General features: G+C 35.6%; 1 protein-coding gene across 1 annotated transcript; it reads left to right on the top strand.

Annotated features, from left to right (window-relative positions):
- The first annotated feature begins 19,043 nt into the window (after positions 1 to 19,043).
- LOC149543372 (uncharacterized) lies at positions 19,044 to 69,421 on the top strand. Its single transcript, XM_089798174.1, has 13 exons — positions 19,044 to 19,473; positions 20,128 to 20,201; positions 24,887 to 24,970; positions 27,161 to 27,241; positions 38,903 to 38,983; positions 60,063 to 60,155; positions 61,281 to 61,460; positions 61,586 to 61,653; positions 61,772 to 61,823; positions 61,971 to 62,024; positions 62,121 to 62,213; positions 68,592 to 68,658; positions 68,929 to 69,421. The coding sequence occupies exons 1-13, from the start codon at positions 19,335 to 19,337 to the stop codon at positions 69,018 to 69,020; spliced, it is 1,158 nt and encodes a 385-aa protein (XP_089654300.1). The 5' UTR covers positions 19,044 to 19,334; the 3' UTR covers positions 69,021 to 69,421.
- Positions 69,422 to 72,089: the final 2,668 nt, after the last annotated feature.

Below are 72,089 nucleotides of genomic sequence, written 5' to 3'. Positions count from 1 at the left end.
CAATTAAAGAGTACTTGATCAATACCTAAAATTGAGGGATCTTCAAAGAAGATCTCTTACACACATCTTTTATGAGACAATTATTGGTGTTGGTATACTAATAAATAGTATTCGACATACCCTTTTGAAAAATGGTGAAGAAATTTTATGGTTTGAAGGTATATTTAGTGGAACTTTGACTGGAATGGCTTTGGTCTATCGAATTCAGGGGATTAGAAGACATGGTATGTCCATTGACTTGCGTAGTGCGAGGGGGACTTGTCTTTGATGGATTGCGGTACTTGTATGGCTACAATTATACAAAGGCTTAGGGATGTCTATGGAAACATTGTTGTCGGTCAGGTTTATTTGAGCAAGTGTTATGCGCAGTACTCGCATGACACGTTTTTCGATGAAAATTCTTCATCTAATGAAGTAGAAGATCAAAATTGTTTGTTGTATTTTTTGGTGTTTACATTTTTTTAAAGGGATAGTGAATCATGCTCTATTCTTGAAGGATTAGAATAATCGTGCTTATTTTGTGATTGAGTGTTTGTTTAGGTTTTGAAGCTTAGATTTAAAATAGTGCCTCAAAGAACTGAGATAAAGAAAATAGAGAAGGCGACGGCTACAATGCTAGGGGAGAAACATATTGAGACAAAAAAAAAAAAAACCTGCCTTTTAAAATGGAAGGAAACCTGCACACGAACTTTCATTAAAAAAAAAAGACAATTCCCATATTGGCAAAGGTGAAGTCGTGCGATGGACAAATCAGGCACTAGTATTTTATCAATTTGATGCTCATTCATGTTCTTTTCAATGCTATTTTTTCAATTTGTTCTAGACTACCAAGTGAAGGCCAAAAATATGTTCAGCTAAAGCTTTTGCAGGAGAATGTTTAGGGAAACTTTCACTTCAAGAAACCCTACACACATGATAACCTACCAATCAAAATTAGGGAAACTTTCACTTCAGTTACCTAACTACAGTTAGGATAACACAATTTAACTACAATTAGGACAACACAGATTGGACTCATCATGCAATCGATATTGCTACAATTAGGGATGCTGAAAAAGATGATATCAAGAAAAGTAGAGGTGTCACATCGAAGCATCTGACACCCCACGACCAATGGGTGATAATGGTTTTATGTATGGAACGTAAGTAGTGGAAAGTAGTTGTGTTATGGATGGTATGTAACACTTAGACATGAACGATTTTGTTGGAGGATAGCTGGTCTCAATTATTATCAATGGCTTACAAATCAAAGATACTTGTTACTATTGTTATTATATAATAAACATCGAAAGGTGTATAGTGCAATTACACGAATGTTATAAGTGTTGAATATTAATCATATTCAATATACATATTGATTAAAAACATATTGTGAGACTATTTATGTGTTGAAATATAAATCCAATACAAGGATTTAAGAATTTAATTTTAAATTAAAATAAATATGATCTTCAATATTGAACACCTAGGGCTCTGATACATATTCAAGGAACACAAGGTCTACTAATAGGGGGTGAATCAATGGATATAGAAAATTTCTATCTAAATTCTAATCCACTTTAAACTAAAATGTATAAGAAATATTGTTGAGAATGATAAAAAAAATAACATACCTGAATGAGACAAATAACACCAAACATGCAAGGAAAACTCATAGTGGGGAAAAAACTCGACGAGAAGAATTTCTAAAGTATGCTACTCTAATCCAACCCTCCAAAGAAAAATAGTTTGGTTATGCCTTTTTTGGGAACCAACCCTGACACAGTTCAAGGTAGGAGAATCCCCAAAGGAGATGTCCAAACCCCCAACAAATAACCACACAACAGAAACAATACAACAAAGCAACAATAATGCAAGATCTTATACCAATTCACAACTCTTTATTCATATAATAATTGATTACATGCAATATGCCCAACTATAAGGCCTTTTGGGTTAGGGCCAAATACAAACATCAATTACAATACTAGTTTTGCAAGATCAAATTATTGAATGCCAATTCTAGCTAGGCCAGATCCACAACAGGATAAGAACACCAAGAAGAATCTACACTTGTACCCTTAGGTCCACCAAGAAATCCTTTGCTTCCTAACCCGCAACCCTAGCTCTTCAAAATTTACATCTACACTTCATCCCCTTCTCCAAGCTGGGATGATAACTATTGCTTAAAGACTCTACAAAACCCTTTACTTAAACCCAACTAAGCCACAAGTCAGCCTAGTTCATTACAAACTAAATTAAATCCCTCACATTAAATATATTTTTAACCACAAATTGGCCACAACACAAATTAAATACCCATACATAAATTAAATGCCAAAAGTCGACTCACAAACAATTTGACACCAACAGAACCAAGACACTATCGAGTGTCAGCAAAACCAAACCTAGCACCAATAAATTCCCAAGAATTGTCAAGTTCCAAAGACCATGTCGAGTTCTAGAGACCGTGTTGAGTTCCCGGACCATGCCGAGCAACCAAAGACCATGTCGAACAACACAGTGTATGTCGAGCTCCTAGAATATGCCAAGCTCCTAGGCATAAAATATGCCCAAAAGTGACCAAGTCCACAACCACAAGCCAGAACTCCTCCAACATGTAGGATTGCAAGCACACCCAGGATGCTCCTACATTAGACACCTCAAGTTTGAAAAGATGTTTTCAGTAGCTGGAATAACATCTTCTGGGATTTAGCACAAAAATCCAAATTTGGTTCTTCACATACATGTCCTCCAAGTCTTCAACTTGTACACTCTTTCCCTTGTTCTTCTTCTAATTCTTCACATCCATCTTAGGTGTGCTACAAGTCTACTTTCCATACTAATCTCCAACCTTCTCATAATCTACCAACTCAACTCGACTGCCAATACTCAGGTTCCTTCTATTGAGCTCTTCATTTTGCAAAGGAATTAGAGAAAAATTCTTGCCACCTTTCTCTACAGTAAACACATTCTTGACACAATCATGCATAGCCCTACAATCATACTGCCAAGTTCTACCAAGTAACACATGATAACTATTCATGTCCACAATATCACACAACACTTGATCCTTATACTGCCCAATCTGGAAATCAATAGGGCATTGTTCCCTCACTTCCAAAACATGTTCACCTTGCAACTGACCAATCTTATAAGGATAAGGATGTCTCACTCTCTTCAAACCAAGTTTCTAAACCATATCCTCAACAACAAGGTTATCAGTACTACCACCATCCATAATCACCTTATAGACTTTACCACTAGACTTACAAAAAATCTTGAACAAACTAGTGCTTTGACAAGAATACAATGTCCTCTCACCAACTAGTATTTGTCGAGCCATCAAACTTTCTCCTTGCTTAGGCTGACTATCTTGAACTATAACCTCATTCACAACAGTAGTTGTCCTACCAATTAGACATTCAAAATATCTATGCCCTTCTTTACCACATTTAAAACAACTACCTTTGAATCCACCTCCACCTATCCTTTCCTTCTTATCAACAAGTTTTGGTTCACCTGCTGCACTCGGTTTAGCTTGCGCCAAGCTATCTTGCTTCTCCTTCTCTTTAGCATTACCTTGACTTTTCCTTTTCAACTTATCTTCCACCTTCAGGGCATACTGATAAGCATCCTCAACTAAATAAATATTTAGCATACTAAACTCATCTTGAATATTGAATCTCAAACCATTAATGTACCAAGCTACCTTTTCCTTGACAATTCTCAGTTACCAGACTGAATAGTCAACTTGTAGAACTCCTCGGTATAATCTTTCATAGACATATCTTTCTGTTTTAGATTCTACAATCTCTTAAACAACTCAAGCTCATAATTAGCAGGAATGAACTTAGCCTTCAACTTGGTCATCATCAATCTCCATCTAGTGATCTTCATTTTACCTTCCTCCTCTCTATCTATTTGGAATTCTTTCCACCAAAGAGTAGCATGTCCTTTCAACTTAGTTTGTGCCAACCTCACTTTGAGTGGATCCTCAAGCTCAAAGTAGTCTTCTAATTCACGAATCTAATCAATCAGGTCTCTAGGAGTTAAAGTACCTAAGAAATTAGAAACCTCCATCTTATACTTCAGCTTCAACTGATATCTAGGTCTAGCAAACTAACCAACCCTAGTTCCAATAGCTCTCTCCACATGATTAGTTATGTCCTCACCACTAGATCTAGAAACTTCAAAGCCTTCAACAACTTCCTCATAAATACCTTCAGTACCCACATGCATAGGTACACCACCTAAAGCACTTACAATTTCAGCAATCATGTCACTCTTCATTGATGCAATCTCAGATCTGAACTTTGCTCTAATCTTTTTTGAGATCTTTTCTTCCACGGCATCATAAAGATCATCAATTTTCCTAGGAAACAATCTTCTTGGAGGCATTTTCCAAAATTTTAGCAAACCCTAAGCAATAGATCCACCAATCCAAAAGATCAATCAACCAAAAGATCAACCTTCTCCAACCCAAGGTCCTAATGCAAACTGCCTCAACTTTGGCGATCTGTCTACATACACAGGAATAACCTTCACTCTGATACCACTTGATATAGTGCAATGTAGGAGAATCCCCAAAGGAGATGTCCAAACCCCCAACAAATAACCACATAGTAGAAATAATACAACAAAACAACAATAATGCAAGATCTGATACCAATTCTCAACTCTTTATTCATATAATAACTAATTACATGCAATATGCCTAGTTGTAAGGCATTTTGGTTTAGGACCAAATACAAACAATAATTACAATACCAATTTTGCAAGATCCCACAAGATCCAATTACCACACAACAATTCCAGCTAGGCCATATCCACAACAAGATAAGAACACCAAGAAGAATCCATACTTGTACCCTCAAGTCCACCTAGCAATCCTCTAGTTCCTAAATTGCAACCTTAGCTCTTCAAAATTTGTATCTACACTTCATCCCCTTCTCCAAGATGGGATGATAGCTACTGCTTAAAGACTCCACAAAACCCTTTACTTATACGTAACTAAGCCACATGTTGGCCTAGTTCATTACAAACTAAATTAAATCCCTCAACATTAAATATATGTTGAGCCACAAGTTAGCCACAACACAAATTAAATACCCATACATAAATTAAATGCCAAAAGTTGGCTCACAGACAATTCGGCACCAACAGAACGAAGACAAAACTGAGTGTCAGCAAAACCAAGTCAAGCACTAGTAAATTCCCAAGCATTGTTGAGTTCCAAAGACCATGCCAAGTTCCAGAGACCATGTTGAGTTCCCAGACCATGCCGAGCAACCAAAGACCATGCCAAGAAACACAATGTATGCCAAGCTCCCATATTATGTCGAGATCCCAAGCATAAACTGTGCCCAAAAGTGATCGAGTCCACAACCACAAACCATAACTCCTCCAACATGCAGGATTACAAGCAAGCCTAGGATGCTCCTGCATCAAATCCAACATAGCACCAATCATTAAATATTATGGGTGCCAACCTCTAAAGTTAATGAGCACCTAGCCAAAGGAGAATCCACCCCTAACCAAATCACCCAATTTGACATCAGTCTAATTAAAATATAATGAAATATATTAATATAATGTGAAAACCTTTTTACAAATGTAGTTTGTAACCTTCTTCCATGGTTTGAACTTTGATAACACTTCTTTTTGCACTTCGTTGTTATACTACCTTCCTTTATCAGCCCACTGAAACTTCTTTACATTTTGTTTACTAATACAAAACCTTCTTTCAATATTGTACTTATAAATATTTTCCTCTGTTGCTAAAAAGTCTTTTTCATCATTTTCATTTACAAATACTATAATATCTAAATTTATTACAATTCCTTTGTTAATATTCCTCTTACAATCACAACAACATCTATGGTTTCTACACTTTTTTGCTACAAGAACTCTTTTTTGTAAACAAAATTATAGTATTTTTTCCTTACATAGCTAATGCTAATGCTATGTTATACCCCTTCTAATGTTGATATAGGAAATTTTTCATATCTGCATAATTTTAGTCCCACTAACACCAACAACATCAATCTTACTTATCGTTTCCCTAATTGTATACAAATTCACTCACACGTGACCATTTTCACTCTCCTTCTCATGTGTACCCACTTGAAAACTATTTAAGTTGATGAAAGATCAACCTCACAGCTCACAAGAATCACCTATCATAAAAAGAGAGAAGCAAAAGCTATAGAGGCTGGAATTCCTAGATCCATAGATGAGACATTCTTGATGAACAAAAAGAGAGATTTCTATTATCAAAAGTGAATTTGTCTTTACAATGAGAGATCATCCTTATAAAGGAGATCAAAACCCTAAAAAGGTCTAACCTAGGTTGCATCATAATAATTAATTATTAGATGCCTAAAGTTTATCTTAAGCAAACTATAGTTAATTAAGAAATATATAACTACTCTAACACCCCCCTTTAAGATAAAGTTAGGGAGTAGCTAAAAACCTAGAAAATACCACTGAAAGTAAATTTGGGTCTCGACAAACAAAGTTTGATGAGGTACCCAAGCACAACCAAATCTCTGAAAAGAGGAGAAATAGAGAAAACCACATGGAAAAAACACTACTCCAAAAAGAGATGGAAATAATGCATAAAAGAACTAGTGAAGGACTGAAGAATCCCCAAAACTATGGAATGTCCCAAAAGATAAGAACAAATGAATGATCATGAAGAACACCACTGAAGCATGAAGTTGCAAACACTGCCAAATTGTTGATATGAAGAACCTCCACAGTATAGAACATGACTAGGTAGAGAAGACTAAGTCTAAAGAGTTGATCAATCGACAATGGAAGGCATCTTCATGGCCTCCAAAAATAGGAATGAAAGAATATCTATACGGTAAATGATCCATCTCACAGAAATGCATAGGTATCCAACCACTGCAATCGCCTAGTACATAGGATCAAATATTGAATACATAGCTCACTCCATGGAACCAAGAAAGAAATAGAACCAACATAACCCCCCTATAATGCTGAGAAGCAAGACATGAACACTGAAACTAAATTCAAAATCTCTTGCACAAAGAAGAACTGGGAACATTGAGAGTGCAAAAGAAGTACAAACACTTATAATGGCATGTGTCATTGATACATCATGAGGCTAATGTCATGGAAGGAACACTAACTTGACAAAGGAAGATGATGAATATGGCCAACATGAAATCCCCCAAGGAACTTTATAATGTAGTGTGAGTACAACAAAACATAAATATGCGCAAGATCCCAAAATGCAGTAGAGTGGCACTTTATCTCAGTGTGTTTGCAAAAAAAATACAAATGATGTCTAAATAGACTAGAAGAGACATAAGGCTAGTACATTAGATAGTACAACCCATGAAGAATCATTTGAAGCAACAAAATCGATCCTCGTACCTAAAACAACCAAGATATCCACCAGAATACAAATAAATAAAATAAATAAATTGGATGTGCTGGGAGCAAAATCTTGAAAATAGAATGTCTCCAGATATGTCTCCGAGAGTGCAAAAAGGAACTCCTAACTTTGATAGCAGAAAAAGCCATCAAAGAAACATCAAAACTAAAAATCACCTGTACCACTGTAACGGGCTCAAAACCAATTTTTTAACGATATCTTATTTGTGGAAAACGAAGTCCATATGCCCAAAATATGAGCAAAAACATGAAGGTAGGTCCAAACAAGGCTTGAAGGGGTGACATAAGTGCTAATGTTAGCAAGTGATGAGCATAAATTTGATGGTCAATTGGCCGACGAGGCAAAAAAAGCCTAAAAAATGACCCTTTTCGAAAAAAAATCCAACTGTTAGAAATACGTGCCTAGCAAAGGGTTGGTGCCAGAATTTTTTTTCGGTGGCTAATAAAAGAATCACTATTGCCAAAAAATAATGGGCAAAAAAATGTGAAAAATAAAATCCAAAACCATGAAAAGATGCCTTTTGCATGTATGCAAAACACCATACAATTAACAAAACTATCAATGGAGTCCTAATAACTGCTAAGGCAAAAACCACAATGCATGGTGGAAAAGTCACCAAAACTCCCTAGAAAACGTGCTTCTCAATTGGTGAAATGAGCACAAGTTGACATGCAGTTGGGAACACTACTTGAGGGTGGTGGGGCCCAAAAACTCATCCAATTTATTTGTGTCATTGACTGCATGGAGACGAGATCCCAAAGTCTTGGCCAATGACATCGCATGAAATCTAATAAAGCTTATTTTGAAAGCCTATGGTCCAATAAACATTGGGTGAGCAAGACGCATGGAGGTTGACTCCACCCAAAAAATTCACAGCTCCTTGACAAAAACATTTCAACCGAGGATTGACAAAAATCCATCGATGGTGGACAACTCCTTTGACAACACTCCCCACTTGCAAGGTGGAGGAGACCCCACAAAACATGGACCTCTATACTTGCATGGACGACCAGTCAGCTCCCAAGACAACAATTCGGTTCCCCCAAAAATGTCTGCCCAAAGTAAAAAATAAAGGCATAGGCACATTTCAAAATCATAGCCCATATCGCATGCAAATTACATGTAAAGCAGTGACCAAAAAATGGAGGGAGCGCCAGTCATAGAGTGCTAATCATGGAGTACGAAGCAGGTTGAGCACTAACATGGAATGAAGACCCTCGGTTGACATGCCCACCAAATAAGACTTCCCCAAATTGTTACATCTTGTGTCAAACATGGTAGGACCTGCAAAGAGCTCTCAAAACATGTGGCACCTATGTTCACTTTGATAGCACTCCACAAAATTCTCCATGCAAAACATAAAACCACCACTCGAGAATCCAAAACCACCAATAGGGCCTGTAAAACCGCATACCAACCCAGAAATATGTGCTTAAAATAGACTTAATGAGGGGCAAGAACGTTGGTAGGGGGTCTTTGATGGTTGAAGGAGACCAAAAAATCCACTTTCAATGATGACTCCCAATAAATCCTCTAAACAATGGTGCAAAGGAGGTCCAAGGAGGCCAAAAAATGCATGGACCTAATAGTTTTTGCACACAGAGACGATTGGGAGTACATACACCCTCATTTAAAAATAAATAAAAAATCAACACCCTCCAAAGATGTAAACCCTATGCATTAACCTCGTAATGTATGCTTGGAAGTACTGGGCGCCTCCAAAAGCAACCAAAAAAAAATCCAAGTGGGCACACAAAGGATGTATGTAGGAGCAGAAGAAATAGGGCCCATATGAAGGCACAAAATACAAGGTGGGGCCAATATCCAGCTTTCTTGTGCAAGTACAAACCCATCCAAAAAAGGTTGCTTGGTGATTTTTTTTTTAAAATGCATCCTTTTGCATATGCAACACAATTCCCAACACTTTGGGAAAAAAAAACCTACAACCCATAAGCTTCTTCTATCAAAAGAAAATTTGCCATAAATTTTTTGATAAATCAAAATTTTAAAAATATCGTCGCCTCATTTTGCGTGCCCAGGTCAAAATGGCCTAGGTGTAATTTTTTTTGCCTTAGATTTCAATAGTGTCCAAATTGGATATATTTTAGATGGAAATGGGGGTTTTCAAGCATTCTAAGCTCAACGGTGATGTTCATTTGGGCTCAAAGTGCTCCAAAAAAATAGGTCCCCCTCAAATCCAATACAAAATCCTTTGAAAGCCACATATTTGAAAACCAATGTCAAATCTCTCAATAATAGAATAGGGGCATGGAGATTTGGAGCTCTGATACCATGTTGAAGTCGATGAAAGATCAACCTCACAGCTCCCAAGAATCACCTACATGCAAACACCTATCACAGAAAGAGAAGAAAAAGCTATGGAGGTTGGAATCCCCAAATCCATGGATGAGACATTCTTGATGAGAAAAAAGAGAAATTGCTAATATCAAAAGTGAATTTGTCTTTACAATGAGAGACCATCCTTATAAAGGAGATCAAAACCCTAAAAAGGTCTAACTTAGGTTGCATCATAATAATTAATAAAAGAATTAATTATTAGATGCCTAAAGTTTAGCTTAAGAAAACTAGAGTTAATTAGGAAATATCTAATTACTTTAACATAAAACATAAACTCCTTTTTTAATTTCTTTAAAAAAATTCCCATCATTCATTGGTTTTCTCAACTCTAGTCAAACACATAAATTTGATTTATGTTTTCCAATCAAACTTCCAACCAACATTGATAAATCCTTCTACCATTTTTTTGACCAAAGGGAATGTTCCCAAATATTTTAAATTTCATGCACTTGATGAATTATATTTTTGAAATTGATTGTCTAGTCGCGTATCATACTAAACTCTACACTTGCACATGATAGTTATGATCATATGATAGTCTAGACATAATTAAAAAAATCTTTCATTTTGCACCTTAGTTTCACATTCCACCTTGTCTTTCTTTGATAACAACTTATGGCAATATGGAAATAATTTGAATAATATAACTGATCAACATTTCTGAATGTATTGTTAATGTGCTACTATAATCTACCTAGATTATAGTTTGAACACCAATATAAATGAACCTACTTGGTCATCCATTAAAATTGTACATGTATTGGTATATTATAGCAAAAATCTAAACTTATCTTAACTACACATCACCATTTACTCTTTAAAAAATAAGCTAATACCATCTCAGCCTTATTCATTTACTTAGATTTCTATCAAAACCTCAATTTTCACCTTAGAATATGTCATGTCTTTCAATCATAATAACATTCACTCCTTTGCAACCTACCTGGTGAGCATGACTGTCAAGTATCATCATTCTTGTCCATAGTAACGCTTCTTCTATGACATAATAAACTGCATCATCTTAACCTCTTTGTTAGCATCATCAACTAATTGCTACATGATGTACCTTATATCTTGTTAGACATATAAGGTAGGCTAAGTTACTGAGAGGGGAGGGGTGAATCAAGAACCAATAATACTTTAACTCACTTCACCAATCAATCCTTCATATGTTACTCTGATATGATTGCATGCATGAAAGAATGAAAGCAGTAAAACATTCATAACACTTTGGCACAAGATATGGTGACCTAGAAACCTTCCAATTAGAAAGTAAAACTAGGGTGGAGATGATACCTACAAGCTTTAGTACTGCAGTATAAAGTTAGTCTGTTAAGGCTTACAATTGACCACTTCTGGTGATCTGTACTGTTAGGAGCAATAAGGACTATTAGGTCCACCTTGTTAAAGGATTTACAAACATATAGTGAAGTATGCACTCTGTTAGGAGATTTAACAAAAGACTGTTAAGTCCACCCAGTTAAAGGATTTGACTGATGCACCTATTAGAATGAATCAGTACATGATCTCTGATCTACAACCTTGATTTGCTGAATGAGATTCCTTGAATTGCAATGATCACCTGATTGTGATAGATAAGTCTCTGCTTCACCATATATTGCTTGTAGCCTTCTTCAATTCACAGACATTTGCTCTTACTTCTTCACATACTCATACTTGATTATATTTGGATATGATACAATACATTACATATATATCAATTCAATTAATTACATACTGGAGTCAGCTACAATACCAAATCCATCATAATTCACAAAGTTGGCCCATTTCTATAACTCGAGTTCAAAAGAGAAACTTGGTGATGTTTTGACACTTGAAAAACACTATCAACACTTGGCAAACTCTAGCACTTGATTGAAGTTGAAGCTTGGTCCATACTGATCACTTCGAGTAGCATGAACTCGATCAACACTATATGACTTGGCGAACATTGAGAAACTCAGTAAATATAGAATCACTCAATTGACACTACATGACTCAGTCAACACTGGATTCACTTTGTTAACCCTGTGAGCTCGGTAGACACTGTAGGACTTGGTTAACACTATAGAGCTTGTTTAACACTAAGAACTTCATCACTTCTACTCGATAGCTCGGTAGAATCTACTACACTCGAGCAATACAATAAACTTTCTTAGATACTAGGTAGGCACCATGAAGCTCAACATGAATTACATTCTGACTACTTAGCTTAGTCGTAACTAAAACACTTGGTTAACATTGCTAGATGAATGATAAGCTTAGTAGCAATTATAGAGCTCGATAGCAATGAAACCAACTAAGTGTTAAGTCACTAATAGACATATTGACCTTAATGTTAACAATCTCCCTCTTTGGAATTAGTGACAAAAACACTTATCATACCGAAATTTTGAATTCTTAAAATTACAAGTCAAAACTTCTTTTATCAACATTTTGTGTCTTCAACTCAATTTTGACTTATTGTTGCTATAGCTCATTAAATTACTTCATTTTTCTAATTTTTCAAACTTGCATTTGTAAACATATTTACTACTTAGTTGTACATATATCTACATATTACTACTCCCCCATACATATATCTATGATAATCTTTTCTATACAAATAATCTTCTTCTCTCCCTATAAACATATATTCTCCCATACTTTATACGGATAAACAAATAAAATTCTTCTCCCCCCTTTTGACATAAATGCCAAAGGTGTATAATATCTATAATTTAATACCAAAATGTGATAAGAATTCAGTATGTACTTGCAAAATGATTGACACAGTCTTGTCCCAATTCTCTTGCAATACCTTACTTGCATGCAAGGTTATATGTATCTCTACTGAAAGTTCCATCACGTGGTTAGCTATGGAGAAGTTGTTGTCATGGATGAGTGTCTTTGCATGTGCAATGTGCTTTTGTAATGCATCCATGGCTGGAAGAATCATACCTTGAATTTTTGCAAGTGCGGCCCTAATTCTAGCTTCTTCCCTCAATAATTCTACTTGGAGATTTGTCAGATATCTGATCTATGCAAAGTGTGTAGAACTACAACTAGGATCAAGTGACAGTTGGTGTCCACTTGCATTCATATCCTCATCTATCTTAGATAATTTATCCTTGATTTCCCTTGTAAAGATAGATGTTTCACTCAATTTGACAAATAAAGAAACAACATCATTGACAAATGTTTCCAGAGTAGCAAGAATAGTAGAAAGTTCTACTTGGTCAGTAACAATTTTCTGTGCTACATGTTCCAAAACTTTATTTTCAAATTTTCTCTTAGCTCTCTACAACAATCTTTCTTGTCCATTCAATTCTTCATTTTATTTGTGGACAAGTTTAGCTAACCGATCCAGAATAGGTTGTTTCCCATCAACTTCAATATTCAAAGCATCAACAAATATGCTCTTTATGTCCCCAAAGACTTGATTAAACTTATTCCTGTCTTCTCCAACTTCTTTTGCTTAGCCCTTTTCTTCCAAAATTCTCTAATGGTATCCATCTCTTCTAGAGTGAGATTAGAGATATCCCAATTTGGAAAAACAATGTCCTCATCTAGATTAATTTCTTCCCCTTCTTTGCCTTTATTCAAAACTTTAGTGCTTGGTTGAGATTGGGTCTCAACTGTCATTGCACTAGTCATGGTGGAAACAATAGTTGAAAAAGTAGGAATAACACCAACAATACTGATAGTAACATTAACAACAGCAATACTTTGTTGTTGCTCGATCAAGTTTGATGCTGGAAAGACTTGCTCCTTGGTAGGTGAAGTGCTAAGCACTTTAGTTATTGAAATACTCGACATAGTGGTTCCAAAGATTGATTGTGTGCTTGGTGTTGTAGATTTGACCTCAACCAACTCGGTAGAAGCTTTCTCTAAGCCTGATTGCACTAAGGCTTTACTCAGAGAGCGAGGAAAGGAAGTCATAACTTCTACTATAATATTTTATGCATTTGTTTCCTCAATACTCTATATTTTTGGAAGACTTCCTCCAGTGGCTTCTTGCTCTTCTTCCTCATCATCAAGATCAATATTGTCTATATCATCATCTCTGATTTCTACTACTTCTTCTTTTGCATCATCTTCTTCACCATCTTTAACATCAACATGCACAACAAAGTCACTAGGCTTGAACATCCCATAGATATTTTCCCATGTGGTAGTAGTAGACCTCACCACAAATTCAATGTCCTTTAGCAATATTAGACATGTATTGAATTTGGGTGTGAGCTTCTTCTCATTTGCTTTCAAAGCTTCCTTCACCTCTTTTTCTTCGAGACTCAACATAAGTTGTCTCAAAGTTTGTTCATTGATGTCTTTAGCAAATTTTATTGCATTATCCCATTGAGGTTTGACTGCTTTCAAAAGTACATCAGGAACTTTCTACGTTAGCTCATCAGGTGAATACTTCCACTTACCCAAATTTGTCACAAGGGTATCCTCAATTTGTTTTTTCTTCTCTTCACTCCTAGTCAAGTACTTAAGAGACTTAAAATATATCATACCTGTTCCTTGTTCCATCTTCTTCAATCTTTTTTGAAGGTTTGGGACAAACCTCTAAAAATGATCTGTTCAAATTCATCCTCTTTACCCAACTTCAACTTCCTTTTGGATTTGGCAGATCTTCTTGTAAACACATCAGGGGAAGACTTGATAGGTTTGGTTATTATAATAACCTTCCCTTTCTTCTTCAAAGGCTCCTCTTCCTTAGATTTTGCTTCCTCTACGTCCTCCTCTTCATCTTCATCTTTTATATCATCTCCTTTGCCCTTAGTAAGCATGAGAGGAGAGCTTGATTGGTTAATATTCTTCATTATTTTCTCAATCCTTTCCTTCCTTTGCTTGCTGCTTGGGGTAACTTAATCTCAAGCTTAATTATGGCCTTAGCCTCTTCATAAGTGCCAAAATATGTTAGGATCCACAAACTCATTCAATAGAGCCTCAATGATATCTTTAGTGTCATCAATGTTAACCTCATATTCCAAAGGCTTAACCCATGGCACTCTAGGCCTTATTGCTTGAATATAAACCTTTTCACAATCAACCATGAAACAAATATCCTGCTCATAATCTTCTACTAGTTTTCTAGGTATCCTAAATTTGCTTTGCATCTTCTCCCTGAACGTCTCAAATTAATTATCCATAATACTGTCAAATTTTTCTCCCATCTTTGGTATAAAATCATTGATTTGGTACAATACTGGAGTATCTTTCATCCATACTATAGTTCCTTTAGAAGGGAAAAACTTCTAAACGTAGAAAAATAAACATGTCAAGAGAGAACCAAACTTACATTGGTTGTTCTTTGATACTTAGATGTTGTTCATGTTCTTGCTCAATTGATTTAGCAACAACTTCACAAGGTCGAAGGATAAGTTGTTCTTTACCACCTTGTACGCCAGGTCAACTACTTCACATGACATATTGTTCAACCGACTTGAGCTATAGATTTTGTGAGCTATTACATGGATGCCAAACTTTAATTCCATGTCAGTTACACCACTAAGTTTCATGACTCTTCTGTCCCATTCAGCAAGAGTCCTCTTTGTTAACTTAACCCGACCTAGGGTTTTTGTGGTCTTCACCTTATTCAACATGGGCAATCTAGTAATCTTGTGCATCATCTTCTTGGTTATCAAAATAAGATGATCTAACCATAACTGCATGTTATGAACAAAATTAAGATGAATTTGATCCAATTCACTTGAAAATCCCTTGATATATGTAAAATATGCATCAAACCCTTTGTCTCCAAATGTTTGTGCTCAGGTTTTAGAATACCATCCACACATAGTTCATTGTATGCCTCATTCATCTATAGGGTTCCAAGCTCTTGAATAGAACAATGATAAAATGATCAAATATTGTGAACAAGAAATACCTTAGGTGGAATTTGAGATTGTGCTTTAGCGGGGTCAAGTGCCTCTACAATTGTTAGACTTAATTTGCACACGGAAGCCTTGCAATCAACTCCACAAACCAACATTTCAGAACCTTTCTTAACCTTGCTGCTAGAAGATGCTACCACTTGATAGGATTTCGAACACAAGAGAAATCTTGAACAACAATTGCTTAAATCACTCAGAGGCTCTAAGTTTTCTCTACACTCTATGCTTTGAAAATTTGTGGTGAAACAATACATTCAATTTCTTCCTTTTAATGTATTTCAGTCTTTACGATCACCATTAATGCTTCATACACATATCTGCTTGGTGACAGGTTATCCTCCACTCAGTTTGGTCTTTAATGCTAAGAAGACACCTTCAACTCAGTAAGGTCTCCTTACTTGGTAGGAACTACCTACTTGACATATGCATCCTAAAGAGATATGCAACCTGACTTTACTCGGTAAGGTCTTGCGACCTGACCTTGTTCGGTAAGGTCTTGAACTTCTATCATCACTCGATGATCCTTGTGCATCTTGAATGCTCACTACAATATTTGGTGTCAAATTGCAACAGTGGTGTAATTTGTGGTGATTTTCATTTTTTTTTTTGCAATTATCCATGATGTCATCACAATACCGACGTTGGCATCATAATTGTGGGGCCTTCATGAGCATTAAGAAAAAACACGACAATCATTTTCCAATTGATTTTGATTGTGGAGAGTTGCACTCGAAAGAGGTGGAGTGAGCTGCGTGTGAAAGAGGTGTAGTGCTGTGAACGTTTTTGTGACCCTTGTGATCAGTGCATTTGGTTGTTGTGCCCTCGTGATTTATACATTTTGTTGTTGTCCCACTACTTTGTGATTTCATTGCTATGTCGTGCCCTTGCTCTCCAATTTCATTATCGTGTTATGCCCTTGCTCTGTGATTTCATTTTCGTGTCATGCTCTTGTGATCTACGTGCCCTTGCTCTATGATTTTCTTCTAGGGAAAGAAGAGATACATATGTAAATGTTCTTTTCCTTTCCTTGTAAACATGTATGTCTTTATATTTCCTTCTAAACATGTATCTCTTTATATATTCAGAGTGATCTTTTTTAGGGTACTTATTACATATTATCTACACAATAGGAAAAATGATCCAGCTACATAAATATTCCAAAATCCAAATAATAAAATAATAAAACTCACTCAACCCATGCTAAGTGACTTACCTCAAGATCCAACACAAAAATAATGCAGAACATGAAAAATGGGTAGAGTTCGCAAGAAACTTTACAAAAACATATCATAACAGATTTCTTTATATATTCAAAGAGATCTTTTTTAAGGTGCTTATTACATATTATCTACACAACAGAAAAATGATCCAATTGGATACATATTCCAAAATCCAAATAATAAAACAATAAAACTCACTCAACTCGTACTAAGTGACTTACCTCAAGATCCTGCACAAAAATAATGTAGACCACGAAAAATGGGCAGAGTTCACAAGAAATTTTACAAAAACATATCATAGCAGATATTACAAAATACAAAGAATACACAAAATGATTTTTTTACTATACAAAAATCTTCCAATTTTGTTGAATAGAAAAATAAATAGAGTTGAAAGCATGAGCTATGCAATATTAATTCAATTTTATCAACCCTAGACTCTTTTCTTAGCTCCACCAAACGCTAGGTGATCTTCTACTTCTAAGATATACTTGTAAGAGCTTATATTGCACTTGAACAAGCGTAGAGAGAGGGAAAATAATTGTGAAGCTTATCTTAGAGAAGCCCCCATTTTGATATTTCCACCTTCACAAGAAACCATATCTATAGATGATAAATTGTGTGCTTTTAACCTTAGGCATGTTTAAGATTGTGGTGAATGGTGACAAATGTAATAAACAAAAGTGCATTAGACTCGAGTTCTATATGATTCAAACAAAAGGTCCATAGTCTAACCCAAGATATGATGTTATGCTCAATGAAAACAAATGAGAATACTTCAAATTAAGAGATAGAAACTCAAATTGTGAGAATAACTTAATAATCAACCAAATACACAAGGAAAGGTAAAATTTGGTCATTAATTAGTATTGTTCATTATTCTGCAACATCCTTGAAGCTTTAGTTAGCTTGGAACATTATCTTCTTGATGAAATTCCCAATTTCCCCTTGGTTCTTGTGCCAAGGAAAACCCTAGATTACATCATCTTCAATTTGTTAACAACTTCTTAAGTGAGGTTTGAACATGAGCCTCCCTTTGACACCAATTTATGTTGATGTGAGTTTATAGCCTTATAACATGCAAGATGAAACACTTAATCTTTTGAAATGAAACACTAAATACTGTCAACCACTTTTCATAATGTCAAAGCTACTAGATTATATAGGGATCATGAGGTTAATCTTAGATCTAGTTCTATTAATAATGATAAAATACAAAATCAAAATTGTATCACTAAAGAGATATGTTGACATTTGAAATGCCCATTTTTTAGGCAATTTTGTCTAGATGACGACAATGGATATCTAGGCCAACCCATAATTAGCCTTCCAAAAAGGGGAAACCCAAATACAAGGACCACCTTATCTATGACTTAGTCTATGTCATTTGACAATGATTTATGTATGTGATTAATGCTGAAATTTTAGGCTAGTATAAGGCACATCCCTTGAGTTGGGGGTAAGGCTAGGGCTAGAATGACCCTCAAATAAACCAACAAAATGGACAATGAAGAAAGTGTCCAATAAAGTGTGAAATAGAGCTTGCACCATTAAGAAGCACACTCTATAAAACTACAAAAACATAATGAAATATTAAACTTCAATACTTACTCAAAAGACTGAAAATCTTCCTTAAAACTAAATTCTTCATCTCAACATATAACAAAACACATTTTGTAAATAATAAAAACAAAACAACAAATATTATTATCATAACCATAATTATATCCAAAAACATAAGACAAATATATATTTCAATATCCACTCATTAACATCTATACCCCTTAAATATGTAAAGATAGAAAAATCCTTATAAGGCCCTTTTATTTCCTTTCTTTATGGATAAGTTGTTGATCCACTCGTTTGTCCGGCAATGAGACTCACCATGGTGCTGACCTTTTACTAAAAAATGTATACTCAATAATATATTTTGATACCTTCGGTTGACAAAAACAAATGCAGAATATTTTGAATTTAAAAATTAGGAGAATAATCCGAAACTATTTTTTATGAAATTAATTTTGAGCTTTTAAATCAAGAGAGGTATGTAGACCATGTGAACTTTGATTCGGCTGCGGTCTTTAATGTCTGACTTGCATTTTAGGCTGCCGCAATTGGGCTGTGAAAAATCTCCGTTCAATGTATTTTAAACTCAATAGTAGACTCAATCATTTCGCCTAGAAATCGCAGGGAAGGAAGAAGTAAACGTAACAGAAAGGGCAAATTGGTGCTAAACTCAATAGTAGACTCCACAATCATTTCGCCTAGAAATCGCAGGTAAGGAAGAAGTAAAAGTAGCAGAAAGGGCAAATTAGTGTTGCTGGCAAAGCCCAATTGTCTCGCGTGTTGGTATCCGAAGGCCAAGCCCAAAGTAGGTCAAATTAGAGAGAAGATCGTTGGAATCAAGAGAAGTTATATCACTCGGCAGGGGAAAAGGAAGGACTTAGGAAAATAAATTGAATAAAAATGCAAGTAATGAATAGACTTCGGCAGCTGGATGCCTATCCAAAGGTCAATGAGGATTTTTACAGTAGGACTCTATCAGGCGGCGTCATTACCCTTGTCTCCTCCATTATAATGGTCCTTCTTTTCTTCTCCGAGTTGGGTAAGTTTTGTTCGTCTTCCCCTGTTTTTCAATTTTTAGCTCATTTTTCTGTTCACAATTCATCCAATGAGGGTATGGTGAAATCCAAATTGGTATAGTAGAAAAAATGTTCCTTTTGATCATTGACTAGTTTTAGTGATGACCAAATTGGGTCGGTGCATGCCAAATGGTGATTCGACAAGAACGATCTAAAGACTAAATGCTTAAAAGTTTTGTAAGAGCACTGGAGTCGTCTACTGCAATACACAAAAACGTGTCTGTAATATGTTAATACTTTTTATTTACTCTAATATATTTTGGTGAAATCCCTTAATGGATAATTGCCTGTTCAGTTGTTTCAACTGGGAGATTTCTCTTTTAATGTCAAATTAATGCGAGACTTGCATCTGACCTAGTTCATTGAGTATGACATGCCCAACGTATTGGAGGTTGGATTTTATATATTTTTAATTCTTTGGCATATGTTTTAGACATTGGTTTGGTCCTTGAATGTTCTGCTGTCATGCACTGTATTTTAAAATGTTCACAGGAGATAACATTCTCAAAACGCATCTTGTCTAATGTATTTAGGCTTCATCTCTGTATGAATCTTAACCTATATTTCAGTTGCATATGGCTAAGCATTCATTGAACCTTTTGTTTCCAATGTTACAGCAATGTTCCTCCATCCTGTGACGGAGAGTGAGCTTATTGTTGATACATCAAGGGGAGAGACTCTTCAAATCAATGTGAGATTTTTTTCATTTCTTCCAACAGATTAGCTTTAACTTTACCGAATGTTGCTTTGTTGCATCTGGAAAGTTCAATTTAACTTGATTATAACGTTTAATTGTTTGGTAGTGGTTGTCATTCAATTCCTAATGTCTTCCAACCATAATTATATTAATATATAAAATATCAAAATTATATTTACGTGCATAAAAAAATTATGGGGCGGCTGCAAGAGATGCACAGTCACATTCTCAATAGTTTCCTTCTTTTCTTCTCGTCCCTATCAAGTTACACTGTTTACTCGTCTAAAATTATATAATCCTAGTTTTTAGAAGTGGTATTGAAAAAATCTTTGAGAATTCATCTTATGGCAAATATTTGCAACTCACATGTAGATGTTGTGGAGTTCTCTCGCAAGATGATTGCATTTCCTTCTTGTGCTGTATCCCACCTCAAATTGATTGCTCTGTACTTGGCACAAATGCCAGTTCCTACTTTTAATATTTAAGGCAATTGCTGAGCAAAAACTGCCTGGGACATGTGGTTGCTCTTTTTTAATTCTATATGTCACTGTAATCGGGCATAATGCATTGAAGTGAAGCGCTGATGAAATATATGAGAGTTCACTGAGAAACCCAGTCAACCCTGGTGACAACAAGCTTCTATATAAGTATGAAGTATTAACTTGTTCTTGATAGAGGAACACACATAAGCAGAATTATTGAGAATATTCTATAGCTGTTTGACGTAGCTTTTTTGAAATCAAACTTTATATCATAAAAAGCAAGCTAGGGGTGGACTTTGCCAAGTTGAAAATTAGAGCCAGAAAGTGATGAAAGGCCATGGATGATGTGTTAAGAACACTGCAACTCTAATATTTAGTACCGGCTATGTTATGCTAAAATTAAAAACAACCAATATGTCATCTGAAATGATAAAATATACGGAAACAAAGATTTAATTGAAGTCAAAGCATTCAATACTGTTTTGCTACAGACATTAAGATGACCTGGAACATTTGCTTTTGAATCTGTTAATGTTTGTAGCTTCAGGAGATATCTGCATACCTGTTCACCTGAGGTTATATATCAGGTGAACAATTCTATTCTATTTGCTGAGACATTGATAGTCTGAATAATGTTATTCAGCAGTGTAACCTTCTCTGTGTATTCATTGTGTGATCAATTTGGTGCACGTGGTCTATGATTCAAAAGGAATTGTTCAGATTCTGAAAATGTCTGTTATGTGACAACAGCCTTGATGAAGAAGTCATTTGTCTGACTTAGCTTGTGAAGCATTGTATTGAACTTTTGATTATTCAGTAAAGGATCTACTTTTAATGTGGCTGGGTTTTTCCCTCAGGCTGGAGGATTTTCCCAGGATAAATTATTGTGTAATTTGTTCTTGCATATTTTTGAGTTTCAAAATATTGTTTCTCAGCTTTTCTGCTTCTAAATTTAACAGAAACCACCACAGACTCAGTTGTAGCAGTGTGGGAATTCAGTAGAGAACTCAAAAAGTCAAGGCCTTTTTAAAGTACTTAGTGAGATAATATCTAGTCAGAGGACTCTAGTGACTGATGCATAGACAATGTAGCATATCAATCACTTAATACCTAAAGAGTAAAACAGGAATGTCATTTGGGAAAGCTAGTAGACATGAAATACTTTTCTCAAATTACAATATTAATGCGGTTGACACTAAACAGAAACATAGTAATCATCAACATTTACAACATAGATTTGGATAATACCTTCTCGTCACAAGACTGCAAGATATGCAATGAAATTGTGAGGGGTATGGACGCTGTCACAAAAACCATATCACAAACCTAATTTTGACGGTGCAAGTTCACATAAATCAATTAATAGAAGCATTGGGGGTAGAATGTGAGACTGCAGAAGAAACCTGTTTTGCATGCTTCAAATATGAAGACATAACATTAATAATTTCAAGAAGAATGGCCTTTATTGAATAATCCGAAGTATTTTTTTTATCTGAAGAGCTAGTTTCATCACTACAAGTCAATTATAGAGTTTCTAGGCTTATAATATCCCTAACAAGCACAAGTCTTCAAATTTGTTCTCTTCTATGTGCTCAACCCCACATCTCAAATTTGAGAAATTTTTTTATTCAAAAATCTCTCTAGCCATCTCCAATCTTCAAAATTTGAAAATATATAACATCAGTCATGGATGAAATGAACAATGTAATTTTCTATAAGACTAATTTAATTGAACAAATTAATTTAAAGAACAACTCCAACCACCACAATCAAGCTATGAGATGGTTGCAGGAAATGGGTGGAGATTCATTGTCATCTAGAACTTCACAGAACCCAATGCATTAGCTTAATCTACTAGACAGATTGTAAAGTTTGTTGGTTAGACAACAACAGATTCATTCCTGCAGTGGCTGGCAAGAGGAGGGGAACTGCACAAGAGAAAATTGACACCAAGCTTTCAACCAGATGTAGCAATGAAGTGTTGACTTTTTCCAAGGGATTTCTTGGAGCTTGCCCAAAAATAGGCCATAATTTGCTTCTCAACTGATTGTACAATGTGATGATGGATAAGGGCTTGAATCTTGGGTACATCAAACATCTAACCTTGCCCAACATATGATTGATCTGGATTTGTCTGGTACTCCAGAAAATTACCCAATTATTTGAGCTTAGATGTGTTACAAGAGGGAGCAAAATATTTCAACTTTTTATAGCATTTAAATAACCTCATAACTAAACCAAATTCAAATCTATTTAGTTGTAAATTTACACTTCAGCTATGCTGCTTTGTATCAGATGTTATGTAGTGTCCTCAATCAGGATATTCCTATACTTCTCCTAGAACAACAAATGAGGTATGCAATATATTGAGGAAATTCAACTTGCCACTTTAGTTCTTTATTAAAACTCTGCAACCAGGTTAGTTGTCATTATGAACGAGGAGGAAAAATATAATCAGCAACACTAGAAAAAGAATCCTAATAATCATGTTAAATTACATAATGTGCATGTGGGATTCAATAATATTTACCCCAACAACCTATCCTCATCATGGAGTTTCTTGGGAAATCTGTCATGTAAGGTGCTTTGAGCTTATTCCTTTCCATAAAGCCCAAGAGCATGGAATGACACCCACTATTTGGCCTCCTGGCCTCACCCAGGATTGACATACTTGAATCGAATTTATCTGCTACATGAATCCTCCATAATGAGACAGGTTGTTGAAAGTATTAAGGGATCTTCAATATAATTATTTATGCATTCAGATCAGATTTCTTTCCTTTATCATTCTATCCCTTATTTTAAATCAGATGCTATTCTATTTCCATTTCATTTATCTTCCTGGATCCAATTCAGGTCTTCTTCAATTTGCAGATTCTACCTTTCAAGTCTGCCTAGAATATGTATAGTCATGTCTGTGAGAATAACATGTTTATGTTTTCTCTAGTGCTATATTTATATCTTCTGTAATGATACGTATATGTCTGCTCTAAATATAATCTAATCTGCTTTAATAACCTGGTCTGTTATAATCATATCCTACGGTCTACTATAATAATATCTCATGGTCTACCCAAATCTGCCCTTTAATTTGTATTCCTTCTCTTGTAATGTCTTCCACAGTGAAAATGTCATGTCCCTTAATTTTGATAAGACAAATTGCCCTAGTTGGCTTTTTAAGAGCCACACAGAACTTTATTTATCATTTCTTATTTTGAGTTGACCTCTACAATGATTTTTGGTGATTTAATCCTTAGTTGGAATCACAATGTCCACTATAGAAGATCTGGATTGTCTCAATAATGTTAAAAAAATCCATGTGACAAGTGCTTCCCCCACCAAGAAATGAAGAAGAATTTGTCATGAAGTGGGACTCATCAAAATGGAATATTTCAGCTGCTAAGATAGGGAGCATTTTTTGGGGGATTTAAAACTCTTAGTGATTTGGTACTTTGCACCAAGGCATCTCTTGAGTTGACTAGAACATCTGATGTAGAGTCGCTGTCCTTTGTTCCTGCAATTGGAGCCTCGGCAACATATGGTGCTGGGTTTTCCTGATCTCACTCTGCGACACATTGAGACACATAACTGTGTATTGGGTTAATTCCTATATCAAATTTCCCTTCTAAAATGATGCCCTCAATGTGTCAAGTTTTGGGATCTACCACAGAAATGTCTTCTGTTGTTGATGTTCAGTGTATCATTTTTTGTAATGGGCGAGCTGACCTGCTTTGACAGCTTTATAAAGAGGCATGGATGGATATTGGGCATATCTTGTTTTTATTGCATATTGAATAAATGTATTGGATTAAACTTTTTGCTTAAGGTGTTAGGATCTAAGTGTAAAATAATTGCATAACTTGATTTCATTATACTCTAGTTGTGTTTTGTCCTAGGTAGTCTTTTATTTTCTAGTATATATATGTATATATGTGTGTGTATATATATATTTCTATATGTATGTATATATCTATATCTATATATGTATGTGTATACATACACACATACACACATACACACATACATACATACATACATACATACATATATATGCTGTTTAAGTCCATGATCAATCTCTTGTAAGCTTTCTGACTGAAATTAGAGTTTAAAAGTTGTGTATGTGGATATAAATGCTATCCAGCCAGATATCATCTAAGCCAAGATTCTTATTTGCTCTTCTTTTTTATTGTTTTGCAGTTTGATGTGACATTTCCAGCACTGGCTTGTTCTATTCTTAGCCTGGATGCCATGGACATCAGCGGGGAGCAGCACCTTGATGTGGTGGGTATTAGATATCCTTTCTTTGTGTTTGAGAGTTTTGCTCACTTGATATCACACAGCTGTAGGGAGGATGGGAGAAATCATGCTGATAAAAATGAAGGGCATAAAAATATTGTGAAAAATAAATAATTGTTCAATTCTTAGTCTGGATGACATAGATATCAGTGAGAAGAAACACCTTGATGTGGTGTTTACTAGGTTCTTTTTCGTTGTGTTTAGTTAATTGTTTAAACCATTTCTCACATGACTTTGCATAATGGAAAATGAAGCAGAGAGATCATGCCTTGAAAACACAAAATATTATAACACACGAATAAAACTTTTTCCTTCTGTGAACTTTGAAATAGCACTTGACACCTGCTTTATCAATGCCTATAAAATTCTCTACTTGTAGTGTTGAGCTATTATAAAAAACATGTCTTCAAATATAGTTGCAAAGATGGAATGTCATATTATAACTGACATAGTTTAGATTGGCTTGTAGCAAGCAAAGATCATGTTGATGCCTGTATAAAAGACTGTATAGTTGCAACCATAGCTTATGCAATACAGAAACCCTAAAAATAATAACAATCCTGGCAACAAGGGGATTGTATCTGTGAACATTTACCTATGTATTCTGCATAAGTGATATTAAAAAAAATCTCATGATTCGTCATTTTTCTTGCCTGAGAAGGTACTCTTTCTGAATGCCTATCTGGAAATAAGAATTTCTGATAAGTATGAGATATTTTCCACAAGTCAAATTATGATATTGCTATTTGGATTTAACTGTTGAGTTTTTGAGTCAAACTAATTGACCCATGTTTAATGAGTAGTATTCACAAGAACCCATCTCTCATGAGAATGAATGGAACACTTAGCACTCGTTGCATCTAGGTGATGCTTATAGAGGTCCATGTTGAATGAGTAGTGTTTCAGAAGAGCTTGTCTCTCAGGAGAATGAATGGAACACTGAGCACTCATTGCATCTAGATGATGCTCATAGAGGTTTAACCGTGGAGGAAACTCTGTCATTATGCACACTTGAGCTGAAGTAGTATTGGGATGGTTCACCTCCCAGGAAGTTCTGGTGCTTCACCTCTGTGAGCATCACCTAGATGCATAGAGTGCTAAGTGTTGCTTTTAATCTAATGGGAGATGGGTTCTTGTGAACCACTACTCATGAAACACGGGTTAATGAATGACTCAAACTCCGCAGTTAAATCCTGATGGCAATATCACACTGAGAATTTCTCATTTTCTTTTCTTTTGATTCTCATTAGTTTGACAAAAAATGGTGCCTTTCATGGCCTGAGAAAAAAATATAGAGAAATGTATATTTAAGTTGGTGCTCCATAAACAAACAGAAACGTATCTGCTTGATTGTATAAAGAAGTGAAATAAGTGGGTTACGTTCTGTGCTTTTTTCAAAATGTTTGGTTATGCTCATTTGTCAAACAGTGCTATCTATGGAAAAAAATTATAAGAAGGTGAAATAAAATCAAGAAACAGAATTACTGGTAAGTGGTCTAATTTTCTTTGTTTTGATTCTTATTGATGTGAACTAGACTGATGATTTTCATGGCCTGAAACAATAAAATTCGATAACAATATTAAAATTGGTATGAGACACATATAAAGAGGAAAGCTGAAAAATAGTTTTTAAATAAAACATTTGCCTAATTATGTAAGGAAGCCAATTTAATTGGTTGTGCTTTGTTTATGGTTTAATAATGCTTGGTCATGCTCATCTGTCATTAAGTGTTACCTATGAAAAATAAATTTGAAAGAATGTCAAAGAATCAAGATTTTTCTTTTTGGTGAATGGTTAATAGATAATATTCAGATTATATCTGTAGGTTGTATCTTGATGAAAATTGTAATCTTATAAGATTAATATGAGATAATATTTTAAAGAGATTTTTTAAAGCCATATTGGCATATTTGAATATTCTTATATTACAGAAGCTTATTTTGATAGTAACTAGGATGCTATGGTAATTGAGAAATGTTAAGTATCTCAAAGCATTTTATTCAAATTTGGATATTTCAGAAGCTTATTTTGGTAATAACTAGGATGTTATGGTAAATTGAGAAATATTAAAGAGTTTTCTCATTGATCCTGGATTATCAAAATGAGTTATCAGTTCATAAATAAAGTAATGAAAAGTTTGATTGACATTATGTAAACGTCTTTTTGACTTGCAGAAACACAATATTATCAAGAAAAGAATTGATTCGCTTGGAAATGTCATTGAGACAAGGCCCGATGGAATTGGTGCACCAGTGGTGGGTTCTTGTTACCTAATCAATTGTATAATTGTTTGTGAAGAAGCTTCAGTTATTTGTTTTTGATTGATTGTGGATAATTAATTAGTATAGACTATTTTTTACTTCTAGAACATTTCCTTTAAACTTTTCTGCAAACAACTTTAAAGTTTGCTTTATGTTCTGTTTGCTTTGGTGACTCATATTGCCGATTTCTTTTATGTTATTCTGTTACTACATTCATGCATAGGAAAGTTTGGTGCATGAGAGCTTTGGATTTAATTGATTTGATTACATGGAGTATATTTGATAATGTATGTTTACATGTATAGATTTTCATGCCAGACTTTCAGAAAGCACGAGGTAATATTGATTTCCTAAATCTTATATGATCTTGTAACACAATTGATCCGTCAGAAAGTCTTTTAGCACAATTGATTCGTCAGAAAGTCTTATACTTTACACAGGAGAAATACAGGAAGCTTGAGTTAACACAATTGATTCATCAGAAAGTTTGTTACTTTATATAGAGGATATATCAGAAAATAGTGGATCCTTGAATTTAAGTGTTTGTTATTGGCAAGTCTAGGAGCATGTGAAAATAGGATCTTTATACATTTAATTTTTGTCAGGCAGAAGGGGATTTTAGAGTCTCACAGCTTCCATTTAAAAAATTTAAACATCAGTAGTGGTGGTTATGTAGCTCAGAACCAGTATGTTAGATGGGATGGTCCAATTTTGAACAATATTTTGAGCCCTGGTTCCTTTCTTTTGTTGTTCCTTGCTGAACTTGCAATATCTTAGCCAAGTTGGAAAAGTTCTTAGATTGACGTAGAAAAATTCTTACATTGACTTAATCCCTAAGTCAATTTTGACTTGTACAACATGATTAATATAGAAGCCAACCTAACCACCAATCTATTAAATTAAAAACTACTGTGGAGCTAATTCCTTGACTGGAAGTTGAGATGTGAGGTAGATCAACAACTTATCACAAAGACAGCATGACCTTTTAAGTTGGCTGAACATATAGCCCAGTAAGGAGATAAGATTGACCACAAGTTTCTCATTTACGATGTTACTAATATCCAGAAGGGGTCCAATGAATCATAACTAGAGTTAAACTAATAGTCTTGTGAGAACCTTAATGAACATCCCAGAATATTGGAGGCCCAATGAGCATGTGCCTGCTCCTATAGTGCAATACATATTCTTCAGGGATCAGTTTCCATTTGAGTGAACCTAAAAATCTTTAGAGGTATAATGCATGTCATTGAGTGTTGATTGAAATGTCATGGCTTCTGGGAGGTAGTTGGAGTGTGTAGACATGGAGATTGATCCATCTGAGGAGTTCGTCTTGCCAAGCTGCAGCCTATTGTTAGACAATCAGGCAAGTTGACGGGGGCCCTGATGGATTTATCAAATTGAGTGGATATGAGCGAGGGAAGTTTTCTTTTCTTTGGCTTCCAGAGAATATAATTCAGGTGTGGAATGTCTTGTTTATAGACCAGGTAATCAGGATGAAATGGAGAAACCTGGAAGCAGGAGAAGTTAGAATAAATCCCATATCTGATGAGGGAGTTTTGGTTTATCAAGGTAAACTGTAATGGTAATCTCCAAGAGAAATTTCCCTTCTGTGGCACATGCTTCCTACCTCATGTTTTGAATGTTGTGGTTAAGGCATACATAGAATGGGAAGCTGAATATGAGGAGTTATAGAAAGAAGAGAAATTTCAGCCTGAAATGAAGACAGCTGTTTGCGATTTCACTATGATACTGATTCTGTACTAGACAGTCTAAAATACAGGCATATGATGCCATCTATTTGGAGCAGATAATGCATCAGAAGTAGATGTATAGTTCTGACTTAAGAGGTGTACAAGGTGATGAGAATTTCATGTTGAACACGGTGAAAATGTTTATACAGACTCTTATGATTCACGGCTAGACCATGATATGGTTATTAATGTAGCCATGGAAGAGAAGTGGATTCATGATATATTATCACAGGCAGCAATGCTTGAGAGGAGAAAACCCCCAGCACTCAAATGGTTGAGAAAAGGAAGCATTCTTTCATGGGAAAGATGCCTCATCCTTCTTAGTTTCAATATCTTCCAACTGTTTAACACCTTCCATTCTAGGGTTTAACTCGATGGGCACAAGTCTCTAAGCTTGTGGGTTGACTTTTATACCAAACATGACTTCAATTTTATGAACATGTTATTGTGGTGACCATTAGGCCCAGCAGCTTTAGTGGAATTATTCTCCTTTTATCCTGCGTATTTTGGTATCCTTTCTTAGTTATGTTTATTCCATTCTCTAGAAGATGCAATTCGTGCTTCTTGTTCTATGCAATATATGTTTTACTTTTGGGCATCACAGACTGTACTAAATCAAATAGTGAGTCTAATCAATACTCATTTGTCCTATTCCTGTATGGAACTTATCAAAAATAGTCATGATGCCCTTTTTGTTTGATGCCTGAATGTAGATCTTTATGCAAGGACTCTGTAGCCCCTAATGCATACATGTTCAGAAGATCAATGTAGCCTCCAATGCATACATGATCAGAAGATCAACATCATGTGGCTTTACTATTTAAGCTGGCTTATACATTATTCATACCAATTTTCAACAATCTCTCTCTCTCTCTCTCTCTCTCTCTCTCTCTCTCTCTCTCTCTTTATATATATATATATGATGGTTAATGTGCTGCAATTTATTGATGTGTTGCAATTTAGCAATGATGATTTTGTCTTTTGTTTAAACTAAGTGTGATTTCATGGTGTTTCACGTGATGGATTGATTGTCTTCCATTATTGTTAAGGTAGAATTGGTTATTATATGAGTTTATTAAATTATGAACCCAAATTATCTTATGAGAAATGGACAAATGTGAGTGAAACCTATGATTGATATCCACGCACAAGATGAAAAGATCAAAAAGGGTTATAAGATATATTTCCTCTGCAAATAAAGAATACGAAAAGAATGTGGAAGACAACGTTTATTATAGGGAATTAGAATATCTGAATAATTGAAGCCCCACACAAAGGCTATAAATACATTTTTTTGGTTATAATAATATAATTATATATATGTTTCTGGTCAACTAATGTTTAGTTATTTTTGATTGCTTTGTGATGAAGCAAAAGTTAGTTGTTTTAACAATTGCTTTATGGTGAAGCAAATGTTTGTTACTTTTAATGTTTCTGTACCTAAATGAGAAGGTAATTTCACATGATATTATGCAATTTCACACTTAGATGAAAGATTGTTTTCCTTAATGTTGGGAATAGCTTACCTATGGGCTTGAACTGTTCTTTTACACTGTTGTGATCAGAATAGAATTATTATTAGCATAAAAATAATTACTTAATCTGTTTCCTTTCACATTTCAGAAATTTATATCTTGTATTTGACAGATTTATTTTCCAGCATGTTAAAAAATTCTGTTGAATTTATCTAGGCAGGTAACATAATACATTGATTTTGGACTGTCATGGTTGCGGCCAAAGCAAGGGGAGGCTCTAATTATATGTGCTTCCCCAATAAAGATATTTAGTCATTGAAAATCATGACAATTTTTTTGCTGCGATTTGATGAAGGGAGAAAATAAGTGATTAGCAAGGTCTTTAATAGTCACCATCAAAAAATACATTTTGTGATATATAAAAAAAAATTAAAGAAGTTTATCAACAAGAACAACCAAGATAAGCAGAGTATAAACAAAGTGGTCAGCCAAACCACAAAACGTGCTGACCAAGATCAACAGCAAATTATTGTAACATGATTATAGAGAGAGCACCGTTTACAGAGCATTTAGAGGCAGCATGCTATGACATAGGAAAAACTGAGAATTGGAGAACCCAATTACTGATAACCATACTTGTCTATACTATTGACTTCAGGATCTATTCGATCTTTGTTTCCATGATCTTTTATAGGCTCCAGGTTTAGTCTATGATTTCCATCAACCATGTCACAGGTGACATTACTTGCAGCATGGTCGCCTTCATTGATAAACAGCTCTTGATTGATCCTTGGGCTCTCCTGATCAGTCCTCGGGCACACAATGTCATTCTGAGCAATGCTTTCCAATCCCTCGTAAGCTTGAATGCCCTTGCAGAATATGACTAAGGCTCCATCCTTTAACAGCAAATTGAATCTTTCTCTGGAGATTCCCAAAGTGACAGTAACCTGTGACATAATATAGAAATGTGGGAGTTTATGATTAAACTCGGTAAGGCCCCGCTTTCTGTTTTGGAAAATCTCCTCATTCCTCTGTTTCCAAATGCACCATAAAATATGAGCAGTGAGCACAAACCAGAACTTGTTCAACTTTTCATCAAAATTAGCCACAAAATCAGTAAGGATATCAAGACAAAAAACATTGTTTGTAGTATTCTATTTCAAAGACTGACCACAAAATAAAGACAAAATCTTTCTGGCAAAAGGACAGTCAAATAAAAAATGTTCATAAGACTCTTGACAATTACATAAAGAGCAAACAATAGGTTGAAGGCTACCATTAGAGAAAAATGATCCCACAGTAAGTTTTTTGAGCAGGAGGAACCATCTAAAGCAAACAATTTTAGGTTCAATAAGTGAGTGCCAAAAACATTCAAAGATAAAGAGCCATCTCGAGTTTAACCTGTTACTTCTCCATTTCTTATTAATGTGATCAATGATTCACACATCTTTTTAAAGCACATTATAGATGTGTTTGCTTTTGCATTCATTAAGCTTTCTGCTATCTTCACATTTTAGACAGTCCATCACTTGTTGGGATTTCATCTTCTTTCCTGGAAAAATCTTTCCAACTGCTTTAGTAATCAGGGTATGAGTCTTCTTTTGAGCCATGAGGATGTTATACCTGCTACTGATACACTCCCAGGACCCCATCTGCTCATCAACCAAAATATCTCGAATGAGAGAAATGCCTTTTTTATGCCAGATTTTAGCAGAACAACATCGAGTAAGAGCAAGAGGCTTATTTTTAAGATAAATGCCCCACTGGATAGACCTTTCCTCAACATAGAAATAGGGATTTTTCCCCACAGCATACCTAGAGCAGATCACAGGTTTAACCTGGCATTGAGCCCTCCATATAGAAGAAAATACTTAAGAACCAAACACTTTGATGTCAAATCCCGCAAAAACTACATCAGCAATAGGGATATTATTCCATTGTTTCCCCTTTCTTGGGATAGAGTTTGAAATATTATTTCTAATCAGGATTTTCCAAGGCTCATTTCCATTCATTGCCTTAATAATCCATTTAGTCGCAAGAGCAATGCCTTGAGCCGGTAAATCTCTCAGTCGAAGACCTCCAAGATTCTTGGGTGAGCAGCACCACTCCCATTTAACATAATGTCTTTTCTTATTACCAATACCATCAAACCAAAGAAATTCTCTAAGGAACCTTTCCAACTTGTTAGTATGGGATTTTGCAAGAAGCCAAGTTGAAGCATAATAAATAGCATGAGAAGATAAGACATGTTGTACAACTTGAGCTCTACCAGCAATAGATATCAGATGAGTTTGCTACTTAATATGTTTGTTTTCAATTTTAGTATAGATCCAGGACCACATATCTTTGATAGAGGGCTTCACAGCAAATGAAATCCCCAAGTATCTTACCACAGTGTCAGGCCAGCCCATTTCCAATCCAATTGACCAAGCCATTGAGGAGGCTCAACAGTCCATCCCAGAACAGTAGACATACTAGGATCAATTTTTGCCCCTGATGCATGACATTACATCTGCAGCCTTTTGAGGGTATTATTAAAGTTTCTTTGATCAAGCTCCATAAATAAGGAAGTATCATTTGCAGATTGTTCAATTACCAGCTTATCATTGCTAGGTAGTGTAATTCCTTTGAGAGGAGGTCCCATGTCTGCACTTTTAAGAATATAGGATAAACTATCAGCTGCTAAAACAAAAAGGGATGGAACCAAAGAACACCCTTGTCTTATAGATCTACCTAGAGGTATTGGCTCTGAGAGTTCCCCATTGACCTCAATAATCGTGGAGGAGTCTTTAAACAAAACGTTAACCCACTTGCAAAAGTAAGGAGGGAAGCATATTGATAACAAACTGCCGTTCAATCCTGTCATATGCTTTCTCAAAGTCAAGCAGAATCATTGCCACATTTTTCCCACTCATCTTAGCCCAATGGATGCCTTCCGAACTAGTAATGAGGTTACAAAGAATATATCTCCCTTTTATAAACCCAGTTTGAGTATCACTAACAAATGTATTTGAGATAGTTTGATAATCTTCGAGCCAAAATCTTGGCAATGATCTTATAAGATTAATAATATATTTAATAGGGTTATGGGCCTCCAGTTCTGTACAAGAGATTTGTCCCCAGTTTTGGGAAGCAATTTAATAACTCCTTTGTTCACATTAACCCCTAAGGATCCAGACTCATAAACACAATCATACATTTTCTCTAGATCTTCAACAATCCATTGTCTGTTGTGCTTATAGAATTCAACAGTAAGTCCATCTATGCCAGGGGATTTACCATTTGCGAGAGAACCAATGGCTCCATCTGTTTCACTGTCAATCTTCATTTGAAGAGCCCTGAATTGTTCCTTAGAAACTTTTCATGGAATTATCCTAAGACACTGATCCATGGCAGAAGTGTTGCTATCTTTCATTTCTGAGGAAAAGAGATTTTTTATAAAAAATAACAAAAGTTTGCGTAATCTCAGAGTTGTCAGTAGTATAAACATCTATCCCCTGAATACCTCTGATTTCCTCCCTGGTCTGTTTTGCCCTAATCAGATTGAAGAAGTATTTAGTGCCTTTATCCCCCTCTTTGATCCAATTAGCTTTAGACCTAACTTTCATCCCTTTAATCTTGAAATTTTGGATTTTTCTCAACTGATTTTTGACTTGGATCATCTCATTTTGAAGCTTGTTATCAAATTTGTGAATTTGCAACTCCTGGTTAGTCTCAACTAATTTTTTCTGATAGAAGTTTTCCTCCATTCTGTTGTGGGCTTCATAGGTACCAATGATTTGGAACATGTTTTTCCACACTTCCACCAGCTGATCCCATACGGTAACCAGGGATTCCCCTGCAAGAGAGAATTTTGCTCGACATGTGGCAGTTTTAATTGCCTCTTCAGAATCTTCCACATGCAGCAAGGATGTGTTAAGTTTGAAGGTCATTGTCCCTCTTTTTTTCGGTGTTTTGCTTAGGGGAATTTTTTAAGAATAATGCAAGCATGAATGGGAGAATGATCAGAAATACTTTCTAGAGTGACACATACTGGATTTGTACCAGGCTTATGGCAAAGATCAAACATGGAGGAATTCAAATAAATTATTTCCAGTGTGCAATAAATTCTAGTCATATTAGATTGATTTTTACACCAAGTATACCATATGTTATCATATTCATTTGATGTTATCATATTCATTTCTCAATAACTTGAGAGGATCTCTTAAGTTGAGTTTTCTTTTGAATTTATTCCAAAAACAAAATTCATTCCCCTTCCATTCATGTTTATTCCCTTCTGAGTTGTCTATTCTCAATCATATTAAAGTCCCCTATGAAGGACCAGTAAGCTTTGGGGAGATTAGTAGAGACCCATTCCCAAAGAGCAGCTCTCTCTCTCTCTCTCTCTCTCTCTCTCTCTCTCTCTCTATAATCATTGGGTGCATAGACATTACAGATTCCCAAATCAATATTATTGATTTTGATGATAACGCAGATAATTCTCTGACAGGGTGACATACCTTTATTAATGATATGTTCTGTCCATTGAGGACCAATCAACAAAGCTACTCCTCCTTTTCCTCTATTATGTTTAGAGTCAAGTGGCTTTTCCCCAAAGAAACTTAAGAGAACTATAGGCTTGATATCTTGCTACTTTAATTTCTTGTAGGCAAATGTACATCATTTCCTTACAATGTATTTTCTGTCATGCATTTCAAGCCCTCTAACCTTCCAACTGTAAAGGTTCATCATAATTATTGAGAGGATGTGTTATGCTGTGTGCCGCATAATCTATTAAAGCACTGAGGCAAATCTGCAGATTTAGTCTTATTTTGCTTTTCTTTTGCTTTAATACTGTTGGTTCTTTCATATGTTTTCCTTTTCTTTTTCCCCACAACTTCGGTAAGGCCATCCTCTCTGCCTTCTATGTCTGACTGCAATTTTGGGTAGTGTTCACCACTGGTTGACTCTCAACTATATGGAGGTGGTTTTCATTAGTAATATCCTTCTGCTTCTTGGTATACTGTTCTTTGGCATTCAAGGCTTGATTTTTTTCATGAATTCTTCGAATGCTTTCTGTTGGGCATTTAACATCATTATCTTCATTCACTTTTTGTCTATCCACCTGAATATAAACTGGTTGATTAGCAGATGGGTTGTTTTCATTAATGCTTTCATCCTGGTTAGCAGGTCTAACATCGAATTTCTCTTCAAACAAGGGATTAGTAAGAGACATATACTTGTTCAACTTATTGTCCATCACATCCTTCACAGTGTCTTTATTTTCGCTTTCATGTTTATTAGAGTTATCGCCTCCTTTAGGATTATCTTTTTTCCATAACTACTTTTACTAGTATTAGAACTTTGGCCGGCATCTGGGTTAGGGTTAGGGTTATTATTGTTAAACAGTTTGAAAATATTTTTGAGGGTAAGGCATTCTTTCCTATTATGACCATTAATTTTACAGTGGAAACAAGCACCTAGATCACCAAGTTTCTCAATACCCTATCTATAAGTTTCTCCTTCCAGGTTAATAACAATATATTTGGGAAGAGTAACATCAGGGTTCAAAGAAATCAGAATGCGAGCATTCAAATGAGGTAGAGTTATTCGTGGTTCTTCAACTTGAAGTACTGACCCTATAGGGCTCAACATTCGAGATATGAAAGGGCAAAACTCAGGCTGCAAGCTTTTTATTTCAACCCAGAAAGGAGAAGCCCGAGTTAGGTATTTAATATAATCAGTTTTTGAAGACCAAGGGATGGCTTTGAACAGGGTTTGCCCTGCATTCCACATACCCTTGTTTAAGACTTTTTTCTGCATTTCGTGTGTTTTGAAAAAGATATCAAATAAACCTTTTTGTATCATTCTACTGAATTTCACAAAAATACCATGCTTTTTCCCTCGTATTATTAATCCAGTCATCAAAGGATTTCCTAGTAGGTAAAAGTATTAAATCCATGCAAATGAAAAAGACAGCAATACTCTTTAATCTTATCCTGCTCATCCTTTATGGCTTTGATCATATCAACATTTGGAGAGAGGTTAAGGGTCATACTTCCTGACGGGACCTTACCATCCTTTCTTCTCTCACTGACGTTGCTCCCTGTGTTGTCATTGCCATTGGGGTTACTTCTAAATCCTTCGGAGTCAGGCCCTCCTCCTCCGTCTTTTCCAATGTCAGCATTGCAAATAATGTTTCCATCAAACACTGCCGTTTCTAGAATCACAACCACTGGACTTTCATTATTAACCATTGCCTTATAAGATGGTTTCAAAGCCACCTCATGATTCACAGTACCGCCCTCATCTTGAATGGAGTTATTGGTGTTATCTTGCCTCGTCTTCTCATCATCACCACACGAAGAACCCTTTCAATATCGATATGGCCAATGGATCCCTGGTTAAACACAACAAGGCTCTTACCAGAAAATGATTAGGGCACACACAAGGAACACTGAAAATCGAAAGCAAAAAAAGTAGAAGAAAGGAAACCTTGCACAGAACTTAACACAAATGAGAAAAACAATCACACACACGACCCAGAATAAAGTAAAAAAGGACATTCAATCTTCGTCTTCGTCCAAGTGTCTCTGACACCCTGCAATCAGAGTATGGAAGAGGCCATGCGGCTTTGCACGGTACTCTGTTGCAGAGCACTTCCTTTTGTCAGTCTAATTTATTCTTCTTTCTCTACATTTTGTGAATTAAAAATTAATTGCCTAATGAATTTAATAAGAAGGATGACTAGTGCTTCAGGTTATAATAATTGAGTAACTGTCTCGTCTATTCACCCAAGATCCTCCATAAGATGATTAAAATTTAAGAGAATTGCAGTACTGACGTTCAGATCCACAAAGATAATATTTACCTTGAAGGGGCAACAATGGAAGCAGTAATTGATGAGCAGTACTCTTGATGGGTTAGTGTTAGTTAAAGAGAGATTGCTAACTATGGTACCAGGTACATGGCATGAATTATGTATCTCACCGTACGTGATATGTCCACACAATAGACATATCTTGTACAAGACTGTTTAGACTTCTGTTAGGATTACGTGAGCGAAAGCTTTTTCTCCAACTTGAAGATGCCGAGGGTATAATTTCACAGTTAGTTGCAAAATACTCCAGCTTACAGAAAACTTGGGGCTATAGATAAGCATATATGCAGAAAACCAATTAGAAGAATCAAGCACAATAGAAACAGACAATGCAAATGGTAAGATGCAGTTCTATGGTTACTATGCACATGCCAATGCAAAATTATTCACTTTTTCTTTGGAAAAGAGAGGTTTCTTTCCTTTTAAATAGCAAGAAGCTACATGCCCTCCTTTGCTATAGGAGAGACAATACACTAATAAGAAATTCATCCATAGATTTGGAATTATTACCCCTTTTCTTGTATTGTGGAAGTTTTGAAATCAGCACCAATTAGGTGCCTACAACATGAACTAATTTGAAATAAACAAGATTTGGGATAATTAATTTGACAAGGCAATCTTGCCTCAAGTTTTTTTTTTTATATATTAGGATTAAAAATTGATGACTTTTTTGGCAACTAGGATTAAAAACTTGTGAATATTTTGGTCCAAGAAAGAATTTAGTCACGACGAACTTGTAGTTTCCATAAATCATATCTATTGAAGTTTTTAGTTGTCAAATTTGGTGAATTGTGTTGATTGCTAAAATTGAATAATTTCATGGTTGGAGTTGCTTGATACATGATCTTTCGTTTGAGACCAATTCATTGTGATTGCTTTATTACCATCAAATTCCATTGCATACTTAGATGTTTGTTTATAAACATGTTGATGTTCTCGTGTTTTCAATATCTTTTGCTGTTCTTACAAGATCGTAACTCATGTAGGACAAGATTGATCATGTTTGTGAACTTACAAAATATCACCATTTCTGTAAGATAATTATTTTAGGGAGTTGAATGCATAGAGTTATTTATATGCGGATTAAGGGGTATGTATGATATGGCATGTACTATCAAGCTGAAAGTTCACATTTCCATGTAATGACTATTAATAACTAACGGGGATTCATTAGATCTTGTCGATGACACTGTCACATTCATTAACCTTTTTACTCATTTTCAGCCTTTTAGATAATATGTATATTTTAATATTTCCTCTTTCTTTCCCAATACAAGCAAGCATACCATTTCCACAAAGCTAATTTTCTTTTAGGTTGCGGTGTTCTATTCATTTACCTAGCATTACATGTTGTCTTGGAATTTATATATCATAATGTGTTTGCTTGGTAGTTTTGAAAATTTTCATTTGCATTTTCTTATATTATCATCATTACTTTTAGAAATGAGATTCTATTGAGCCTTCTAAGACATTAGGTTTCAGGGCACATCAGTTACATTATGGTGTGCAGTTGGAGAGTTACAATGGAATTAATTTTCTAGTTCACTAAGTCTCCTCGTGAATGCAGATTGAGAAGCCACTTCAGCGGCATGGAGGCAGATTGGAGCATAATGAGACTTATTGTGGATCTTGCTTTGGGGCAGAGCAGGTCCATATTTCCCTTTCAAACAAGCTAAATTGAATAATTTATTAAAGTGTGCTAATCTAATTCTGAGAGTGCAATAGATTCTTTCTTTATAATTTCTGGGGACTGTTCTTTGTTTTCTAGGATACTTTTCTATTTCATCATGTTGTATCTTTTTTTATTGATAACTATTGATATAAAAGAAATCGGCAAGTATCACGTGGCTATAATTTTTCTATCCAGTTACAATGCTATAGTTTTAAATTTTAATAATGTTAACTTGTTTATAAGCTACAATATAGGTCATATTATTCTTTGATTAGTTCTTTTACTAAAATTATTGATTGCTTAAGTTCAAGATGAATAACCCCAAAAGAATATTTTGTATTTAGGTTACTAAAACTATTTTGGCCAAAGAGGCTTTCAATGAAGATGTGTATTATGTTCATGGGTTTTGTGAAGGCCTGTGGTTGATTGCAATTTTTTTTCGAATTGTTAATGATCAAAGCTGCAGAATGCTGTTCTTAAGTGCAATGTCACCAAATTACATGGTTACACGGCCTTGCTAGACTTTGGGATGACAGGACGGGGGGACAAGTCTCTGAGACGGGGGACGGAGGGGCCTTGATTTGGGGATGGCAAGGGTGCCGCAGCGGGGGACAGGGGGGTGGCGGGGGGCGCAGGTGTATATGTTACGAATACTTGATATTAAATAGAGATCAAAACGATCAATATATACAAAAGGAGAATTGAATATAATAGACACATTCTATTCTAGACTACACCTAAATATTAGAAACATTCTAATATTTACAATAAGCTACAAGAGTGAGCATTAAAGATTATTCTAATACCTACCCTTAATGCTCAATCTATTTACTACACCAATAGATCCCCTGAATTTAACAAACATGTCAGGACCAAGGGGTTTTGTGAAAATATCTGCTGGTTGCTTTGAGGTAGGGACAGAGATCAAAACGATCAATTTATACAGAAGGAGAATCGAATAGAATAGAAACATTCTATTCTAGACTACGCCTAAATATTAGAAACATTCTAATATTTACAATAAGCTACAAGAGTGAGCATTAAAGATTATTCTAATAGTATATACTATACATATGGTACTTAAAATGCTAGTTATGAAAAGATGTACTACAATTATACAATATAACTTGATATAGTCATATAAAGATATAAAAAACAGTAAACTTAAACAATAAAAAATTAAAATTCAACATTGCATTGAAGTGTTGAACTGGAACCATTCCCGAATCAGCAATATATCTATGACACTATGACAGATAATCATAAAATGCATATTAATTCAGAAGTATGCAGGTCTGCAAAGAGTTATCCTATTATGTATTGAAACCCATATGACAATATATAATTAGCACTGCAAGTCCACAGAATATTGTTCGTACTGTAAGTATGTATGCCTTTCTTATGATATAATTAGCACTGCAAGTCCACAGAATATAGTTGTCAGGGGAGGACAAGTAGTCGTAACCGTACCTCTTCCCAAGAGTGGTGTCTTTTCCAAACTAACCATTGCATCCCCGAGACTAATTGCATTCCTCTTCGTTAGTATTGTGACTGTTGTTAAGAACTAAAGATTGCCAATTGTGGACTCTCTTGGTTCACAGAAAAGGAAAGAATATTGTGGAAAATCCTTAATTGGGCTTCATGATTATTTATAACAAGTTTTCTGTTCATCTGATGTCAAATCAGGGGCATGACAGATCTGATTGGTTGTATGGTTAATATAGATTGATTGAATTGATGGAAGAATTGATTGCTGGTCTGTTTGCTTGATTCTCATGTGATGTTTTATGGACAAAAGGATGATTTACTTTGATTTGATAATTTGATATTTTAATGAATAATGATTGAATTAATATGTACATCATAGAATGACGAGTGATGATTGATCAAGTTCTGATTTGATGAATTGGTGACTGATGATAGATAAGTGATCATTAAATGCTTGGAATGATTTCTTCTTTATTCTCCTTTATACCTTACTGGTGAAATGGTCACTCCCTTTCATGAAAATTGTCTCACCATTTTCCATTGTGGCCATTGAGAATAATATATTATTTCCTATCTTTATCCACTTGGATGTCCTCCTCAAATGAAACCCTGTCCTCTTTATATCTTTCAACGTGGGGGAGAGTCACTCCTCTTCATCATGTCTACCCCTTTGCAATGGTCGCAACCTTCCACAATTTCCACTTTTTAAAAGAGTCACAACCCTTCAAACATTTCTTCCCTCTAAAGGAGTCACAACCCCTCATAATTGTTCCTCTTTGAAAGAGTTGCAACTCTTTTGAAGAGTTACAACCCTTTTGAAGTCACTACTCTTCATAGTTAAAACCCTTTAAAAGAGTTATTGTTGGTTTAATTAATTATTCACTAATTACACTTTACTTAATTGTACTTAGAATAATGCATACATAGTAGTTTGCAATTTTAGACACTTTACAGATTTCACCTTTATTTGCACATGGTGTAGGAGAAATTTGTTGTGATAGGTGGTGATTGTTCCACAAATGTGCTGTCTCTACCTTTAGTGCACTCACCACATTATTATTCTCCACATGTTGCATATACTTCATTGCACATTGGAGGATGATCCACCTTTGGTGAACACTTGATAGCACCTTGTATGAGAGATAAGTTGTCTCCTCCATCTTTAGTGCACTCATCACATTATTATCCTTTACATGTTGCATACACTTCAGTGCACATTGGAGGATGATCCACCTTTGGTGGACATGCGATTCCACCTTGTATGAGAGAGAAGTTATCTCCTTGCTTATCATGATTTCTTATTGCCTTGCCTATATAAGCATGCACATCTACATTATAATCAATCCATCATATGAGAATATAGTTTGTTCTTGTCCACATATTGCATCTTTTTTGTGCTATCCATCAACCTCTAGATCTTGGGTTGTTACTATTAGCAAATTTGTACGTTGTATCAAAGCTATTGGAGCACTATTCCATTGTCATCTTGGAGAGATCTCCATACATTTGAAAGGAGGCATATTTTCACATCTTAGGACCAGTGATGTTGAGGCACATCATATGCCAAATTTGACCTCACTACATCTGGGAAGGTGTTTCAATGAAAATTAACTATAAATTTGTCCATATTTGATGAAAGTTGATTTTCGGGCAAATGTTTTTAGTAAGCGGAGCTATATGGCTCTACTTGTGACAATAAGATTTTGTTTTTCAAAAAAAATATTTTTGCATCTTCAAAATATATTAACATTTTTTAAATTTTAAAGTGTTTTTATTTGGGAAAAAAGATATTTATTTTGGGGGGTTTTGCAAAATGGAACCACTTCCAACTTTGTCATCCCTAATGCCCTATCACTTCTACAAAAGCATTTAGTTTTGGTAGGGCACCAACCCCATACCATTGTTAGCTCTGTACTAGCTCATAGAAATTTCTCACACATAGATCACAATCAAGAACATTTGAACTACTAATATCTTTCGGTCCCTAATAGCATTATATCTAAAGGGAGAAATTGTTGGGATCACAAAAGTGGATGACACTTGGATTGGATGTTTATGTGTTGTACTCATGACTTGTTGGTCATTGATGTCAACATATATGTCTTTAGGTACGTGAAAAACAAAGTTTCTATATATCGTAGAGATTGGATTGATCAGCGAGGTCAGGTTTCAAAGAAATAAGTTACGCAAGCTTGGATTCATATTCATGGATGTGTTCGAATGCTACATTTGTGTTTGCGTATGAAAATGTGAAGAATTGGATGAGATACAGTTGATTTTGTGAAGATGGTTTGCAGTCCACAATGTGGGAAACGTGTTATTCAGTTGTATTTGATGAGCGAGATGGAACTAGCATAAGTGACCTTAGATCGTGGTTGACGACATGTCTTTGATAACAGATGTTGGAGATTATTCTGTGAAGGTCGCTGAAGTGTAACGTGTAATATGTTCATTGTCAGGCCAACTATACATTGGGAATTATTTTGGAAGTTGTAAATGTAATGTAACGTGTATTGTAATATCTTAATGAGGTCCTATATTACTCATTGTAAATTGGAAATGCCTTCATAGGCTGACTTGATTGATTGTTAGGACAAGTTATAAAGGAAAGGTTGTTTCCTTGGTTGCTTGGTATCACATTGTGTTGTATTGTTGCAACTATGATTAGAGGATGCGAATTTGATGAGAACAGAGCACAGACTATGTTGAGATGGACTTGAAGACTTCAAAGGATTTGTATTGGCAAAGACGTTGTTGTATTGGTCAGTTCACTACTTGGATATATTATCCTAAGGATTTGTTATATATCAGTGTTTGAAGCAATTTGGACAGTGAGTTCAGTTGTTATTGCTCCTAATAGGGCTAGAGTATCCTGACAGGGATTCAAAGTCTCATAACAAGGACATATATTTATTAATTGTATTGAATTGGCTCCTAACAAGGTCACATCCTTTCACAAGTAACTATTATATTAGTACATCATTTTGTGGGTACCATACCCACTGGGGTTTTCCCTCTAATCAAGGGTTTCCCTAGTTAACAAATCATTATGTCATTGTGCATGTTCTACATCTTATTGTTTTCAATTGTTTTGTTTACTGAAGTTGGATTTAATAAGTTTGGTTGAAGTTATAATTGACACACAATTGATTCACCCACCCTCTCTTAGTTGTGTTGATGGACTTTTCTTTCTTACAGTCCCTTCCTTGGAAATTGTGTGATCCCCAACCCCTTCGTACACATCTCCTACCGGATGGTGTTTGTTTCATCTCAGACAAATTCAATCTACTCTTAAGTGACAACTTCCCTTCTGATTGTTGGTCACTACACAATATGCGGCTCATGAGCACAATCTTTGGTATCTCCCTTGTGGAGTCATTCTCCAATGAGTACTCTTGTTCTTCTGCACAACTTTCATAGGATTTTCTCAGGTTGCTCAATACATCGTCGTGGATGACCTGAGTTGACATTTCTGCTTCTTGATAGCGGTGCACACCTTAGACCAGTGACTTACTACATGATGGTACCATCTACTGACACAATTTGCCAGCATCTCAGACTTTCACCTTATGATTGTGCCTCTTTTTCTCTTGTGCTCTTTCATTTTTGCATATGGGTTTTCCCATGGTTTCTCCTTAAACTCTATATAATTATGCATCATGAAAATACATGCTTGGAGAAATTTATAGAAAAAGTACTCACTCATTATATTGACGAAACTATTGTGGTATCATCTCATCTTGAATCTGATCCAAATACTCGAGTTGAATGACTAATCTTTTGGAATATTGGGAATGTATATTTCAGTTAATCTCATTTTTCATCTTGACAAGTGTAAAACAATTGAACAAGCTTGGGAAAATCATACTAATTTGTATGGCAAGGTTGGTGAGGTTAGAGGCCATAGATTAGACAATGAGCTCACAAGCTTAGATCTTAAGAGCTTTGACATTATCCAAGACTATGTAACCAAAGAAAATGAGCTTAGAGCACATGTTACAGATCATGGCATTGAGAAAATGGATGCACAATTGGTTTTCAATTTGTTGGACAAGCTTCCACCTAAATATGCAGCCATTGTCTCTAGTTTCCAAACCCAAGGATTGACTAGTAGTTGATGCACTACATCGTCTTTTGATGTACTTGCATAAATGTTGATGCTAGAACATAATAAATTGATCAACACGGGGAGTTCTCAAGTCATGTAAGTCAAAAGCTTTTGTGGCTCAACAAGGGAATCAAGGGAAAGACAAGAACCAACAGTCATCTAAGCCAAAGCCACAAAAATATAGAGTAAGAACCAATAGTCATCCAAGCCAAAGCCAAACAAAGATTGAGCACAATCATCCTTTCCATAACAAGGAAATTCTTCATCCTCTCGTAAGGGAAAATCATTGATGGAGTTGCTTATTTTTACACATTGCAAGAAGAATGAACATGATGAACACCATTGTCGTAGGAAAGGATATTAATGCACTGAAGCATCCATTGGAGAAGAATGAAATGAATGTACCTTCAAGAATGTCTACATCAGTTCCTTCACAACAAACAAATTTTTCTAAGGGAAAGAGTCACTTTTGGGATAGATAAGGGCAAAGGAAAATCTCTTTGTGTTACTACAAGTCATGATTTGAGAAGATGACTTCTACATTAAGGGCTTCTCAGTCTATGTTCTCTCCATTTGAGCCTTGCCACTTGCCATTTATTTTGATGGTTAATCATACATATCAATATGATTGGGAAGGATCTATTATATTGGGGAGAGAACATTTAATGATGCGTTGTGTCTAGCTCACATAATCAATAATCTTCTTTCCATCTATCAAATCACTCATGGCACAACAATGAAGACAATGAAATTCACTCCTAATTTAGTTATCATCGAAGACTTGGTGAGTGGATCTATCATTGCTACTAGGGTAGTGGATCATGTATCTCGATTATACTCCTTTGAAGATTTTCTTCCTGATCACCATGACTTGAGTTTTGGATCACACTTTAGTGTGGATTCAGATATTGAGGAGAATTTTGGCTACTTGAACTTGATTATACTCGCATGCGATCAAGTTCTTGAGCCTTCCATTCCATCCTCTCTTATTGAGATCACATCTATTGTTTATCCCAATGATGCTTGTATTGCTACAGTTTTGGCTTCTTGTGATCGAGTACAACATCATGTAAATTTTCTTCTAGACATGTTTCCTTGGGATGACTACTTTACAAACATTGCAAGTTTGTTTGTGGAGTCTCACATCACACATTTGGGAGGCATCATTGATGATACTCATCTTCTCTTTGTTGAAGATGATCATTCTTCAATTGTTGTGTGGGAACATCTAGACCCTCTTCTCACCCTCCACATGTTCGTCATTCACAATTTGAAATGACTGTGGATACTTTGGACCAACATTTGGAGGTCTCTTTATCTTGAAGGAGACATTTGAGTTCTTGGATATTGCTCTACATTCATCTTCACTAGATCCTAGTTTGTCTTTTTTTTGTAGTGTGGTCTAGTGAACTTAATTTGGAGGAGGCATTTTTCAACATTGACATGGGGTCACTTAAGCAATTTTTCAGAGATTCCATGCATCTTGAGGTTTCTTCGTATATGTTCGTTTCAAGATTGGCAGACTTCATTAATACTTTTGGTTTTGTTTCTTCCTAAGTGGAGGAATGTTGTTCAACAATCATGGAACATCTTCTACATAATATATGGAGCATCTATCATTGGTGTACATTCTACATTGAGGGGGGACTTTATCCTCACAGGGTGTTTTGTCCTTCTCATTATTTTTTGAGATTTCTTTCATGCATTTAATCTCTTTTGGGTGTAAATTTGTCACATTTTCTACAAGGTTGCACAAGTACATATCAGCTTGCTGTTTATCAAGCTCAATTCAATATGTAATCAGTTTGATCTTTGATACAATATTGATTAACAGTAAACTACTAAACTTTTTCTGATTATCACTGTTCAAGTTAGAAATAGAAGTTTAAAAATTTGCAAGATTTATTATTTTCTTGTTCATATTTAAAGTTTGCCTTCTTTGTTTTGCTTCTAAAGTTTAAATGTTCAGCATATATATTATGACTCATGACTCATATTTTCAGAATTCTTGTTTTGAAAGCTCAATGTCATGACTCATGTCTCGTATTTTCAGATTTTATGTAAAATATAAATTATATAAATTTTTTTAGGCATACTCACGTACCCCCATCTCTTGTTTTGAAAAACACCTATACCCAAAGCCGAATTACCCAAGTAATTGTGTACCTGTGCAATCTTGGTTTTCTTCTTTTCTCTGTTTTGTGAGAAGTTGCATTGCATATTGTACATGGGTACCTAACATGGTCATTTAGCTGGTACACATCGTGCATTGTGAGCTTAAATTTGTGTTCCCCTAAGTTGCATTGTGCGTGTGGGGGGGATGTTGGTGTAATTAATTGTTTACCTAATTACGCTTTACTTAGGAATTACTTAGGATATTGCATTCATTGTAGTTTGCATTTGAAACACTTAAGAATTTTTGCCTTTATTTGCACATGGTGTTGAATAAATTCCACTTTAGGTGGTGGTAGTTGTTATCCCATTCCACTTATGTATTATCTCCGCCTTTAGTGTACTGATCACATATAATCCTCTACATGTTGCACATACTTAATTGTACAATGAAGGATGATCCACCTTTGGTGGACATGTGATTCCACCTTGTATGAGTGATATTTTATCTCCTTGCTTATCATGGTCTCTTATAGCAGGCATATCTAAATTGTAATCCATCTATCATATTGTATGTTCTGCAATTCAGTTCAATATGTTGCATATTGATGAGAATACAATTCGTTCTTGTCCACATTCAGTCTCTCTTTTGTTCTATTCATTGACCTCTAGATATTGTGTTGTTTCTGTTGGCAAATTCTTATAGTTACAACCCTTCATCATTGCTGCCCTTTAAAAGATTCACTTTCTTAAATTCTTCACATTCCTTCACCTCTTTCTTCCATCTTCCTTTAGAAAGACTATGTTTCTAGAAGAAACAACTATGAACTAAAGACTAAGATGACTATTTGAAAATCAATACAAAATTCTAATACCTTCCCTAAATGGTCATCATCTAACTACTTTGCAAGAGACTGCGCATCTTTTGGTCATAAGTTCATCAAAACATTTTGCTGTGGCTAAAACCAGCGTTACAGGACTCGGCAAGTTTGGCAAGGACTCGGCGAGTCCTGAGGTGAGCTGACCAAAATGAGGCAAACTGCTTCTGGCCAAGTCCTTGCTGACTTGCCGAGTCAGCTAGGACTCGGTGAGTCCTGTCAGACTGACTTGTTTTTTTGTTTTTTGTATATAAAGAAAAAATATTTTTAATGTTCTTTGTTGTCTTCTTCTTGTCTTTTTGGCATAGTTCTGAGAAGGTTTTACTTTTAACTCCTATATATAAAATGATAAGTATAAGTTGGCATTCTCTTCTTCCTTATTCTTCCTTATACTTAAGATATATTTTATATATACGCGACAATTCATTTGAGATAGGTTATAGCCCTCTAGGAGTTAAGATACAGAATCTGGAAAATCTTAGGGCTTTAGGAATTCAGACTTAGCCAGATTTCAGGGCTTTAGGATTTCAGACTTAGCCAATTTTCAAAAATCAGTTTCCATGACCTATCTTAGGTGTACTTGTAAGAGGACATGGCTACTATGAGCCTTTCTTTTGATATAAGTTTTGAACTTTTGAATCCATGGATATTGACATATTGTAGACATTTGACAATTAACTGTTATACTATATTTCAGATTTCTATTATATTATTCAGTTTAACTCTATGTAATTTCTTTCAAAAATTTGCATTTCTACTTGGGCGATCTATGAAAAGTTGTATATGTGTGCAAAATAGTTTCTATTTATCTCAATTATTGTGTATTTGATGTTAAGTGGCTAATTGATGCATGAAAAAAACTTAAAATCCTTAAAAAAATCTTTGAATAACATGGGTTTTCTTAATTTGCTGAGTCCTTGCCGAGTCCGACTGCCTAGACCTAGTCTGAGTCCATTTTGGGCTTGATCGAGTCCCAGTCTGGCAACACTGGCTAAAACCCTCCTCCTACAGAATTTCAATGACTAAGAGTAGCCAAAATCCGTTTCGAAAAAATAGAGAAGGCTGACCCCTTCTTTAGAATTTTTTGTAACAAGAGACAAGATCTTGCAACTGATTTGACCACTGAGATGATTCTATCAGTAACCCTCCTACAATCTGCAAAACTTGTGACTAGAAATATCCACGAAATTTGATGTTGGATAGCATAACCATCCTTCCCTGTACATAGAGACACTGAAAATAACTACCAGAATTTTTAGGAAAAATCGACAAACCCCTTAAACTATTGGGGATGAGCAGGATGCCCCAAATAGATTGCAAGATATCATGATTTGAAGTTAACAAGCATCGTTTTTTCAAGAAAAAATGGTAAAAGCCTGCCAGTAGGAATCTCTTATAGAAAATCCCATGCAAACATCATGAATTACAGGAGCCAAAAATGATTAAGGTGAAAAATCAATCAAAACCAAACACGATTATCAAAACCCAACAAATATTTTTTTGGGAAAAATATTAAAACCCAATAGATAAGTTTTAAATGGAATAATTATGAAAGACCATCAATTTTTTTTAAGGAAAATTACTATGAAAACTCGTTAACCTGAAACTTCATGTGGTAAAGCAACACATGCAACTCATAAAATGTGCATGCAAGGAACATGCAAGAACATGCAACTAGCATGCAACAAAATGCAACTAGCATGCAACAAACATGCAAGTGCATGTAACCTTTTGCAAATCAGAGGCTTTTGCTCAAACTAAGAAACACATTTGAAACCCTTGAACTGACTTGTGATTTCAGCAGATCTCTTTGAAGACGAACCACAAAATTTTCATAAAATGTCTCCATCGATTTTTTATTTTGCAAAATTGAAAAACAACTTTTTGGAAAAAAATTCAGATCAGAAGAGCTTCAATTTTTTAAAAATAATTCGCTAAAGTTTTATGAAATCACACTGACACTTTCATACCATGTTATAGTAAATCAATGTTGTATTAAACAAAGGAGATGAAAACTGCTTATATAGGTTTACAAAGACGATGTTTCTAAAATAAACAACTTTGAATCGAAGATAACTAAGATGACCATTAAAGAAACATCACAATATTCTAATATGCATTCCACACATGTTGATCATATATTAATGTTTGTAATGATGTAGATTTTAACAGTCCAATTTGGTATATCTCTAGTCATATTCTTCACTTTCAAAGGTACTTGATGAAATTAGATCTCTTCTAATATTGGCAAGAACTATCACACACTTCTAGTTCCAGACATTGTTTCAGGAGACAGAGGTCTTGCCTCAGTGGCAAAATAGAAAATCCAAACTGAACTGTTCTTTTCAGGAAAGTTTTAATCATATTCTTAATTCTTATTAGTTCAAGATATAAAAAGCAATTTTTTGTCAACTTGTTTAGGGGCTTGTGAAATTTTGAAAAACTTTTATTGGGATATTAAAAAGTAATTTCTTATCAATTGGACTAGGGACTACGGATGTTTTCAAAACTGTCTTTCTTATGAGTATTCAGTATAGCTATATTAAAGGTCTTACAAGTGTTTTAACCACAGAGATTAAGTTGTTACCGCAAAATTACAAGGGCCAAAAATTCAGAGAAATTAGTGAAATCAAAACCTGTTTATGTACGTGAAGTATATACACTAGCACACACATTTAAAATAAAAAATGCTCCTCGAAAAGAAAAACAATGGCAACTTACCCTAGTATCTGATTAGCTGGGATAGTGGGTGACTCTGCAGCCTTGCTTGGCATTCCCAGTATCTAATTAGCTATCTTGGGTGACTCCTCAGTCTTGCTCAGCTCCACCATCTAATGGTATTTTACTATTTTCAATCCATGTATATGCACCCCAGTAAGCCCCTGGTGATGAAGCAGGTGTTGCAAAGTGTGAAGCTGCTTCTGTAGTTGCTGGGGGTTGATCAGAATTCAATTAACCATATACAATTCATCTCCATGTAGGTTATACTCATATGGTTTTCTTTTCTGAACTCAGTGGGGCACTGTATAGCTCTGCCAGGCATGCCCTATTATTTCCAGCAGCACCTTACCTAGATTTTTGTACCAGCTTCTCCCATGCGGCTTAACAACCTCGTGATAATAACTCAGATTATTTTGGCTTGATAGTAGGGCATTTACCTTGGCAGCTCTAGAGCTCTTGAGCTTGATACTTGGATTGGTTTGCTGTGAGTTGGCACATGTAGAGTCCTGTTATATTTCTATCATCTTGTAGTTGAGAAGCATAGAAGGAATAGCAGATTTTTCTTAAGAAATTGTGATTTGTCTTTTGCTAAGTTACCACATTCATCCTTGGTGGCCCAGGGTCCCGATCTGGTCTGGATGCGGGCTGGCCAAAATTTGGCTTTAGGCCTGTAAATTCACCCAGAAATCTATTAGAAGAACCTGGACCAAATTTTGGCATTTTTGCAATGACTTTTGGATTTAGCGGCAGGACCCAGGCTGAAATGAGGCATTTTTGCCGTGACTTTTGGATTAGCAGCAGGATCTGGGCCAAACTTGGGCAATGTTTTTTTGACTTTTTAAAAGTATTTTTAGTTTATTGTGGTCAATTCAATCCTTCAACCCTGAAATAGACCATGGTAAAGGCCAAAAAGGTAAAACATACGTCATTTGTGCATTTGTGAATGAAAAAGAAAACTTCTTGCCTCTATTGCTAAACTTTCTTGTTTGGTTCCCATTGCTCAAGGAGTGTTGAAAGGTGGTTGTTACTTCCTTAGATCTACTTAGCGTCTATTGAGCATGATACAATACATTGTCATGTATAGACCTTGCTTGGGCGATGTATATGATGGCATCGACTCCACAATTGAGGATATTAAAAAAGTCATAATGGGAGAGCAAGATTCTAGATAAACATTTTTCAAGGAACTACAAAAAATCATGGTGGAGAGATATAATCTATGTTCCCTTGAGTTTCCGGGACGGGTACGACAGGGGACAGCGGTACGGGTTTCCGGGACGGCAATTTTTTTTTGCTGATTTTGGGGACGGGAGGGGGACGGAAAAAGTGACATTTTTGTTTTTTTTAAAAAATTTTTGTGTGTTAAAAAATTGGGGATGGATGCAAGTCTCCAATGAAGTCCCTGGGACAGGGAAGTCTTCGTCCCCGAAACACTGGGTTTTTTTGGGGGGACACGTCCTTGGGGAAATGACTACCCCTTTGTCTAAATGCTATCTTTTGGTTACAATTTTTTTCAAAACATGCTGCTGTTGAGACCTTTGGATCTGCAAAATGTTAATGACCAAGAAGCCAAAATTTGCCCATACGAGAACAAAGAAAGGTGCCCCCTTCTTTAGAATAATATTAGACTAGAAATCATCATAAAATATCCAACATAATGTTGGATACCGGAGCTGCTCTTCCTTGGAAACAGAGACAAGCACTAAGAATAACTAGCACGATTTTGAGAAAAAATCGACAAACCCTCCAAATTTTGCAGATGAGCATGATGCCCCAAAAGAGATTGCAAAAAGGCATGATTTTTTAGGAGAAAAATTAGAAAAACTGAACACGATTTTTGAGGTGAAAAATTGATCAAAACCCAACATGATTTTTGAGGTGAAAGAATCAATGAAAACCGAAAAATACAAAGCTTCGTTTTTAAAGAGAAATGGTAAAACCCAACAGATAATTTGAGGAAAACATTATATACCCATAAATGAATGCCACACAACTTTGTGAATTGCAGAATTTGAACTTATTTTAAGGGAAAAATTTATGAAAGCCCATCAAAATTTTTTTAAGGGAAAAATTATGAAAACCCACCAATATTTTTAAGGGCGGCAATTCACAAGACTTTGCATGGTAAACCAGCACATGCAAGCGACATGTAAGTACATGCAACCCTAAAAATTTAAAGATTTTTCTGCAACCAAGAAATCATGGGATGAAAACCTTTAACCAGGCTTGTGATTTTCTATAAAATTCCTCAAAGACAAACCATAGAAGTTTCATAAAGTACCTCTAATGATTTTTATTTTAATATCGAAAACCAAGTTTTAGAAAAAATTCCAAATCAAGGGGCTCGACATTTCCTTAAAAAATCCACCAAATTTAATGAAATCCCATTGATCTTCTCTAATACCATATTATGGTAAATTGATGTTGTTGTAGTTGTATTAAACAAAGGAGATGAAAGCTCCTTATATAGATTTACAAAGACGGTGTTTCTAAAAGAAACAATCATGAACTAAAGATGGAAATAGAAACTACCTAATAAACTAAAAACTAAGATGACCATTAAAGAAACATTATAATGTTTTAGTATTTCTCGCATTGACATTTTGGGTCACAATCCATGTTGCATCATCAAGAGTATTAAGATAATAGATAGCTTATATTATTATCTGTTATTATTTAATGGTTATCTATTTTTAATCTATTGTAAATATTAGAATGTTTCTAATATTTAGTTAGCTTTTTATTTTCAAAATAATTTTCCATGCATACCTGCTTCCAAAACCTTTAGATCAACTAGGGTTTTCTACTAAAAAAACCACTCCATTTTGTCTGTAAATGACGCAATCATTTCTGGTCTGCAAACTTGGGGCCTTCTATCTGCAACTAGCGCGATTGAATCCTCTGACTATCGAGGGTTATTTTCTGTTGTTCACGTGAAGGTCTACTGGTGCCATTTCTCTACAACTTGTGCCCAATTTTTTTTTCCTCTCGCACCCAAATTTCTCTGAAATTTGCATCTCTGTTATGTGGCCCATTTTTACCATTTGAAACAAAAGTGGTTGTTTTTGCAGTTTGGACACGTCTAGGGTTTATGCAAATCTTTGGTCTTGAATCGTGCCCAGAATCTGCAATTTTCTCTGCAAATCTGCCATTTTTCTAAACTTTTTTGTAGTTGACTAGGGTTTTTCTCAAAACCTTGATTTTTCAATATTAGATATAAAATATTTTTCCATTTTCTTGGTGAGTTTTTCGAGAGCTCATTTGGGTTGTCAGATTTTTTTGGGTGCCTCGATTTTTGAACCTGCGGATCCAGAATTCGACAACATATTCTTTCTAGGTTTTTTGAGCTCTCTTTTGGGCACCTCTTCATTTTTTCTAGGTCTTCCGCTTTTTTGCCTCAAAGTACGTGCCTTACCAGATTTTCATACTTTTTCATTGGAAAACGTGTCGTGGCATCTCTGGCAAATATTTTGCTCGAGATAAATCCGAAGTTCAACGATCGCAATTATAGCACATGGAAACATCAGATGCCAACCATCTTCAAATATCACCATAGCATATGATTAGCATAATCGAGAGGTGGTGATGCTTCTCAAATTATTCGTAGCTAATGAACAACTCCGTCATATTCCATCCGGCAAGATAGCTGCCGAGATATGGAAGCATCTCAAGACATGTCATGAGATTTTTGGACAAAAGAAGAGCCTTCTTTCTCAAGAACACTTTGTTTTCTATTGTCATGGATGAGCAACAATTGCTTCTGGGTTACTTGAATAGGATCCAAGACATCCGTGATCAGTTACTTGTCACTGGACGCAAGATGAAGGAAGATGACATTGTGGTCATAACCCTCAGGAGTTTACCCAAGTCCTATGAGTATTTTATTGAGACTCTCAACATCACTTCTACTGGTGTTGAAATGAAGTTCACAAATCTCTGCATACTTCTGCTTCAACAAGATTGGTGGAAACAATAGTTTGCTTAAAGTTCCAGCTCTACCTTCGCCATTTAGGAGTTTACCCAAGTCCTACGAGTATTTTATCGAGACTCTCAACATCACTTCTATTGGTGTTGAAATGAAGTTCATAGAGCTCTACACACTTCTGTTTTAGCAAGATTGGTGGAAATGATAGTTCGCTAAAAGTTCCAGCTCCACCTCCTCAGAGCAAGCCTTTGTTGATGAAATCCTTTTAGAGGGATAAAGGTAAGTCTTATTCACAACAGTCTTCTCAGTAGGAGTCCTTTGCTCCAATTTCAGAAGGCTCAAAAAGAAAAAGAACATTCAATGCAACTATTCCCAAGTATGGCCACATGAAGGTTGAATGTCAGAAATGTTTAGCTGCCCAAGCTAAGCAATCTCATTTTTTAACCCAAAGCTAATAGTGCAAAGCACATCGAGTAGGCAAAATTTTCCTTTTACGCCTTCATAGCTAAAAGACCTGTAGATCATGTGAAGTCGTCTGCCTGGTTTATTAATTTAGGTGCCTCTCGTCATTTTACCCACCGCAGAGTTTGGTTCACTAACTACCAACCTTATTTAGATTATGTTATTTTTGGTGGCAGAGAAGAGTACACTGTTGTTGGCCAAGGCAAGATTTAGATTCGGTCTGTTGGGAGGAATCTCATTTTACTCGATGTCTACTATGTTCCAAGGATGGAACTAAATCTACTCTTAGTCAGTCAGTTGCCGCGACACTCTTCTTAGTTGGATGTCACCTTTAGTTCACATCAGTGTACCATCACTAATAGGGCAGCTCAGTCTATTGTTGCAATATGTCTTGAGGACCATGGTCTTTTTAGACTTATTGATTCTGGTGATTCTAAGGACTTAACTATGGCTGCTCGACGGTCTTTTGTCAGCACACTTTGGCATCAACGGTATGGGCACTTAAATGTGTATTATCTCTCTTAGCTTGCTCAGGAAGAGCTAGTCCTCAGATTGCCAGAGATTCAGACTTAGCAAATTGAAGTTTGTGATGCATGCTAGGCTGGGAAGCAACATCACACACCTTTCATCAGTGGCGAGCTTCTTAGGTACTTCATCTTGTTTATGTTGATATCTGCGGCCCTATGGCCACTCCTTCTGTTCTTGGGTCCAAGTATTTTCTGATGTTTGTTGATTTTCTTAAAAAGAAATCAGAAGCATTTACTGTACTTTGAGAAGTTTAAACCTTTAGTTGAAAAAGAGTCTGGGAAATCTATTATCGCTCTTAGGTCAAACAATGGAGGGGGATTTTGTTCTAATGAATTCTCTAGCTTTTGTGATACTCATGGCATCAAGCGCCATCTAAGCAGACCCCACACACCACAACAAAGCAATGTAGTTGATCGTTGGAACAAAACAATCACAGAGATGGTTTGATATATGCTCGAACACAGAGATGTTTCGAAGCAATTTTGGATAGAAGTAGTAAACACTGCAGTTTATCTTTTGAATTGGTCCTCCATAGCAGTGGTCAAAGGTAAGACTCCAGAAGAGGCTTGGTTAGGTTGCAAACCCATAATCAGTCATCTGAAAGTTTCTAGCTCTCTTGCTTTTGCTTGGATCCCTGATGCATCACACACCAAGTGGGATGCCAAGAGTTAAAAATTCATGCTTGTTTGATATAGTAGTCTCCTCAAATCCCATTGCTTGATCAATACTAAGACATCTTGTCTCCTGTAGAGTCGTGATGTAGTCTTTGATGAGCAGTGAGGACCATCCATGCATGTTTCTACTATTCCTAATCCAACAAACCAGCCTATGAAGGCTCATGATTTTGGAGTTTGGCTTCCATTAGGTGCACCTGATGGTGAGGCTCCAACAACTCCAGTTTGTACCAGTTATTCCTGTGTACACACCTCTGACTTCTCCTATAGGATCACCTAGATATGCAAGTGCTTCACTTGAATTTGATCTCGATTCTTCTAATGAGGAACTTGATCATAGAGCATGTCCTGATATTAATGTTGGTCATTCTCCTCTTTGGCCTAAATGGTTGGCTAAGACACTGGCTGATCTTGAGATGATGAGCTCATTGATGGGAGAATTGCTCGGGAAAAGAGCAAACCTATAGAGTTCATTAACTTTTCTCTTATGGGCAATATTCATAGAATTTTATTTCGAGGCTAAAGGAATTCTAGAGTGGGAACTTGCCATGACATTTGAACACTAGAGCTTGCCGAAGAATAACACTTAGTCCTTTTTGATCTTCCACTAGGGAAGAAACCCATTGGCTGCAAATAGGTTACAAAATCAAATACAAATTTAATGGTACTTTGGATAAGTACAAAGCTTGTTTAGTTGCAAAAGGCTTTTCTCAGCATTAGGGCATTGATTACAAAGAGACCTTTGCTCCTATTGCAAAGATGAGCACAATCAGATTAGTCCTAGCCAAGGCAACACAAATTGGCTGGAAGGTCCATCAGATGGATGTCAAGAGTGCTTTTCTAAATGGTGACCTCAATGAAGAGGTCTACATGACACAACCTCTTGGTTTCAAGGTTGTTGGTAAAGAACATCAGGTTCTTAGATTAGTGAAAGCTCTGTATGGCTTGAAGCAGGCCCCGGGGCATGGTACATGGAAATTGATAAGTGCCTTAGTGATCAAGGTTTTAGAGGAGTTCATTAGACTCAAATTTATACATGAAGAATACTGACAATGACATCACCCTTCTGGTTATTTATGTGGATGATTTGATCATCACTGGTAGTTCGACATCGTTGATTCAGGGAATCAAATATAATTTATGCTAGTCTTTTGATATGACTAACCTTGGGCTCATGCATTATTGCCTAGGTGTTGAGGTTTGGCAATAATTTTCTACTATATTCATTTCTCAGTCCAAATATGCCAAGGCTCTATTAGACAAATTGTGTATGCAGGATCGTAAGCTTACAGCTACACCCATGGGGAAAGGTCTCAAGTTATCAGGCAAGTTTGATTCTCCTCTCGTTGATGATACTACATATAGGCAACTAGTAGGCAACCTCATCTACCTCTCTACTACTAGGCTTGATATCAACTTCATAGTTAGCTACATCTCATGCTTTATGACAACTTCCAAGGCTGATCATTGGATGACAGCAAAGGGTATGCTTTGTTATGAGAAGGGCACTACAAACTATGGACTTCTTTACCCTCGGAGTTCTAATCCTAGACTCAGTGGGTTTACAAACATAGATTGGGCAGACTTTGTTGACGATAAAAAAACAACTTCTGAATATGTGTTTAGTTTGGGATCTAGTGCTATCACATGCATTGGTAAGGAGCAGTAGACAGTTTCTCTCTCCTCCATAGAGGCTGAATACAGAGGGACAATTAAGGAAGGTTGTGAAGTTGTTTGGCTTCGTCGGATGCTTGGGGATAGGTAGATGTCACTAGTAGGACCAACCACTTTGTTGATAACGAAGACGCTATCATATTAGCACGAAACCTAGTCTCCCATGAACGAACCAAGCATGTGGATGTTCATTGTCACTACATAAGACAACTCGTTGAAGATGGGACAATAGACTTGCAATATGTTCCTATAATAGATCAGACTGCAAACATTCTTGCCAAGTCTCTAGGTCTTGATAAGTTTGTCAAATTTAGAGGACAGCTTGGTGTTGCGGATAGATTAACCATTAAGGGAGGGTATTATGATAATAGATAGCTTCTATTATTAGTTAATGGTTATCTATTTGTAATCTATTGTAAATATTAGTAAATGGTTATTAGTTGATATCACTAGCAGGACTGACCACATTGCTTGTTGATAACGATGACATTATCAAATTAACAGGACCGACCACAAATCACACCTAATAAGGATATTAAAGGGTTTCACCATGGTAGCATAGTTATGCTCAAATCTTGCATTGGTGAGAATAGATGAAATTGAAAAGGTTGGAATGGCAACAATAGGGGAAAATCAAATAGACACATCTAGTATACCCCTAGAGGAGAATATTACAACAAACAAAAGTGAAAGAACAAAACAAAAAGGTGTTGTTACAACACTGTTTGCATTACCTCTTATGCCATTCATTTTATACAAGCAAGCCTTATTCACAATTGAGAAGGATGGAACAAAAACTAGACTAGGTCAGGAAACAAGTCTTGAACCCATATCATAGATAAAAGGTGAAGCATTGCTTGTTGATAACGATGACGTTATCAAATTAACAGGACCGACCACATTGCTTGTTGATAACGATGACGTTATCAAATTAACAGGACTGACCACATTGCTTGTTGATAACGATGACGTTATCAAGTTAACAGGACCGACCACATTAGATAGATTAACCTAACCATTAAGGAAGGGTATTGTGGTAATAGATAACTTCTATTATTATCTAGTATTATTTAATGGTTATCTATTTGTAATCTATTGGAAATATTAGAATGTTTCTAATATTTAGTTAGCTTGTAGTTAACTGTTAATTTTCTATTAGCTAGAATAGAATGTTTCTATTCTTCACGATCGTTTGCTAAGGAAACATCGTTCGTTCTTTATGATATATTGATCATTGTTAATAGCAAGCAAATATTTTCCAATTACTTCTTAATAAAGACAGCATAGTCAAGAAAGTGAAGATTATAGATACTAGTAATGTCTATAGAATGCTGAAGATGACAAATAAAGTGGGTTAACTATGGAAATATAGGAGGTTATTAGAAGTGTGAAATAATCCTGTATAAACTGGAAGCAATGAAGGCCCAATTTATACATCATTATTTCACATCACTAGTAGCTTCCTCCTATGTTTCCCTAGGTAAATCAATGTTTGCATTTTGAGCATCACAGAAGTGTTACTAGTATCTACAATCTTCACTCTCTCACCTAAATTGTGTAGTTAATGGATCACAGAGTGGGATTTGATGTTATCTTCAAAAGCCTTGCAAATCAGCTTTTTTTGTTTTTCCTAAATAGAGAAGTGGATTAACATGAGGTTCTTGATATAGAAAGGGGTACAGGTGCAGTGCCTTGGCACACCTGCAACTGTATCTTTCTTCTATGTTAAGAAGGTTATTATTGTTGTAGCAGTATCTAGCCACTGCTGCAACAATTTACTATACATTTCCCTCTTCAAATTCTAATGTTAACTGTTTTCTATCAACTAAAGTTTGTTCTCGTTAAGAATATTTTGTGGGCTTCAAGCGTTAATCGTTTTCATATCGAGGACTAAGTACATTTGATTGTTAGTTTAGAATTATTAAATCAAAGTATAGTTCAAGGGTATTATACTATAGATAATAGAACTATATACCTATCTTGTGTATGCAAAATGATCTGTTCATAGATATGTTTATATGCATTTTTTTGATTAAGAACTACTTTTCATTTTCTTCTACCTGGATAGAGGAATGCTTTCATATGGGAATCATGATATTGAGAAGTGCTTTGTTGTTGTAGCAATGCTCAGATGCTGTTGCAACAAGCAACAATACTCAAGTTTGATCTCCTTAAGAATATTTTAATAGGCCACAAGATTTTCTTTTTCCATCAGAAGGATGATTTATATTTGATTATTGCTTAAAAATTAAAGCATTGAGTTCATAGTTAAGCTCAAAACAAATGTACCACAGAAAAATATAGAGTTTGCAACACCATCTACAAAACATGATATGTTTATATACATTCTTTTAAAAAAAACTGTCTTTTTCTGCTTCCTCGATGTATTAATGCATTTGTATAGGGATATTGATGACATACATCAAATGAGTAAGTTTTACGATGTCTTGATGAGATGAACTACTTTGATGGTGTTTTTATGCAGTCAGATGATGAATGTTGCAATAACTGTGAGGAAGTCCGTGAAGCATATCGTAAGAAGGGCTGGGCAATGACAAATCCTGATTTGATTGATCAGGTAAGAATCCTATATACAATTCTCATAATTTAATTCATGTAGGTTTTGGATTGTTATGGAGGCAAATAGCATATTCTGACAACATTAAAACAACTGAATTTAATGGATTGTTTATATAATTATATCTGTATTTGCTATTTTTATCTCCTAGTTTGAATATCTGACTATACTACATTTTTTAATCCACTCACATGCTAATTTGTATCATCTATTTCCATGTAAGTAATACTTTTCAATGCGTTGGATATGAAAATAAGTACGCTCTACTATGGGACATTGACAAAGCTTACCGATTTATCTGACTTATCTCCTGTTAATGAATTCAAAAGTACAGATGCTTTGGTTCATCATAGATAATTTTTAATACTAAGATTTTTGTGCTACTCTTGTTTGGTATTGAGTACTTTTGTCATAATTATGTTACCCTGTTGTTTCTAGTATGCAGTTCGAGATGTCTTATTTTTAACTTTTAAGCTTTAATATGTTGATATACTTAGTCACCACAGTGGGATTTAGTTGTAGCATGAGTTGTATCAGGAAGGAGGCTCATCTTTTTAATAAATGAAACAAAGAAGAAACAAGTATGTACAAGGCACAACATTTTGTTTATAACTCAGTACCTGTAACTTTATGGTAGATTATTTGAGTATACACTAAAAATAATTCAGCAGAAATAGAGAACAAATCCAGGCAAAATAGTGCATTTACAATTATCAGAGCATTATGAAAAGGTATTCGGTCCTGTGGGAGGCTTATAAAATGCAATGAGCTTATTTTAGACATTCATTGTGTTGAATTGGGGAAACAAGTTGCCAAGTATTTTTTGCTCAAAACTGATGTCATCTTTGAAGTTGCATTAATCAAATTACTTGTAACTCAAAAAATTGAGCAATAGGACAGATTGATTGCTGTTTTGAAGTCTTATTTGCTTTGTTTCTACAAGCATTCACCAACATTGTAGAAACTTGCATTGAAAGTTTCAATTTTCTTCAGTTGAGTGAACGTCACAGGCAACAGAATTATATTTAATTGAAGTTATTAAATTTTTTATCTTTTGATATCACATGATTTGCTTTTATTATTTATATACAAGATAATTTTCAATTGGCTTGTGATTTTTTGTAGTGTAAAAGAGAAGGCTTCCTTCAAAAGATTAAAGAGGAGGAAGGTGAAGGATGTAATATATATGGGTATCTTGAGGTGAACAAAGTGGCTGGCAATTTCCATTTTGCTCCAGGCAAAAGTTTCCAGCATTCAAATATGCATGTACACGATCTCTTGGCATTTCAAAAGGAGAGCTTCAATGCAAGTGGCTGATTGGCTTTGTCTTTGCTTAAAAAGAGTTTTTTTCATCCTCAGTTTAGTTACTAGTCAGGAGATAGTTGTATTGTTCTGCACAGTTCTAAACATTGAAGCATGGTGATTTGCAGGTTAGTCATAAAATACATAAATTGAGTTTTGGAGCACATTTCCCTGGAGTAATAAATCCTCTTGATGGGTAAGTAAGGTGGTTGCAATGCAAGGACTTTGATTAAATAAGTTGAGTGCTTGCTTTGATTCGATACACTAAAGTGTCAGAACTAGACTGAATTTTATCTCATTTGGCTCTCTTGCAGAGTAGAACAAGGACAACTAACTGCCACTGGCATGTACCAGTACTTTATTAAGGTAGGAATACCATGTTTATCAAGGTGTTGCTGTTTTTCCCCTTTATGACCTTTGAGGATTGATTTTTTAAACGCTGTGAAGTTCAATATCTTTTTTTCCTGAAGCAACTTTGGTTTTGGTGTATATCCTTTATACATTTTTTTTCAGGTGGTCCCAACCGTTTATACTGATATAAGAGGGAACAAGATATTGACTAATCAGGTTAGTATGGGTTTGGAGTATGAATTTACATTCTATACATACACAATAACAATAAGATGAGTGCCATAACTGCAAATTTAATATGGTTACTTGTAGTTCTCAGTGACTGAACATTTCAAAGCAGCAGAAATTGGATTAAGCCGGTCTCTTCCTGGCGTGTTTTTCTTTTATGATCTTTCCCCAATAAAGGTGAGCATAAGCATAATTGTAGTTTACAGTTCTCTTGTTCTCAAATGTGTTAATAATTTTTGTTGTTTGTGCATACTTTAGTATCAAGAGTATTCTGTAATATTTTTATTCTGGATGTCACTGTGAATGCCTTTACATCTGCATGTTGAATGGTAAAATGGAATCTAGTTCAAATTCATTCTATGCAGTTTCACTTTGATGTGATTGTGAAGCTGATAGACAAAAATCATTGATTGTGCAATAAAAGAAATGGGACAAATACCAACCTCCCTTTCCCCTCCACATCACATGGTTTCAGTGTTACCGAAAGATGCGCCTGGAGACAACTTACCTGTTTTAGACAACTAGGATGTTTTGGGAAGTGGGATGGGATGTTACTTCTTTCCCTGCGCTTATCTCCTATGGTACACACAAACAAACAGTTTGAAAAGCACAAGAATAAAAAGAACATTCTAAAACAAATAGATCCCTGATATGTTATGTCTATGATTGTCAGTCTTTCAGATGGATTATGAAATCAATGGATTATTATACTTGTAAAAGCTTCAGCTTGCTTTAGTTTGTTTCGAGTTGTTTTCAGTTATATATTAAATTTTAATCCATCTGCCCTATATATTAGCCTATATACATTACTTTAATGACCTTCTCTGTCCCCCAGTGTGTCTGAAACCCCTTCTCCCTTTTCTGCAAAAAGTATACAATCACAAGGGATCGGATTGAGTACAGTTTGTGTTCTTGGGAACAAATTCACCAAAATTCATGGCCAAAAATCAGCTGCTGCAATATCAGTTTGCTCATGCACCTCCTTGTTCCATCCAGTGCCCTCTAATGATGGCTGTGATCCAGCTGTGTTCCTGGACACAAAATAACTCCCTATCCCTGACGCGGATGGTGATGAAGAACTAGGAAATGTAGAAGAAGTGGAACCAGCAAAAGAGACACTTTGTTTGTGGATCAGTGGGCCATGAAGAGATTGCGGTATGTTCTCAAGTGCTTCTTCTTCTTCTTCTCGCATATCAAAAGGAGCTCCTTGAGATTCAGCTATGGCTGCCCTCATATCTAATTTCGCCCTCACCCTATTCAATTTTTTCTCTTCAGTAGCTGCAAGTAGGGCATTGATGAATTTTTTCTTCATCGTTACCTTGAGACAAGGATTTGAATCATGTTTCTTTATGCTTGCAAGATGGTATTTGAAGCGGTTTATGCCTCCAGATTTAAATTTTTCACATGGAATGCACATAACCTTCCCAACATCATTTGGAGCTTCATAGGCAAACCGCCATGCCTTATCTCTTGCATTTCTAGGCCGAGTGCCTATATATGTAGATGAGCATGGTGTTTGTGGCCACTCTTCTTGCGGAGTTGTCATGCTTTTTTAATGCTTAACTGCTGCCCTACACATAAATTTATAGGAAAATGAATAAACAAATTAAAATGATCTATGAGTATGAACTAAACAAACTAAACAAACAACTAGGGTTTGTTTTTAGAAAATCTTACATATTCTTCAATTTTTTTTATCAAACATAGAGCTGAATGGCTTTCAAATGATTCAAACATAGAGTTGAAATGCTTTTAAATGATTGGAATTCATTTACAAGCAACAACAAAACAATAGAACATTTTTTAAAACTATAAAAAGTTTTCCAACTATGATAAAAAGAACCTACTTGGAAAGAAATTGGTCTTCTAAAACCGGTTAGAATCCTCTACGAATCCACTCAAATCTGCCTTGAATCACTTGCAATCACCTAAGAATGCCTCCAAGCCTTCTTCTATCCACACCTCAAGCCTTTAGAACACACAAATGTAACTGGCATTGCAAAACAACATACTTTTTGCCCTATATTGCTGGGCCAGTGCGCGGGCTATTGTCTCCACGAGTTTTTAATAAAAACTTGCCAATTGCTCGCCCCATTAATCGACGATTAATTGGCGAGTTTTTCCCCCCAGCCAAGTAATTGAAATTTGCAAGTTTTTTCGTGAAAAATTGGCGAGTGTTGGAAGCTCGCCGAGTACTTGGTGAGTGTTTTAACTATGGTATACACTATATAGTTTCTATTAAGGGCATTGTGCGGATTCACTCTAGAGGGAGAAGTTTAATATTTATTGATGTATACTATGTTGTAGGCATGAACTCAATCTTTTCTCAGTCAGCCAGATCATGAGACATTCTTCCCAGTTGGATATTGTTTTCAGTTTGCACATCTGCAACATTGTTGATAGGGAGACTCACAGAACAATGGTTATGAGACTTGAGGATCGTGGCCTTTATAGACTTGCTAATTCTGGTAATTCTCAGGAGCATGCCATGGCAGCTAGGAGTACTTTCATCAACAAACTTTGGCATCAACATTTTGGGCATTTGAACGTGCACTCTCTCCCTCAGTTTTCTTAGGAAGGTTTTGTTGCTAGTCTACCAGAGATCCAAACTCAAAACCATGCAGTTTGTAGAGCCTGTCAAGCTGGGAAGCAACATTGAACACCATTGGCAGATGGTGATTCTTGGCCAGCATCGAAGGTACTTCAATTGGTTAATGCTGATTTAAGTGGGCCAACAAATACTCTTGTTATTGGGACCAGGTACCTCTAATTATTTGTTGATGATTTTGGTTGAAATATGTGGGTGTATTATCTTGAGAATAAATCATGTGTTTGGTACATTTCAGCAATATAATGCCTTAGTTGAGAAAGAGTCGAGGTCTTAGAGTGTTACCCTAAGGTCAGATAATGGGCAAGGGGTACATTTCATCTGACTTCTCTACTTCCTGTGCTGCACCTGACTCACCACACAATACACCCCAGTCGAGTGGTGTCATTGAATGTAGAAATCACACTATTCTGAAATTGTTCTTCTAAGATGGAACATATAAATGTTCCTAAGAAATACTGAGCTGAAGTAGTTTATACTGTAGTCTACCTTTTGAATCAGTTGCCCACACAGGCCCGTTAAGAAGACGATTCTTGAAGAAGTCTCCTCAGGTTGCAAGCATAACGTGGGCCATCTGAAAGTCTTCGGTTCTACAACTCATGTATGGATTCCAAAAGCCAAGCTGGATTCTAAGAGCCAAAAGCTTATGTTTACTGGTTATGACAATTCAAGGCATACCAGTTGATTTATGTGGAGACAAATTCATTTGACTTCTCTACTTCATCTGCTGCACCTGACATTAAGCGCTAACTCACCACACCATACACTCCTCAGCAGAGTGGTGTCATTGAATGTAGAAATCACACTATTACTGAAGATGGAACATATAAATGTTCCTAAGAAATACTGAGCTGAAGTAGTTTGTACTGTAGTCTACTTTTTGAATCAGTCACCCAGACAGGCTGTTAAGAAGATGATTCTTGAAGAAGCCTCGTCAGGTTGCAAGCATAAGACGGGCCATCTGAAAGTCTTCGGTTCTACAACTCATGTATGGATTCCAGAAGCCAAGCTGGATTCTAAGAGCCAATAACTTATGTTTACTGATTATGACAATTCAAGGCATACCGGTTGATTTATGTGGAGACAAATTCATCTGACTTCTCTACTTCATCTGCTGCACCTGACATGAAGCACCAACTCATCAAACCATACACCCCTTAGTAGAGTGGTGTCATTAAACGTAGAAATCACACTATTACTGAAATTGTTCTTCTAAGATGGAACATATAAACGTTACTAAGAAATACTGAGCTGAAGTAGTTTATACTGTAGTCTACCTTTTGAACCAGTCACCCACACAGGCCATTAAGAAGGTGATTCTTGAAGAAGCCTCCTCAGGTTGCAAGCATAAGGTGGGCCATCTGAAAGCCTTCGGTTCTACAACTCATGGGTGGATCATGGATGCCAGAAGCCAAGCTGGATTCTAAGAGCCAAAAACTTATGTTTACTGGTTATGACAATTACAAGGCATCCCAGTTGATTTATGTGGAAACAAATTCTCTCATATTGGTCCATTTTTGTCTACTACTAGATCTGAGGGTCAACTTGTGAAGGCATCTGATGTGGGTGTTTGTCTTCCTCTTGGTTCCCCTTATGGGAACCCTTCAAATCATTTGGACTCTGAAGATGAGGAGTCTATCAGTCATGATATTTCACCACCCAATTTTCCTCAGGAACTGCATATAGATAATTTTGTTCCACCTTCCCCACGAAATGTTATTTCTCCTATCTCAGATGTTGGGCAGAACTATAGGAGCTTTTCATCACGAGGAACTCATTGAGGGTAGGTCAACTCGTAGAAAGAGCAGGCAATAAAACACAATCCCTTTTTCTCTTATGACCAACATCCACAACACCTGAGTCTCAAACATAGTCAAAGGCTAAAGGCATTCCAAAGTGGGAAAAAGCTATGGAGGCAGAATATTATAGTCTTTTGGACAATAATACTTTGGTCCTTTTCGATCATCCTCCTGGAAGAAACCTATTTAAGTGTTTGGGTTTTCAAGGTCAAGTATCATGCAGATGGTACTGTGGGTAAATACAAGGTCAGATTGGCAGCTCGAGGATTCACACAGCGGGAGGGCATTGACTATGAGAAGACCTTTTCTCCAACTGCCAAGCTGAGCACAACTTGTCTTCTTGCTATTGCAACCTAGTCTGAATGGACTTTTCATCAGATGGATGTCAAGTGTGCCTTCCTCAACAGTGAGTTGTAGGAAGAAGTTTACATGACACAGCCTCCCGATTTCAAGTTTGTTGGCAAATAAGATCAAATATGTAAACTTGTCAAAGCATTCTAAGACTAAAACAGGCTCCTTGGGCATGGTATATGAAGATTGATCAGTATTTTGGTTGATGATGGTGTTTAGCATAGTCATTTTGACACTTATCTTTATGTCAAACACTCTAGTAATGACATTTATTTCTTGTTGCCCATGATGACTTGAACATTACTGGCAGTTCAATGCATTCGATTGCTTCAATCAAACAAGATTTGTGCCAAGCTTTTGACTTGATGGATTTGAGACTTCTCCATTATTGCTTTGTTATTGGGATTTGACAGACCACTGGTTGTATTTTTATCTCTCAGTCTAATTATGCTAGAAGTCTGCTTGACAAGTTTTGCATGCAGGATTGTAAACCTTCCTCGACACCTATAGAGAAGGGGCTGAAATTATTAGCCAATTCTGGTTCACCCGCAGTGAATGAAATAACATTTAGGCAACATCTGATCTTATTTTTGCTGTGATGTACAATTGTCGCTTTATGGCAGCCGCAAAGGTTGATGTGGATTGTAGCAAAGTGAGTGCTGAAATAAGTGAAAGGCACTGCAAATTTTGGCATTTTGAACAGCATGTGCAAGGATCCAAAGCTGATTGTTTATATAGATTAGATTGGGTAGGTTTAGTGGATGACAAAAATCCACTCCGGGTATGTCTTCAGTTTGGATACAGGTGCTGTAACATGAACCGACAAGCAGCAGCAGGTATTGGCTCTTTCCTCAACTGATGCTGAATATTGAGGAACAATTAGGGCAACATGTGAGGCAGTTTGGCTCTGATGGATGCCTCCTGAGATCCAAATGTGAAAAGTGGGTCCTCGCTTGTACACTGATAATCAAGGTGTGCTCAAATTGGCCAAAAAATCCGGTCTTCCATAAACGCACCAATCATGTTGAGCTTCATTGTCATTACATCCACAAGCTGGTAGAAAATGGATCAGTACAGCTGCAGTATGTTCTTATAGAGGATCAGACTAGATATTCTCACCAAGTCTTTGAACCTGGAGAAGTTTGTCAAATTCAGGGGGCAACGTGGTGTTGTTAATAGATTGACCATCAAGGGAGGGTGCTAGAATAATTATTTTGTATATTAATGGTCAACTATGTAAATAGTTAGTTCAGATTCTCATAGTACAGGTTACTTAGAATCTTTCTATTTCAGTCTTTCAGTTTCTTTTAGAAACTCTTGCTATGTAATTGCCTATAAATGTATCTCATTTGATCAATAATAAATAAGCAGTTGGTTGTCTCATATTGCTTTGCTTCACCCCCTCTTAGTAGTAGAACTGGTTTCTTCAGCATATTCCTATCAGAATTTGAAAAATCTAGCAAATTTTATACTATGTTCTTCAGTATATTCTCCTGTGTCTGCAGAATTAGAAAATTCATATCAATTGCTACACGTTAACAAAAAGTTTGCTTTTTAGTCATCACTTGGGAATTTACTCAGTTTATTTTGAAAAGCAAACAGCAATGTTGATCGTGTTTTATTTGTAAAAGCATGTGGTATATGTGTTGCAAACTAATAGAAGGAAACTGTCTTGAAGGTCTAGTTTGTTTCGTTGAAGTGATTATAGAAGCTGGCTTGGTTCATTATACAATATTGATATTGTTTCATTTATAATGTTTGCAAGATAAATTCTTATTGGATGACCTTACATTGCAGGTTCAGTTCACAGAACAAAGGACCCCATTTTTGCATTTCCTAACAAATGTTTGTGCAATTGTTGGAGGTAGGCACATTTATTAATAGGATCAAGCAATGAGAATGCCCAAATTTAAATCCATTGTCTATTTGGATTGGTTTGTGGCATCCTTATGTAGATCAGAGTTTTGCCTTGAATTTTCTTAGTTGTTTTCTAATATGTGATATTTAGTTCATTAAATGTGGTTGCAATTAAAGGTAGATTTATGAATTCTTTTAAACCTTTGTTTAAATGGCAGCTCAATCATTTGGTAGAATGTGGTTAGTTCTGATCTATTTCTTATATTTTCTTGGTCAGGCATCTTCACAGTTTCAGGGATCATAGATTCATTTATTTACCATGGTCACCGTGCAATCAAGAAGAAAGTTGAAATCGGAAAGTTCAGTTGAAAGAAGGAAATTCTGAGAATTTGATAGTAACTTTGAACTCAAGAGGGAGTTCAGCTTTCTAGAAAAGACATTGTTGGGTGGCATTTGCAAGAGAGATGTTAACCTGACAATTTAGGATTTGATAAATTTACATGTAATTTCTCAGATGCCTTTCATTTTAGTGACATTGAGAGGTAGTCAGGCCTTCATTTTTCATAACTGAGTATTTGTGGCCTGCAAAGTGGAAATGAGAAGTGTTGAAGATGAATGAGGTTTTATTGCTGGAATGGGGTTGGCGCTCTTTCTTATTTATATTGGCAGGGTGAATTCTGATGTAGCTCGACTCTTTTTATGTGTATTTTAGCAAATTAGTTTTTCATATTTTTATCAATAAGTCAGTCATCTAATCTGTCTTTTGAACAGTTTGATCCAGAGATCCATGCTCTGTGCTGTTATTTATTTGCAAATAGTCTAAATTAGACTGATAAAGGTTTCTTGGTGGTAAGTACCATTTACTTCCACAGTGGTGTTCGCCTTCAAATTTCTTTCTAGTTTTCTTTTATAATTTATTTCATTTGAATTAATCACACAATCAGACAGATAAGGAGGTTGTTTAACTGGTACTGAAAGTTCCTGCTACTTCTTGGTGGCAACAATGATTTTCACTTGTCAATTTAGCTGTTTGTCAATTAATTACCACCACTAAAATTGCAGTGTCTTTAAATTGCCTTCATGTATAAGGTGTATTGGCTGTGTTGCGATTTGTTTGTAGATATAATAAGTGCTTTTAACTTACATATATGTTACATGGCATCTTGATTTTTGGAGGGATGACAATATTGGAAATCAAGATTTAACACAACTTTATAACTATTATTGCTAGCTTTATACAGCAGAGTGATAACAGTATTGACTATAATGTATAGTAGCACAACAACAATGAAATTCTGATTTCAATTTCTGTCCAAATTTAAAAATTGCAAACATAAAATACAATAAACATCAAAATACGATTATTCTACATTTATGTAATCAATTATAAATGAGCTGTGTCACTTGCTGGCTTGATCCATTCATCCAATGGAAGCCAAATCAATTTTTGGTGCTCTTCTTTACTTAACAGCTTTCTGATTAACAGCCCAATGTGTTGCTCAAGTTTGCCAATATTAGATAGATAGACAGATTTTTAATCTCCACGAGGCTAAGAATAGATTATGGGACAGCCTTCCAACTAAACCAGCTTTAGTAATTCCAATCTTTTTTTGTGTAAGTTGATGATGAGCCCCCCTAACTTCTCAATGTACTCCTTGTTAAATAAATTGTGCCAGGAGCTTCCAGATATAATTTTTGCAAATTTGAACTTAATGTCCCTATACACGTCGCATTCTAACATAAAGTGTTGTTCTGTTTCCACCTTCCCAGCATTGCGAAACGTGTGAATTCTCTTCTCCCAAGACTCTATTGGCCTCTTCCATCAACTGGTCCCACATCGGAGTTGATGAGAGTTGGTTTTGAGTTGTGCAATGTGACTTTTAGCTCTCCAAAAAATGTTGGCCCCTATGTATGCCTTTTGGAGTTGATCACATGTGGGGTTGAACTGGCTGATATAATAAGTTTTTTTTCCTTCCAAGTCCATTACCCCAAATCTTCTTATGGAATTTTTCCACAACAAAGAATTTTATTTCTTTATTAGTAGCAGGGCACATATTGACGTTTTTAAACATCATAAATCATTACTAGTTTCTAATATATCGTGTTTATAGGTGGTCCAATATTTTTGGCATCAAATCAACTAGCAATCTATATGAGTAGGATAGTAAGTTGCTTCAACTTTATAGCTTTTTAAAAATGACGTTTTCATTTAGTGTTTTTGTGCAATAGTGGTCCTATTTGTTTTTGCTCTTGGTTTGTTGAATGTATGATCACAAAAGTGAATGCAACACTATTGACCTATGGCTGACTTCTAAATGCTTTGTATCTTAGGACCTTCATAAGCCCTTCTATTACCTTACCGTCCTTGGAAGGAATAATTTGTTCACGTCTAAGTGCACACCACTTGGGATTATGACCATGGACTCTTGTATGAAGATGAGAGTGTCTTGTGGCCTATGCCTAACATGGTCCTCATAGAAGTGTTCTATGGAAAATTTATAACAAATTGCTTTAATTTGTTCAAACATGCTATCAAAATTCTGTAAATCTGGTTTCAATTGACGCTTTTGATTTCTTTCACAACAAATCACAATATTACATTTGCAATTGACATTTAGAAGGTAATACCACTAATATTAAAACTCAAATTTCAAATTGAAAATAAAATATTATAAAAAAATTGAAAGTAGAATAACAAAAATAAGGTAGAAACACATGTATTTGAATTAGATTTGTTGCTGCTCACATGGTGGAGTAGCAGTTGGAGGGAGCTTTTGGCTTCAAATGACATAGGGGTTTACAATTCAATGGCTAAACCCAACTTAGTTAGACATTCATTGGACGGTTTCGAGCTAGCTTTAAGATTGGAAAGGGTTATTAACAAAGACAATCATGGTAGGGTCATACAAGGTTAAAAAATAGTCGAAGATTCCAAAAGAATTGCCAATGATCGAATCATAGGATAGGGATGATGCAAGTTGAGAAGGGTTTCAATTTTAAATGGATTAGAAATAATTTTTGGTAGTTGAAAACTTAATAAATCATATTAGAATAGCATAGGGTAAGTAGTTTCTTTGTATTACACAGTAATTTGTAAAATATTTGATATATAAACAAATGCTTGAAGAGATTGTTATGTAGAGTTAAAAAATGTAGAAATAATTGAAGAGGTCATTATTAAGATGCCCAAGGTTCCAAGTTGGATTCTAAGACTTAAAAGATTATGTTTATAGGTCACAGTGACAACCATTTCTCTTTGTCTTGTCTAAGCAAAAATTTGAGGATCAACCTCTAAAGGCCTTTGATTTGGGTATTTGTCTTTTGTTAGGTCCACCTGATGGGAGGGATGATGCAACATCTAAAGTTGATAATGCATTACTTGAATTTCCTCTGGACAATGGTAATCTTCCACTTTTTGCATATCCTAGTGCAACTCTA

Source organism: Cupressus sempervirens, chromosome 8 (assembly GCF_028749045.1).
Source record: "Cupressus sempervirens isolate cs-2001-9-10 chromosome 8, ASM2874904v1, whole genome shotgun sequence".
Taxonomy (NCBI): domain Eukaryota; kingdom Viridiplantae; phylum Streptophyta; class Pinopsida; order Cupressales; family Cupressaceae; genus Cupressus; species Cupressus sempervirens.
Note: the sequence above shows the minus strand (reverse complement) of the source record. Positions and strands in the feature narration are given on the sequence as shown.

Excerpts from the sequence above, each read along its gene's own strand:
- LOC149543372 (XM_089798174.1), top strand. The coding sequence starts at position 19,335 with ATGCAAGTAATGAATAGACTTCGGCAGCTGGATGCCTATCCAAAGGTC. Across the intron at positions 20,202-24,886 it reads GAGAGACTCTTCAAATCAAT|TTTGATGTGACATTTCCAGC; the intron begins GTGAGATTTTTT and ends ATTGTTTTGCAG. Across the intron at positions 62,214-68,591 it reads ATGATCTTTCCCCAATAAAG|GTTCAGTTCACAGAACAAAG; the intron begins GTGAGCATAAGC and ends CTTACATTGCAG.